Source organism: Taudactylus pleione, unplaced genomic scaffold (genome assembly GCF_031769625.1).
Source record: "Taudactylus pleione unplaced genomic scaffold, aTauple2 ptg000183l, whole genome shotgun sequence".
Classification (NCBI taxonomy): domain Eukaryota; kingdom Metazoa; phylum Chordata; class Amphibia; order Anura; family Myobatrachidae; genus Taudactylus; species Taudactylus pleione.
In genome coordinates this window covers 5452040-5524128 of record NW_028284585.1, presented here as the reverse complement: position 1 = coordinate 5524128, position 72089 = coordinate 5452040, and the positions used below count along the sequence as shown (strand labels likewise).

At 41.5% G+C, this 72089-nt stretch overlaps 1 protein-coding gene and 1 long non-coding RNA gene across 6 annotated transcripts in view; one reads left to right on the top strand and one right to left on the bottom strand.

Annotated features, from left to right (window-relative positions):
* Positions 1-34716: 34716 nt before the first annotated feature.
* Positions 34717-63503, bottom strand: LOC148519762 (uncharacterized). Its single transcript, XR_015878910.1, has 3 exons — positions 63434-63503; positions 39992-40129; positions 34717-34799 (listed from the first exon to the last, which is right to left on the bottom strand). It is a non-coding gene; the product is annotated as an uncharacterized LOC148519762 (long non-coding RNA).
* Positions 63504-66511: 3008 nt separating this feature from the next.
* The window catches only part of PCDH10 (protocadherin 10), a 62957-nt gene continuing 57379 nt past the window's right edge, over positions 66512-72089 (top strand). For all 5 annotated transcript variants that reach the window (XR_015878906.1, XR_015878907.1, XM_088476095.1 and 2 more), the window contains exons 1-3: positions 66512-69614; positions 70850-70908; positions 71414-71520. Coding sequence is in view for 3 of the 5 variants with exons in the window: in XM_088476095.1 (XP_088332221.1) it covers positions 67107-69614; positions 70850-70908; positions 71414-71520 (2674 nt within the window). In the remaining 2 variants the exon portion in view is untranslated. The remainder of the gene's footprint in view (positions 69615-70849; positions 70909-71413; positions 71521-72089) is intronic.

Here is a 72089-nt window from a genome sequence, read left to right as displayed (position 1 = left end):
CACATATAAAAATAATGTGCACTGTGGGTCTTTTCCGTATTTCCAATGAACATTTTATATAGGTTTCAAATGAAAATGAAAAAACGTCATATGGCCATTTCAAGGCAGCATGAGAATAAAATTGTAGTCCAATCAGACAGTTTTTTTCCATTCTATCAATCATGCCTTGAACTGACACTCCACCATCCTTCAATAATTGCTTCTATATTTAGCAGCACATCAAGGATCAAAGATAGTCAGAAACACAAATTTCTAGGACAAAGGACAAAATTTGTATAAATACATAGAGTGAGCTTGTAAAATATAAAAATGTGACATGAATTAATGTAATCTGAAAAAGTCACAGAGGCAAAGTATGCATCTCTGAAATATGGCATATTGTCACTCTTAGAGTTCTTTCCATACATTTTCACAACTTACTACTACTTTGTAGTTTTAGTACAATGTTAAATCCAGATCGTGCAGATAATTTAATTGTAATCCCTAGCATAGTGTTACACTGGTGTTTTCTGTGCTCAGTATACAGTACATCTATTAGAAGATCCCAGAATTCATAATTTCCTATAGATACACATTAAAAATAGTGTAAATGTTGGGCTCCTGTAACACCACCAAGAAAATGTGAGAAGAACCATGAATCTATATATTATAAAGGTTGGGAAATACAGAGAATAAACACTGCATTTCTATAGTTGTAAAACCTTAGAACTGTATTTACAATTTAATGATAATGATATTACCGTAACTCTTATAAGTACTATGGGGGTGATGCACTATTAGTAGCAAAATAAAAAAAATACTCAAAAACAAGTGTTAGCAAAAATGGCATATTTCCGACCATATGTAGTTTGAGATGCATTCTGGTCAATACCAGAACCATATATGCAGTGTCGTATCTATAATGGGTGCACCCATTTTTTCAATACTTACCTCTCCGGAGTCCCGGTCCAGTGCTGCACAAAACACTGGGTAAATGGTGCGGCGGGCATTTAAAATCACCAGGAAAATGGCCACCATGCCATTTCCTCATTTTGGCTTTTAAACGAAGAAGAGCCTTAGCCCTATCACCACTCCTTAGAGAAGGGGGGTGTAGTCGATAATTTGGTATTTCAAAGTTGCTAATCTATGACACAGTTCTTTAAAATGTCTAGCAACCGGTGGACGGTCTTTCCCTTCAAGATAGCAGACCGATGGGTCTTCACCCTCACCATCTGTTCCTGTGAAACGCTACCTGCCTGCCTGCCAGCTTGTCTTCTCCAACCCCGCTGGACTACCCTGAATCCTCCATTACCTTCCCCTTACCTGAGTACCTGAGTCTGCTGTTCACCCTTGTCTCCACTGACACTCTGCTGGATGATTTTCCCCCAGGCTGCATTCTTCATTTCAACCACTATGCATGATTTCCCCTGCCTGTCATTAACTGGACATTTCTCTATTAACCAGTCACTATCTGGACAGTTCCCATTGTCTGCCACTACCTGGACATTTTCTATTAACCAGTCACTACCTGGACATTTCCCATTTGCCGATCACTAACTGGACTTTCTCCCATTATTTCACCGCAGCTTCCAAGTGCACTTAAGGGTGCTATACATGGACTTTAGTTTTTGTCATATTCATGTCTTCCAAACCACTCACTAAAAGTTCTACATTTTCATTTAAACCTGCTTCAGTGTCTGCTCCTATCACCATCCTGGGCCCACAACAAAACCAGAACCTTACAGTATATTGCAATGCAAACAATACAAGAGATGGCTACAATAAACTATTCCAACAAATTTTCTCATTAAGTCCCTTTGGAGAGACAGTATTCAAGTGTAGAATCAAGTTTGCTTCTCCGATGAGCAATTCTTTGTTCCTGTCACCTCCACGCAATTTCTCTGGAATGTGATCAATGATCATGTATTTAAGACAATATAGGGTATGATTCCTTTCTAAAAAATGTTTTGCAACCGATTGGTTGCTAGTCTGAACAGAGATGGCTGTTCTGATGGATGTACAATGTACCACCATGCATTCCTTGACAGCTCTAGGTGTTCTGCCTACATAATATAGGCCGCATGGGCACTTGATGATATAAACTATGTAACAAGTAGAGCAGGTGACCACGTTTAATAGGGATATAATGACCACTATGTGGATGACGAACTGCAAGCCCCATGTCCAAGTACCTGCAGGTGACACAATTGACACACTTATAGTATCCCATTTTTTTTGTGCTAGTTCTTAATTTACAGTGATCAAAGTTGATAATGTCCGTTTTTACACTGCAATCCCTGATGTTTCTGCCACATCTGAAAAAAGCCATTGGTGTTTTGTCTTTGAAGGATTTCAATCCCCTATCTGTTGTAACAATAGGCCAAAGGGCTCTGGTGGCTTTTTACACAATGGGACTGCGTGTAGTATATTAGCTTGCCCAGAAAATACGATCCTGCTTCTTATCCTTAGGACAGTGGTTCCCAAATGGTGTGCCATGGCACCCTGGTGTGCCTCGGGACACTTGCAGGGGTGCCTCAGCTTGGTGGTCCAGCACCAAATCAAATTCTTTATGGTCAATGTAATGTAAATATGTGGACAAACAAGTGCAAACCTGTCCCCATCACATAACCGAGCCTAAGGATGACAGGAATGCACAATTTACTTCACTGTACTACGTCACTAAATTTTTTCAGAATTTCTCAATAACAAACGTTTGGCTCAGGGGTGCCGTGAAAACAATGCTGAAACTCTAGGGCGCCGTGATTCAAAAAAGTTTGGGAACCTCTGCCTTAGGACTATTTGTTTTAAGTAATTGTGTCCTCGATAATTTAAGAACATTTTGTTTGTGCTTTGGGTACAATTTTTCTGGATAGCCTATTGTTTATTTAAGGAGAAACTATTGCAGTTTATTCTGGCCACCCTTAACATGTGGGAATTAGGCATCCCAGACTTTAATGCCTTAGGGTGAAAGCTGGTATACCGCAAAAGTGTGTTGCGATCTGTTTCCTTATGGAATACTGAGGTATGTAGTACATTATTTCTGACTTCAATCTTCACATCCAAATACTCAATTTGATAGTAACTTGAGTTATATGAAAATTTAATTGGACCCCCTTGCAAGTTGATATTATCAATATGTTGGGAAAACTGTCTACACTGCCAGTCCAAAGAATAAGCAGGTCATCAATATACCTAAGATATAATATGATATGTTTGTTAATTTCAGGATCATTGAAAAATAACTTTTTATCCTTTGCAAACATGTAGATATTCACATACTGTATGTGGGTGCAACATTCGAGCCAATGGTACAATCTGCCACTTGTAAATAAGTTTCCGTCAAATAAAAAATAATTGCTTTCTAGGACCAAAGCAAGAAGTTGGATAATGAAGCTAGATTCTGGTCCTTTTTAGTGGGGATTATCCTTGATGAACTCAACAGTTTTTAAACCTTCTGCATGGGGAATTGCTGTGTATAAACTGTTTACATCCAGTGTGCTCAGAAGAGTATTGTATGTATTGTGATGTATAAAGCTCTTCTTGGACTAGGACACCGGGGCATAATTGGAGTGTGGTATAGTGAGCGCCGGACTTTACCTGTTTATATATATATATATATATATATATATATAGATATATAGATACCTTGACAAAAAGGCATAGAAGCCCTGAAACGTTGGATTAATAAAAAAGTTATTGACTGTTTAAGACCTACAGTGCTGCTGATTGCCAGAATTATTCTACACTTTTGACAGAGGGCATGGAGGCAACTTTTTCCATTGTTGGAGTAGTGCCGGACCATTTTGGATTTGTTATATATATATATATATATATATATATGGTTTTAGTTTGTTTTGATTTTTCAGCCTAATGTTGGCTTGCTTCACTGATAGTGACAGCTCTTTGGATCTCATATTGAGAGTCGACAGCAACTGATTCCAAATGCAAATATCACACCTAGAATCAACTCCAGACCTTTTACCTGCTTAATTGATAATGAAATAATGAGGGAATAGCCCATGAAATAGTTTTGAGTTGATAGCCCCATTACTTTTGGCCCCTTAAAAAGTGGGAGGCACATATAGAAACCGTTGTAATTCCTACACTGTTCACCTGATTTGGATGTATTTACCCTCAAATTAAATCTGAAAGTCTGCAGTTAAAGCACATCTTTGTTTCATTTCAAAGCCATTGTGGTGGTGAATTAGAGGCCAAAATATGAAAATTCAGTATGTGCCTCCCACTTTTTAAGAGGCCAAAAGTAATGGGACAAACTAAACAATCCTAAATCTACCTTTCACTTTTTAATACTTTGTTGAAAATCCTTTGCAGGCAATTACAGCCTGAAGTCTGGAATGCATAGACATCACCAGATGCTGGGTTTCATCCCTGGTGATGCTCTGCCAGGCCTCTACTGCAAATGTCTTCAGTTCCTGCTTGTTCTTGGGGCATTTTCCCTTCAGTTTTGTCTTCATCAAGTGAAATGCATGCTCAATCGGATTCAGGTCAGGGGATTGACTTGGCCATTGCATAACATTCCACTTTTTAGCCTTAAAAAACTCTTTGGTTGCTTTTGCAGTATGCTTCAGGTCATTGTCCATCTGCACTGTGAAGCGCCGTCCAATGAGTTCTGAAGCATTTGACTGAATATGAGCATATAATATTGCCCAAAACACTCCAGAATTCATTCTGCTGCTTTTGTCAGCAGTCACATCATCAATAAATACAAGGGAACCAGTTCCATTGGCAGCCATACATGCCCACGCCCTGACACTACCACTACCATGCTTCACTGATGAGGTGGTATGTTTTGGATCATGAGCAGTTCCTTTCCTTCTCCATACTCTTCTCTTCCCATCACTCTGGTACAAGTTTATCTTTGTCTCATCTGTCCATAGGATGCTGTTCCAGAACTGTAATGGCTTTTTTAGATGTTCAGCAAACTCAAATCTGGTCTTCCTGTTTTTGATGCTCACCAATGGTTTACATCTTGTGGTGAACCCTCTATATTCACTCTTGTGAAGTCTTCTCTTGATTGTTGACTTTGACACATATACACCTACCTCCTGGAGAGTGTTCTTGATTTGGCCAACTGTTGTGAAGGGGTTTTTCTTCACCAGGGAAATAATTATTCTGTCATCCACCACAGTTGTTTTCCGTGGTCTTCCGGGTCTTTTGGTGTTGTTGAGCTCTCCGGTGCGTTCTTTCTTTTTAAGAATGTTCCAAACAGTTGTTTTGGCCACACCTAATGTTTTTGCTATCTCTCTCATGAGTTTGTTTTGATTTTTCAGCCTAATTATGGCTTGCTTCACTGATAGTGACAGCTCTTTGGATCTCATATTGAGAGTCGACAGCAACTGATTCCAAATGTAAATGTCACACCTAGAATCAACTCCAGACCTTTTACCTGCTTAATTAATAATGAAATAACGAGGGAATAGCCCACACCTGTCCATGAAATAGCTTTTGAGTTGATAGTCCCATTACTTTTGGCCCCTTAAAAAGTGGGAGGCACATATAGAAACCATTGTAATTCCTACACTGTTCACCTGATTTGGATGTAATTACCCTCAAATTAAATCTGAAAGTCTGCAGTTAAAGCACATCTTGTTTGTTTCATTTCAAAGCCATTGTGGTGGTGAATAGAGGCCAAAATATGAAAATTCTGTCAATGTCCCAATATTTATGCACCTGACTGTATATATATATAATTGTACTAGAAATGTCTATTAATATGTGTAATGTAATTGTTGGTGCTGTCCAGAATCGCCCTGAAGATTATGGCTGCCTGAAACCGGTTGGAGCTAGTTCTGCTGACTGTGCACACAGACACTGATTAAAAGTGACAATTGGGCAGAGGGGTTAGTTAGTGCATAGCTGGCCTGAGGTGACAACTGAAACAAACAGATGCCAGTTTGCAGCTGATTGGCTAGAGCACCATTTATTAAAGGTGAAATCTATGACTAGTTTTGAGTGATAAATTTGTTGTTAAATGAGACTGTCAAGTACCTGACTGATGTAGAGAGACAGAGCTCATGCTCTCTAGAGTGGAGGGGTCGGACAGCAAACAGCAGATGAGGAGAAGTGATGAGTGGTAGAAATTGAGTAGGGGGACTGGAGAAGATTTCTGTCCCCTTTAAGAAGAGAGACAGAGAGAGCTTACCTGAGTTCTGAGGGGAGCAGCCACAAAAGATGGCACCTCCAGCATTTGCATACCTTCTCAGATCTGCTGCTACCAAAAGACGCAACATCGACACCACTTCCATCCACCTCTGCATCATTCCCTAAGATTGTTTCTATTCTTGTGCAATGTACTCAGCCATGTGGGCTTGTTTCAGTACATTTGCCTTATTTTTCCAGATATATGCTTATTGCTATGAGCAGTGACGTGCGATGAGGTCAATGGCTGGGGAGGCACACATATGTATAAAAACACAGTTTTTACATCAAAACCCTGGTGCATGACAGGGAGTATGATAGGGGAGGGAGTATGACCCCCTACCCCCCTGTCTCACTTGCCTACCCTACCGCACGTCCCTGGCTCTGAGGTAAATTTTTATCTTAATTTTCCCTTCGAGAATAATTAGCATATTCCAGCTCTATTGCAATGTGCTTATCGTCAAATGCTGCAAATAGTTACCAGCACTTACAGTATTGTAATTTCAGATGTATTGGTATTTTATTATTAAAGTGACATATTGTCCTCAAGGTCTGCGAATATCTGACTATATTAAGAAAGCTATGTGTTACAATTTGCTAAAGGGGTAGATAAAGATACTTAAATTGCCTTATCAATTGAACTACCAACATGGGCTAAGAATTCCACAGTCATTTCGTAACTGTGCGTGTTTTATTCATAGCTATAAAATCACAGATTTTGCTTTATGGATGACCTCACTAAAGCTGTCATTCTAAAGTAACTGTCAATCAATACAATAAACGTGATATTTGGTATTTTCAGTACAACACTTGCATCAATTAGAGGAAATGGGCAGACTGACTAGTGATAGCGACAGGTGTCAAAATAAAAGTATATTTTGCACCAGTCAGTGTATTGGAAAGAAATACACCAGTTGAGAAGTCAGTATGTTGCTTTGGTGTGTGTAGCTGGTGGAACTAATTACAAATTGCTGAAATTATAGATTTTTGCGCTACTCTACAATGTAAAAAAACAACAACTCTTAAATGAATCAATGTATTGGCTGTGAGTCTAGACACCAATAAGGTTAATGATATTTGCATAAGTTATAGTTTTTGTATTTATTAAAGTACTTAATATTATAAAAAGAGGGTTTGAAGACATAGGCAATTTGTGCAATGGAAAATTATACAGAAATCTACTGTACTCCAATAGATTGTGAGTCACTATTAGACCTAAGCAGTGATGTGTGGTCAGGTGAGGCAGAGCCTTTCCTGTCATACTTAGGTATACTATAAAAATTCTAAGAAAAAATTAAAGAAAATATTATGAATATCTTCTTTATATTAGTCTAGTCATTTTTATAGTCAAAACTCTGGAGTAAAAAGTGTATGTCAGGTGAGGCACTGCCTCCCCTGTCTACCTTTTCCGCACATCTCCGATCAAAACACACCAAATTTCCAGCACTATATACTGCTGCACCTCTGTATAATGCTCATATGAACCCTCGGGTTCATATATGTATGTGTAAATCTGGCTCTGATACTAGGCAGTGCCTCCCTAGCCATTTACCTCATCGCATGTCACTGGACTGAAGTAGGGCAAAATTGTACTAAATACTGTAATCACAGAACAGACATTCTGCTAAAAATTAGAATATATAGACCTTACCACTAGTCACAGATCACATCACAAGTTTGAATTACAAATAGTAGCATTCACAGAATTGTTTGGCAAGGAAGTCCAAGAAGAGTGATTGCCAGAGGGGCTGTAAATGCTGAATGCAACACAACAAGGCCACACTGTTTTTATTTTGTTCTATTTTTAATCATATGATTTATTCAGTTTGATTTTTTTAAAATAATATATGCTGCATTGAAAATGTCAGAGAATGCACTGATTTAAAGAAACGATAATAAAAGTTGCCCATGTGTATTAATTAGGTAAAATACTTCTACTAAAGATATTTTTCTAAGAAAGCTGTCAGCTGAAATACAATATTGGTTGTGTGCCATGTATTTCCTAGTGTAGTTACAAGTAAGCCCTCTGTATCCAAACCACAGATTTATGAAGAAGCCCTTAAAGTGAACCTGTCAAATGTATACTATTTTTTTTTAATGACAGTTTACAAAAATGTTATGATTACCTTCTGTTAGACATCATAGTAACATATTAAATTACTCTCTTTTCAAGACAACATTCAGCTATAAGCAGTATACAGTATAAGTAGCTACTAGATTTACTGTCATTTATTAACATTTATGCATCTATAGCGTCAGCATGTACCATTGTGCTTTACAATTGGGAAAGCACACAGTAATAAACTGGGACTGGTTATTAATAGACAGAGAGGTAATATGGCCATGTTTGCACGCTTGCAATCTGTAGGATAATAGGAGTTTAATACATGAGGTTTAGTGCTACATTGCATATTGATCCAGTCAGACTGCAAGGGTAAAAAGTGCTCGTGGGTTATATGATCCAGTCACACAGCAATGTTGTTCTCAATTTAATATGGCAAGATAACAGTGCTTCCTATTGAAAGCTGAATGTCACTATAGAAGTTTCAGATCACAATGTTTTTTCTGGCTACAAGATTGGACATTGTATACATTACATATACCGATAAACATAGATCAAACACTCAGTTATCAGACCAACTAACTGAATGCTGCATGTTTGAGTGGACAGTTCCATATCTGTAGTGTACATACTGCATACAGCAGATTTATGAGTTACATCTTACACAACCTTTCCTATTTTACATGTTCTTTCTACAACACATATTGTTTTCTCTAAATGCACAGTACACTTATATAAGGAGTACAATTGCAAACCTTTAAAAAAAAACTTTTAATACACTATGCTTGAAAGTAGAAGGGCAGGAAAATCATGCATTCATATAGTATTCATTTACCTAAACTGATTTGTTAAACAACAGAGTATAAAACGTTTCATACAGTATCATAATACTATATTGAGTTTTAAAGCAAACTACTGTCACAGAGTAGCATATTATGTGTATAGATGTATTAGATAGGATCCTGTCCCTCTTTTGCAAAGTACTTCAGTGATAACTGACATCTGTGTAAATTCTTAACAAATTCAGTTGAACACTCTGGGCCCGATTTAGACCCACTCGCTAGATGTGTTCGCACGCAGCAAAAATATGCAAATCCCGTGATCGCCCAGCAAGGCATTAGCACGCCCACTATGTCTTGGCGTGCGAACACGGTGTGTATGCAGATGCCTACCAGCCTGTCTTAAGACACCCACTTTCCCTTCACAATACACATAATCTCCAGGAAGTGTATGCAACCATCGGTACCATCGAGAACCATCGGATGCATATGCAGCACTTGTGGTAGACCATACCCTACTGCAAGCACTGCGAGTGTTTCAGTGTAAACAACAGCCATGTGTTGTGTACTATGACACTGCGTCTTAATTATGCACGCCTCTGAAACGGCGTTAAGACGCACAGACACGCCTGCGTTCGCACCACCACTCCCCCATTTCCATCGACCAACCCCTGTCACCACCCACAAACGGATCGTCCTGTCACTCAAGTTAGCGAGGCGTCTGTACACAAGGGGTGAGCACTGCGCGATCGCTCACACTGGTTCACGTACGCACACTGCGATGCATACGCATGCGCAGAATGCAAACATTGGCAGGCTGCGATCCGAACGCATCCTGGCGAGCGGGTCTGAATCAGGCCCTCTGTTCCATGTGTGTAGCTGTAAATAAACCGTCTACCAATTTTAAGTTACATCATCCCCCTTGTGAGAGATCACAGTCCCCCTTTCTCTGCAGTCATCACTGTGGTGCACAAACCTTTTAAATTAATGAATCCCTCAAAAAACGTAGAACAAATGTACATCTTTGTTTCCAAATAATTTGCTAGATATTCCCATAAGATGACAACAGTTGAATATTCTGCATGAGCTGTGTAACATGTTGTTCTTCTGTCACATTGCTGTCATAATGAACAACTATGAGACAGAATTGGCCACAGTTTAACTAGCAAACTATAGCATAACGTTTGTTATCCCATGATCTAAATCTTTGATGCTGACGAAAACTCACATGACAAATGCCCATTTGCAGTTAATTGTAAACAGAACCAATGATTTCATTCCCACAATGATAAAGGGTTATTTAGTACCAAAGTGGAAAAAGCCTTTTTAGTACCCAGCAACAACCAAAAAGCTTTTTGCTTGATTGTTCAAATGTAGGCAATAAAAGCAAAGATCTGATAGTCTGTTGTGAGCTACTGTATATTTGCAATGTTACACTGTATTAGAAAATACAAAATAAAAAGTCAAGTGTGATGATATGTTGATTACCGAACACAAAACATACAAAGGCAGATGTAGGGCTATGGAAACACAACCGTGTGCTGTATATGACAGATATTTTTCAGAGGTTTTACCATAAAAAAAATGGATTTGATACATCTTGCCGTAAGAGTTTTCCATAAATAGACACATTTGGGAATTAGTAATTTAATCAAATCATGGGGCTGGAATTTTTATTTTTATAAATACAGTAAACTTTTAGTTTTTTGTCTATGAGATAATTATCTATCTATCTATCTATCTATCTATCTGTCTGTCTGTCTGTCTGTCTGTCTGTCTGTCTGTCTGTCTGTCTATACAAAATATAACAAAAGAGAGAAATACTCCCCACACAACCTATTTTATTCATGTATTTGTCACTTAAGTCCAAGCTTAATCCATTCTTTTTCTTACCATTTTTTATTAATTTGTGGAAAAAAAACCTGTATATCGGGCCTGGTAAACCTGCGGCTCTCCAGCCATTGTGAAACTACAAGTCCCAGCATACCCTCTCACCAATCAGCTAGTACAACATGTTGAGACTTGTAGTTTCACAGCAGCTGGAGAGCCACAGGTTGGCCAGGCCTGCTGTAAATGTTTAAAACGTATTTAACAAAGAACAACAACTTGAAGGTCCAGCTTGTCAGCAAGTAACCAATCAACAAAAAGAAAAGAAAGGAAGACCAGGAGCTCTAATTAAATCTCCTCTATGCTCCCTTCATTAGGGATGATTAAAGGAAATCAAATCTTACAGCTGCTATCAAAATAGGTGTATGTTTCACCCTATACAGAAAACTAAATATACAAAGGTGCAGACAGCGCTGAAAATAAAAATAATAATAATAATAGACATAAAAATAAATATAAAAATAAAACCAAATAAATGTCAATATATTCAATTAAAAAATTGACATAACATTAATGAATACCGGCCGGTAAAAACTCCAAACTGATTTTTTTCTCCCAAATTGAGGCTATGTAAGGGATTTATGTGAATTACTATTCTCTAACAATCCCTTAAGGTTGGATATATATTGTATGGAGGTTTTACTGGCCGGTATTCATTAATGTTATGTCAATTTTTTTATTGAATATATTGATATTTATTTGGTTTTATTTTTATATTTATTTTTATTATTTTTATTTTCATTGTAATAAATTGTCTTTTCTACTAGCGCTGTCTGCACCTTAGTATATATAAGTAACCAATCAGAGCGGCTTCACTCTGATTGGTCAGACTGTGTGAAAACTGATTGGTTGGGAGCATCTAAACCACATGCCAGATTAATGTGTAATGAGGTACTTTGATACAATACACTTTATAGTTTATACATTTTGTAAATGTACTTGATAAATAAACTTAGGGCCTGATTCAGCAAGGTTCGCTGATGTGATCATGGCTGCGATCACGCACGCAGTTCTGCTGCGAAAGTATGCTAATAATTGTAATCACAAAACACTTGCACAGACAACATCCAGGCGCCCACTTCCCCTCTCGCACATCCGAAATACCTTGCAATCCAGCCAAAACATCGGTAACTTCGAAGTACATTGGAGCCACTCGCACATTTAAGGCAGGTCTGACCCTACCACTAAATTGCTAACTTTCCTGCCGGCAGTGAGAGCTCAAGCTGTGTATGGCATTGCAGTTACTAATTTATGCATGCCCCTGCAATGGCATTCAAATGCACAGGCACGCCTGCATTTCTCTGACCACGCCCCGTCACCATCCCCAAACAGTACTTCCTGTCAATCACTCTGCAATGGGTCTGTGTACTCACTCACACAGTCCTGATTGCAGTAAGGTATTAGCGCACTGCGATGCATATGCATGCCCAGTACGCAACAATCGACCATCTGCGTACGCTTTAGCAGTTGCGACCCTTGCTGAATCAGGCCCTTAATTCATAAATTGTATATTTTGTTATGTAAAATTCTTTCAATTTTATGAGGCCCTTAGGGCGTATTCTCAGATTGAAACATTTCTCATTTTGAGTTAAATATCCTTTTATTTTCCTGCATGTTCAGATATAAAAAGCAAAGGCAGCACCAAATGTATAATATTTCCCAAAGAGCCCAGTTTGCAAGATATTGATAGATTTAAACACTGAACAACAGGATATCAAGAACATTCTGTGATGAAAATAAATAATTAGCAGTCACAGACTGTGTCTACGCATGTACACATTTTCTACTTTATTTAGAAAAATGATAATAGCCAAGTCCATCTAGCACATAATACATCAAAAAGTGTTGATTGATGTGTGTCCTGTGCCAAGGAACAGAATGTTGCATCAAAATGGGCCTCAAACATTGTAAATATTTTGCAGGCTATTACAAAATGCCCCATGGGGTGAGATGTATCAATGAAAAATAGCATGTTATATAAGAAAATCCAGTACTTACCACAATGTTCTGCATCTGTGTCCTTTCGTCCTTCATTAATATTCACTGCACAGCATTTTATATCTTTAGATATGCCTGCACTGCAGGCAGATCTGAATATGCGATGAACAAGGCAAGTGAGTGCGTAATAGTGTGTATACACTAGGGGTGTGCACCGGCCACTTTTGGTGTTTTGTGTTTTGGTTTTGGATATGGATCTTTCTTAGTGTTTTGGATCTGGATTGGTTTTGCCAAAACCACCCTTCCGTGTTTTGGGTTCTGGGTTTTGTGTTTTGGATCTGTATGTTTTTTTAAAAAAAGCATAAAAACAGCTAAAATCACAGAATGTGTGTTTTTTTCTGCTCCTATGCTATTATTAACCTCAATAACCTTAATTTCCACTCATTTCCAGTCTATTCTGAACAGCTCACACCTCACAATAGTATTTTTATGTCCAAAAGGTTGCACCGAGGTAGCTGGATGACTATGCTAAGCGACACGAGTGGGCGGCACAAACACGTGGCCCATCTAGGAGTGACACTGCAGTGGCAGACAGGATGGCAGTTTGAAAAACTTGGCCCCAAACAGTACATAATGCAAAGAAAAAAAGAGGTGCAAGATGGAATTGTCCTTGGGCCCTCCCACCCACCTTTATGTTGTATAAACAGGACATGCACACTTTAACAAACCAATCATTTCAGTGCCAGGGTCTGCCACATGACTGTGGCTGAAATGATTGATTCGTTTGGGCCCCCACAAAACGAGCTGGCAATTAATCTGTCCCTGCACAAACTGGCTCTATGGATGAGGCTCAAGAAGTCGTCCTCATCCTCCTCATCCACCAATTCCTCACCCTCTTCAGTGTTGTGTACATCCTCATCCTCACAGAGTATTAATTCGTCCCTGCTGGAATCCACCACCACAGGTCCCTCTGTACGTTCTGGAGGCTGGTCTCCCTGGAAGAGTTGATAATTAATTTTTATGAACATTATCTTCTCCACATTTTGTGGAAGCAACCTCCTACGCCTTTCGCTGACAAGGTTCCCGGCTGCACTAAACACTCTTTCGGAGTACACACTGGAGGGGGGGGGCAACTCAGGTAAAATAGAGCCGGTTTGTACAGGGGCCTCCAAATTGCCTCTTTTTCCTGCCAGTACAGGTACGGACTGTCTGACATGCCTACTTGGATGCTGTCACCGATGTAATCCTCCACCATTCTGTCAATGGTGAAAGTATCATATGCAGTGACAGTAGACATGTCAGAAATTGTTGCCAGGTCCTTCAGTTCGGACCAGATGTCCAAACTTAGTCCTGCCTGCCCTGCATCACCGCCAGCGGATTGCTTAGGATACTTAAGTTTTTTCCTGGCAGCCCCAGTTGCGGGAGACAATGAAGAAGGAGCTGTTGATGTGTCACATTCCGCTTCAGCTGACAGTGTTTTCACCAGCAGGTCTTTGTACATAGGCTTTAAACCTAGGATCGAGCACGGTGGCCAAAATGTAGTGGTCTGATTTCAACAGATTGACCACCCTGGAATCCTGGCTAAGCGAATGAAGGGCTTCATTCACAAGTCCCACATGCCGAGCGGAATCACTCTGTCTTAGCTCCTCCTTCACTTTCTCCAGCTGCTTCTGCAAAAGCCTGATGAGGGGAATGACCTGACTCAAGCTGGCAGTGTCTGAACTGACTTCATGTGTGGCAAGTTCGAAGGGCTGGAGAACCTTGCACAACACGGAAAGCATTCTACACTGCGCTTGAGTCAGGTGCATACCCCCTCCTTTGCCTATGTCATGGGCTTGAATGGCCATTTGCTGCTCCTCCATCCTCTGAAGCATATAGAGGGTTGAGTTCCACTGCATCACAACCTCTTGCTTCAGGTGATGGCGGGGCAGGTTTAAGAGTGTTTGCTGGTGCTCCAGTCTTCGGCATGCAGTCACTGAATGGCGAAAGTGGACAGAAATTTTTTGGGACACCCAAATCGTCTCCTGCACGCCCCTGTCGCTTTTCAGAAAATTCTGCACCACTAAGTTTATTGTGTGAGCAAAACATGGGACCTGCTGGAATTTGCCCAGATGTAATGCCCGCGCAATATTGGTGGTGTTGTCAGATATCACAAATCCCCAGGAGAGTCTAAGTGGGGTAAGCCACTGGGCGATGCTTTCCCTCAATTTCTCTAAGAGATTGACGGCAGTGTGCCTCTACTGAACTCGGTGAGACACAGTGTAGCCTGCCTTGGAACGAGCTGGCGTTTCTGAGATGCTGCTACTGGTGACGCTGCTGTTGTTGCTGCGTAAGGTGATAAATCTACCCAGTGGGCTGTCACAGTCATATAGTCCTTAGTTTGCCCTGTTCCACTTGTCCACATGTCCGTGATTAAGTGGACATTGGGTACAACCGCATTTTTCAGGACACTAAGGACACTTTTTCTGACATTTCTGTACAGTCTCAGTATCGCCTGCCTAGTGAAGTGGAATCTAGACGGGATTTGGAACCGGGGACACACTACCTCCATCAATTGTCTAAATCCCACTGCACTAATGGCGGATACCGGACGCAAGTCTAACACCAACATAGCAGTCAAGGCCTCAGTTATACGTTTTGCTTCAGGATGACTGCTGTCGTACTTCATCCTCCTCGTTAAGGACTGTTGGAGGGTCAATTGTTTAGTAAAAGTAGTGGTGTTCCTACTTCCTCTCTGGGATGATGAATGACTCCCAGCAGCTGCAACAGCAGCAGCGGCAGCAGTAGGCGTAGCAATGCAGGATCTGCCGGAGGAATCCCGGATAGGAGAGTCAGTCATGCGATTGACATGGCCTGCAGGACTACTTCCGATCCTGACTAAGGAGGAAATTGACAAAGAGGGAGATGTGGTTTGCAGGTGCTTGGATACAACAGAACAACGGGATTTAGGTGTCCCTGGACTGCTTACAGTCTTAGCCAAAGTTTCTGAACTTGACAGTAACTTTTTATGAACGCGCTGCAGGTGCCGTATAAGGGAGGATGTTCCTAGGTGGTTAATGTCCCTACCCCTACTTATTTCACCTTTACATATGGTACATATGGCAAGACAGCTGTTGTCCGGATTTGGATAGAAATATTGCCAGACTAAAGAGGTGGAATGTTTGGTCTTCTGCCCAGGCATGACCGTGATGGGCTTTTTCATCCTACGGACAACAACTGTCTCCCCTGGAGCCTGATTTAAACAAACCACATCACCATCAGAATCCTCCTCGCCAACTTCCTCCTCAGCGCCAGCTACACCAGTATCCTCATCCTGTTGTACTTCAACAGTGACATCTTCAATTTGCATATCAGCAAGTGGACTGTGGGTGCTCCTTTCAGCACATGCAAGGGGCGTGCAAATGGTGGAAAGAGCCACCACTTCCCTTCCAGTCCTGGGAAGGTCAGGCATCGCAACCGCCACCACACTTGGACCCTCCTTGGGGATTTGTGATATCTTCTTAGAACGCACAGTTCTTCGCTGTGCTTTTGCCAGCTTAACTCGTTTGATTTTTTTAGTGGGAGGAGGGCTTCCATCGTCATGTGAAGCTGAACCACTAGTCATGAACATAGGGAAAGACCTTAGCCGTTCCTCCGTGTCCTAAATGGCATATTGGCAAGTTTACGTTTCTCCTCAAATGATTTAAATGTTTTTTTTAAGGTCATTTTCCTGAACTTTGTCATTTGGGATTGTATGTGCCCTCTACTATGACAATGGGCATCGGCCTTGGCAGACGACATTGATGGCATGTTATCATCTATGTCATCACTAGTGGCAGCAGCTTCAGCACTAGGAGGAAGTGGTTCTTGATCTTTCCCTATTTTATTTTTATCGGAGAAAGTTTGGTCCTCCATTTATGTTATATTGATATATACGTGCGGCTAAGGCGCACACAAACACAGAAAATAATTTTTTATTTTTGTTGAAGACTAGTGCACTTTGTGGGTTACACCACCCTTTAACGGACAAGACAGCCGGCCCTTTACTTATGGGACACAGGCACACGCTTGGCGCTGCTCCTTTGTTGATGCACGTGCAGCTACAGCCCACACAATTCACAAACACAGAAAATATTTTTTATTTGGTTTGGAGTGCACTTTGGGGGTTGCAGCACCCTTTAACAGTCAAGCCAGCTGGCCCTTTACTTATGACACAGGCGCACGCTTGGCGCTACTTTGTTGATGCACGTGCGGCTACTGCGCACACAATTCACAAACACAAAAAAATATATTTTTTTATTTTTTTTGGAGTGCACTTTGGGGTTACATCACCCTTTAATGGACAAGCCAGCCCGCCCTTTACTCATGGGACACAGGCGCACGCTTGGCGCTGCTCCTTTGTTGATACACATGCAGCTACAGCCCACAGAATTCACAAACACAGAAAATTATTTTTTATTTGGTTTGGAGTGCACTTTGGGGGTTACAGCACCCTTTAACGGTCAAGCCAGCCGGCCCATTACTTATGACACAGGCGCACGCTTGGCGCTACTTTGTTGATGCACGTGCGGCTACTGCACACACAATTCACAAACACAGAAAAAAAAAATGTTTTTTGCACTTGGGTGGAGTACCCCTGATGGACAGAGGGCCTGATTCAGAGCCGCTCGTAAGCGGCCGCTCGTTTGCTCCGAGCGATGTTCGCACATCTGCGCATGCGTAAGGGTTTTAGTACGCATGCGTGAACCAGTGCGGTCGAAAATCGTGTGCTCGCCAAATAGCGAATGCCTGCTAATTTGAGTGACAGGATGAGGCGTTTGTGGGTGGTAACAGGGGAAGGTGCTTGAAAACGGGGAGTGGAGATCCGAACACAGTGCCAAACGTCAAAACAGGCGTTTTAAGGGTGTGCATAATTAACAAAGCAGCGTCATCGACCACGTCAGTTGGGTGTCTTTTAGCCAGAACTGCTCGCATGATTGCGGTAGGAAAATGCAACCACAAGAATAGCGAGCAGTTCATTCGCCTTTCGATGTACTCGATTAATCTAATAAATAGCGGAGACGACGTATGATGCGAGCGGCCAGGGGGTGTTTTTTACAGAAAAATGTCCGCATGTTTTGTTCGCTCGTTCAGACATAGAGGCGTCAATAGACCGCAAAGAGTGAATGGTCAATTTAAATAGCCAGCCCCTTTTTCTGGACGAGCGAGCGCAAATAGCGTCCGGCTCTGAATCAGGCCCAGAGCACCCCCTGGACAACACTACAGCACCCCTTTAGGACTGGGACACTGCACAGGACTTTGGAGTGGACACAGCCCCTATGGACAACTGACTGCACAACACAGTGCAGCCAGCCCCTATGGACTTTGGAGGAGTGGACACAGCCCCTATGGACAACAGCAGCACAGCACAACACAGCCAGCCCCTATGGACTTTGGAGGAGTGGACACAGCCCCTATGGACAACAGCAGCACAGCGCAGCACAACACTACACTGCACTACACTACACTACACTACACAGCCCAGCCAGCCCTAACTCCCACCCTCCCTCTTCACTGTCCACAGCTGAGTGAGAAAATGGCGCCGACGCGGGTACCTTATATAGAATCCAAAACCCGCGAGACACGGAAGGCGGGATGATGACGTTTTGCCTCGATTTCAGATCCGAGTCAGGAGGGAAAAGTCGAGCCTGACTCGGATCTGCCTCGGATCGGGGGGGCTCGGGGGGGTTCGGATTTCAGAAATCCGAACCCGCTCACCCCTAGTATACACTGGACAATGTGGATGATTTGTCATTCCGATTCGCCTCGAAATGACAAATCGTCCAATATATTGTCTAGTGTGTACCCTTCTTAACTGTTACAAATACTGGGCCTGATACTGTAAGGATCGTAATTGCAAAGCTGCACACAGGCTATAGATATATGATGTATGGATGCAGGCAGCTTTGCAATTGCGATCCTTGCAGATATGGTAATGCAGCAGGTAGCATCACGCCTCCTGTGCATTACTTATCCAAGCTGCTTTGTCCTATGCAGCATCGGATAATCTGCTTGACATTGGCCGGCTGTGGTGACCCATGGGGTCCCGCAGCCGGCTGCCACAGTTTAGAGGAAGAGGCCAGGAAATCTCCAGCAGCCGACAGAGATCCTGCCTTGTTCCCTTCCCCGCAAAGGTGGCGACAACCCTGCATTTCGGGAAACGGATGACATCAGCGTCCCTTCCCAGTCCACAAACGGCAGCAGACTGTCTATCACTGACAGTCTGCTTCTAGTCTGTGAGTGAGTTAGCAGGACCCATTTTGCACGCTCACAGAATGGGTCCTGCGCCTGCACAGATTCTCAAACATCGGGAGTCTGCGTTCAGCAGTGCACTAGCATACAAGCTGAATCAGCCCACTGACCACTGAAAATAAAACTCAGAAAGAGGCAAAACGTCATCTTACATGGACGAACATCATCATTCCTGGACAAAAGTCCAGAAATGATGATGTTCGTCCATGTAAGATGACGTTTAGCCTCTTTCTGAGTTCCATTTTTTTGGAGGGAAAAATCCGAACTCAACGTGCAAACTCTAACCTATCCGAGCCTGCACATCCCTAATATATATATATATATATATATATATATATATATATATATATAACATATATGTACAGTACACACATTAATATATATTGTGTATATATATGTATATATATATATATATATATATATGTAGTCTGTAAGGGTTTGGCACTCCAATACTCAGAAATGTGTTTAAACTCACCGGGTGCCCTCTGAGAGTATTAATCAGTATACAGAGGAATAGCACGGCGGCACTCACTTTTTTTTTAAGAAATAAGGACAACAGCCCACTTGCTTTCAAAAGCAAGAAAGAAAGCAAGTGGGCTGTTGTCCTTATTTCTTTAAAAAAACGTGAGTGCCACCGTGCTATTCCTCTGTATATATATATATATATGTTTATATATATATATATATATATATATGTATTCATATATACTATATATATATATATATAATATATATATATATATATATATATATATTTATATATACACACATATATATTTGTACTTTATATGTGTGTGTGCATATATACTCTGTGTGTGGGGGGCAAAACCATAGATCAACCAGTTGCACATTATTTCAAAGATTTTAATCATGGATTATCTAAGCTGCGGTACTTTATTATTGGCCATGAACAGGAAAATCCTAGAGATGGAGACAGAATACATATAATACTCTGCAAGGAAGCTCAGCAAATTTTAGACTCAATTCCTTCACTTCAAGTGGGCTCAATGATAAAATCAACTGGAATTGTTTGATTTGAGTTAATTTACTGTATGTTTTTAATTTATTGTTTTATTTAGCATTCATTGTCTCTGTTATTTATGTTATTACAAATCTGTATATGTTTATGGGATGTGATCTCTACGTTAAGGGCCTGATTCAGACCCGGTCGCAAGCGCTGAGCGCTCGCAACCGGGTCTATGGTGGCCCATAGCGCATGCGCACGACGGAGCCGGCTCCGTCGTGCACATACGTGAGACCCGGATAGCGACGGGCAATCCATCACTCCGGGTCTTGTACCAAAGGGGGCGTGCTGTCGATGTTGAGTGACAGCACGCCCGCTTTGGTGCGTGGGCCTGGGGGGGTGGCTGGCCAGACGGAGGCGTTCCCATGAGAACACCTACCATCTGGGGCGGCCCCACTGACATCACAAGTGATGTCAGTGGGAGAGCTTTCAGCTCTGTTAGAGCCGAAAGCTCTCTGGGGCTTGCGGCAAAGAGATCCAACCACAAGGGTCTCGTCGCAAGCCCGATGGCAGCTATGGTCTTGACCATCGTGACCATCATCATGGCCGCTCGCTATAGCTGTGGGTGGTCACCCACAGCTATGCGAGCGGCCAGGAGGCCGTTCTAAAAAAAAAAAAAGACCGGCCCTGATTCAGAGCGAGCGCTCTGTCACAGCGTCCGGCTCTGAATCAGGGCCTAAGTTCGATACTAGCAGGACAAGTTTGTCTACTATTGTTGTTAATATAGTTTATATTAGCATTGTTATGGATACATTATCAATATTGGCTGTTGGAAGTGTATGTCTTTCCATGTATTGTTCCTAACCACAGGGAGTCCGTTGTGCTGACTGTGCACTTGTGAAGAGGTGTGTTCTAGTCTGCGTTCCATGTCTGGAACTCAAGCTGTGGGATCATCTTGATGACGGTAATGTCACTCCCCAGATGTCCGTCACTCAGGCGCTCAGCAGGTGGAGCATCTGTTGGATGGGTGCTTGTACACTGGCGGTATCCTACAAAAGCCAGGTAAGTGGTTAATATTTGTTTTCCTGAAGAAAAAGCTGATGTAGTTTTGAAACGTTGACAGAATAAATGGAGTTTATTTGACAGAATAAATGGAGTTTTTTTATCGTTTGTCTATATACCCTGGGTGCCGTCCTTGTTAGATCTATATCTGTTTGATTGATGAGCATACAGGTTGATCAATCAAACAGGTTGAGTTTCCTATATCCAAATATTCCAAAATATTGAATATTCCAAAATACAGAATTTTTTTAGCATGACTGAGATAGTGACATCTTTGCTTTTTGATGGATCAATGTACACAAACATTTAAAATATTGAATAACATCATCTTGCGGTGATAGTATAAGGTGTATATGCAACATAAATGAATGATGTTTATGTAAACAAACCTTATTTGATGTAGGGATGTGGTCCGGACCATTTTTGCTGGATTTGGATTTGGTTCTAATTTGTCGTCCAGCTTCGGGTTTGGATTTGCCAAACCTGCCGTGATTGAATTTGGAGTTGGATTTTTTTACAAAAATTGTCAAAAAAAGCTAAAATCACATAAATTGGGCTTTTTTTTGTTTCTAGAGTACTACTAACCCCAATAACATTAATTTTCAGTCATTTACAGTCAATTTAGACCATGTCACAGCTCACAATATTGTTTTCACCATTATTGGCCAAAGGCTGCAGTGAGCTGGCTGGTTACTAAGCGACAGAGCAGCGGCACAGACACCGCAGTTTAAAGCACATCTATGAAACATTGCCACTCACTGCCACTCACTACTGAGTCACACTACTTGTGTTATGGACACACAGAGGGCTAAGGAGTCACGGTGTTTGTATACACAGAGGGCTATGGCCCAAGGAGTCACAGTGCTTGTATGCACAGATGGCTATTGCCCAAGGAGTCATGGTGCTTATACACACAGATGTCTATTGCCCAAGGAGTCACAGTGCTTGTATACACAGAGGGTGAAGGCCCAACTAGTCACAGTGCTTTTATACACAGAGGGCTACTGCTCAAGGAGTCACGGTTCTTTTCATTGGTACAGAGGGCTACTACCCAAGGAGTCACGGTACTTTTATACACAGAGGGCTACTGCCGAAGGGGTCACGGTGCTTTTATAGACAGATGCTACTGCCTTAGGAGTCACGGTGCTTGTATACACAGTGGGCTAAGCAGGAGTTATGGTGCTTGTATATACACAGAAGGCTATGGCCCAAGGAGTCTAGGTGCTTTTATACACAGAGGGCTACTGCCCAAGGAGTCACGGCGCCTGTATTCATAGTGGGGTACAGCACCAAAAAATAAGTTGTTGTTTTTCTTAAACTTTTAACTTCCTTGAAAGTTTTGTTTACTTTTTAAACTTTTTTTTGTACACACAACCACTTGTGAGTCTCGACACTTTAATCAGCAGAGTATAGCACAGCATACGTCAGTGTGCAGTGTACCCCCTATACACAGTTACTTTGCCAGCACAGCCACTTGTAAGTCTGGACACAGTCACTTTAATCAGCAGAGTATAGCGCAGCATACATTAGAATGCAGTGTGCCCCCTATACAGTCACTTAACCAGCACAGCTACTTGTGAATCTCTGGACACAGACACTTAATCAGCAGAGTATATCACAGCATACATCAGTGTTCAATGTGCCCCCTTTCATAGTCACTTTGCCAGCAGAGCCATTTGTGAGTCCCTGTACACAGCCAGTGAGTATCAGCAGAGCAGTGCACAGCATGCGGAGCGTGGCAGTGAAGTGGTGCCGAGATCCGGTCTCAGCGCCTTATGTGGAGGTGAACTCTCGCGAGAATCTGAAGTCAGGAGGATGACGTTCGGCTTTGCAGTGGGATCCGAGTCAGGCGGAAACACCCGAGCCACTGTTCGGAGCAGTTTCAATTCCAGTGAATGCAAATCGCTCATCCCTAATTTGATGCACAGAAATTATTAAAAATATTGTATAAAAAAACATTCAGACTATGTGTATAAGGTGTATATGAAACAAAAAGCATTCTGTGTTTAGAGTTTGTGTCCCTTTCCCAAAAAATCTCATTATGGTATGCAAATATTCCCAATTACAGAAACATTTGATTTCAAAAAAACTTATAATAATGAACAGAAGAAGCTATCTATAAATATATATATATATATATATATACATTCACAAACGGACCGCCACTCTCCTATCTGGAAATCGTTATGCTCCGGTGCCCTCTGGAGTAAATTTTTAGATCAGCAGTATGAACAAACATGTATTCACATGTAGTGAAAAAGCACTATCTATGTTTTGGGGCACTGCCGCCCCTTTGTCTAGGTGTAACAAAATAAACAAACACTAACATACCATTTATAAGAGAAGAAACCTGCCACTGAAATCTACTCCGAGACTTGGGGAGTCCGACTTCCACCCTGTCTCCAAAGATTGACATTATGGCATCGGCCGCATCAAGAAACCATAGCAACCAAGATGCTGTACGGATCACCGTGAGTACACTAAAGGGATAGAGGAAAAACAATACTGAGTGAAGAAAGTAAATCCAACCCCACACCTAGTGAATGTAGTGAAAAACAAAAAAAGCACCTATAGAGTCACCTTAAGAAACATATATATAATATCGAATGTAATAGTATGTGCCAGTATGAAAAAAAGTCAGAATATAACAACAATATGTTTGTCACAATATGGGGTATCCGGAATAAAGACATATTGTAATAAACACTATAAACTCGAAACACATGCAATATAGATAATAATTACTTATATTCCATAGTCTTTTCATATTCCGACAGAGTATTATTTAAAGAACGACTATCTACCACGGATAAAACCTGTGGTATAGAAGACATTTACCATCACTTACTAAAATTGAAATTTCATGAAACAGATTACCTGCTACATGGAATCTCACATTCTGATTACTTTAGGGAAAAGATGATTCCCAGAGGACTCAGAGTACACAATGCACCAACAATCGACCACTTTAATCCTGATTTTTGTAAAAAATGGGTAGGCATAGTAAATAAATGTAGTATGGATTTGATTCTGCTGGTTACAGAAGAGGCTGAATGTGAATTGAAGAATACTAGAGATAAAATCAGTCGACTGGAGATGGAGCATAAGACAGTTCTACAACATGATTCCAGCATGGAATGGATAAATAAAGTACAAAAACAATGTGAAAATTACAGGAAGGACTTAGTTAAATTCAAGCGCAATAAACACCAAATTGTCAAAGAGGATTATGAGTCAAACAAAGTCTATAGTTGGCTCATCTGAGGAGAACCAGGTAATCATAAACCTTACAATGATAGGTCTAAGCACAGCTGGCGTAGATGCAGAGAGGCCAAATTAAAGGATAAAGGGACCTCCAATAGCAACAGCGAGTTTACTTTTTTAGATTCAGAAGGTTCACTAGATGCATAGATACATAGATGCTTTAGGGACAATGATAGAGACCTCCAAGGAAATAAGAGGGGCGGGCAAAAAATTAGGAACCAGAGAAATGTCAACAAGAAGGAAACTCTCATTTTCAATATGTCGGAGAGACAACTCACTGATGTTGAACTGAAAGTGCTGTAAAAAGGACTATCTTTCGTTATAACGAACACATTCAAAGAATTAACTTGACAAATATATTTGCATTGCTTTGCACGGAAATTACGGTTCCAAGAATATTTCCTGACACTAGAACCCAGTACAACAACCTCTCCACATCAAGCTTTTCTCAATTCCCGACATACATCGAATTTTGACCCTCAATACTCCAACTTTGTGAGCCTCCTAAATGAGTCAGTAATTAAATACTCGGCAGCCTCTACTACTAGAAACTACAATTTGTTCAGATCCATATGGAAAGTGCTCAAGCAACTAAGCTCATAACGGGACATTGTAATCCACCCTGCCAATAAGGGGGTGGTATTGCAATATTAAATCTTAAAGATACATATCAATGTCTACCATCAGACCCATCGGTGGAGTATAAAAAGAAACTGGACATGGTGTTAGATGAGGCTTGTGAAAATGGCCATTTAACTAAGAAGCTTTGTCAAGCTTTAAAGCTGGAATTTTCAGTGGTACCTGTCTTATTTACAGTCCCCAAATTACATAAGAATGTTGTAAAACCTCCAGGCAGACCAATTATTTTGGCCCATAATTCCATTTTCCAGCCAATATTCATCATTTTATATATTATTCAACCACTGATTATAAAACAAGAGGGATTCATCAAAGATATGACAAGTTTTTTGAACTGCACTAATGTCATCAATACAGTTCCTGAAGGCACTATAATGTATGTTCTTGACATATGCCCTTTAGAATGTAAGCTCTCACGAGCAGGGACCTCTTCCCTCATGTGCTTCTCTTTACATTTTCTTCTACTCTTTACTCCCCATAAGGGCACCTAACACGTGACTGATAACTCCCTGCTGCTTATTGTGAGTAGTTTAATCACTGTTGCAGCAATGTATATGAATCGTGGCCTTGTCCTGCACTTTAATGTACTGTAAGTTACTTGTTTCTTGTTCACCTATTAGTTCTATGTACTATGTAAGGCACTGCGGAACACTTGTGGCACCATATAAATAAAGCATAATAATAATAATAATAATAATAATATGCAGTCTATACACAAGTATCCCCCATCAACAGGGATTGGAAACTATGAGGGAATTCCTAGTCAAAGAACACATGGACATTCTGGATTTAGAATTGTTCCTTAAACTTCTAGAACTTACCTTGATTAGGAATGTCTTTTTATTTTATGGCAAATTCTATTGCCAAACCAGAAGATGTGCAACGGATAATTATGTTCTTCTCTGATCCTGAAATTTCTATACACATTTTAGCATATTCGGACTGGAGGAATGTAGAAATTGAAAAACTTGATCCACAATATAAATTAAAGGAACTCTCCCATAAAAGTGACCTTTCAAATGAGTGAAGTTTCACTTAATTATTTGGATGTACAAGTGACTTTAGAATAGATGGTGATAAATTCCACACTGGTATATATTCTAAACCCATGGATAAAAGCACATTATTTGGATCTAATAGTCATCAACCAAGGGCTCTTAAAAGAGGGTTACCTAGAATACAGTTAATAAGAGTTGCGAGGATCACTAATGATCGGTCCAAGCTTGAGCCAGCCCTGGATGGAGTGATCTCTAAATTCTGGGAAAGGGGATATGATCACAAATAGAAAGGAGATATTGAATGTACCGAGAGAAAAACTGTTGAGATCCTATGACATAAAACAAGATCCAGTGATACCCTTTGTCAATCAGTATAGTACATCAAGTCATGTGATTCTGAGAGCAACAAATGCTTTATGGTCAATTGTCTCTACTGATAGAAAGTTGCCCTATTTTAAAAATAAACGACCTCTAATCTGTCACACAAGAGGGAGAAATATTAAAGACATAGTCGCATATTCAATTGGGTGCGAGGTTTAGCCTCTAGTGCCCAAATTTGGATTACTCGTGGTATCCAACTTAAAAAAAGTGGTTGTGAGGTTATCAGCTCTGAAAACCCCACGCCGCATAACAAAAAATTAAAAGAAATCATGCACTTACCTGCCCGGGGGTCTCCAGTGGTCTCCGCGCTACCCGGTGGCCTCCCCAATATCTTCTCACTGGAGAGGGGGTTGCTGGGAGTCCCGGGGGTTGCTAGGAGATGTAGTTCTCCCAGCGCCCATTCTGGGGGGAAAACACAGACACGGCAGGGGGCCACACACTCCAGGGGTCACACACACAACACTCATACACACTTACAAACAATAACAAACACTCACACACACTGACATACTCACCCTGCTGCAGAAGACCCAGCTTCCAATGTTGGATGCAGAAGACAGCGCTGCAGAAGGTAAGTAATTAAGGACTAATTAAGGAAATTGGAAACTTCCAATTGCTTAATTAGTCCTCAGGGTGGGTGCCGTCGTGATACCAGAGCAAGTCACACTGATTTTTCCTAGAATTAATGATTTAAGAAAAACTCACACTTGCTCTGGAGGTGCGAGAATAAAAAACTCCCGAGGCTCAAAGAAAAAAACACGCACCAAATTGAATAGCAAAAATTCTGCACCTGCAGGAAAAACCTTGCAGGTGTGGGATTTTTGCTTTTCTTGCCCCCAGTTGAATATGCCCCATAGTGGTTCAAGATTTTGATTGAGAAGGACATACTCTCCCCTCAATATCCCTATATCCTCCAAAGCAACCCCTTTTTAAGCAGAGCCCCTGGTTTTTAAAAATGTCTAAAATGCACCACCTGCAACAATATGGTTACTGGAACAACATTTCATCATCCGACTTCCAAAAGGATCTATAGGGTGAAACATGTACAACAACACACATTCTCACCTTGCTGCAGAAGACCCGGCTTCCAACGCTGGATGCAGAAGACAGCACTGCAGAAGGTAAGTAATTAAGGACTAATTAAGGAAATCAGACACTTCCAATTGCTTAATTAGTCCTCAGGATGGGTGCCGCCAGGGTCCCAGAGCAAGTCCCACTGATTTTTCCTAGAATTAATTATTTTAGAAAAAATCACACTTGCTCTGGAGGTGCGAGAATAAAAAACTCCCGGGGCTCAAAGAAAAAAACATGCACCTAATTGAATAGCAAAAATCCTGCACCTGCAGGAAAAACCTCGCAGGTGTGGGATTTTTGCTTTTCTCGCCCCCAATTGAATATGTCCCATAGTGGTTCACACGGATATCACGGATTTTGACTGAGAAGGACATGCTATCCCCTCTATATCCTCCAAAACAACCTCTTTTTTTAAGCAGAGCACCTGGTTGTTATAAATGTCTAAAATGCACCACCTGCAACAATATGGTTACTGGAACAACATTTCATCATCCGACTTCCAAAAGGATCTATAGGATTAAACATGTACATCAACACACATACTCACCCTGCTGCAGAAGACCTGGTTTCCAACGCTAGATGCAGAAGACAGCGCTGCAGAAGGTAAGTAATTAAGGACTAATTAAGGAAATTGGAAACTTCCAATTGCTTAATTAGTCCTCAGGGTGGGTGCCGCCAGGGTCCCAGAGCAAGTCCCACTGATTTTTCCTAGAATTAATTATTTTAGAAAAAATCACACTTGCTCTGGAGATGCGAGAACAAAAAACTCCCGGGGCTCAAAGAAAAAAATATGCACCTAATTGAATACCAAAAATCCTGCACCTGCAGGAAAAACGTTGCAGGTGCAGGATTATTGCTTTTCGCCCCAAATTGAATATGCCCCATAGTGGTTCACACGGATATCACGGATTTTTACCGAGAAGGACATGCTATCCCCTCTATATCCTCCAAAACAACCCCTTTTTTAAGCAGAGTTAATGGTTGTTATTAATGTCTAAAATGCACCACCTGCAACAATATGGTTACTGGAACAACATTTCATCATCCGACTTCCAAAATGATCTATAGGATTAAACATGTGCATCAACACACATTATCTATTTGATCACGTGCCCTTGTGGACTTGCCTATATGGGAAAATCTATTAGGATGGCAAGAGAAAGGATGGCCTTACACAGGTCAGCCATCAAATCAGCGCTACAAGGAAAACCATCGGAACAACCAGTGGTAAGACACTTTGCAGAGAAAGGCCACAAACTGGGGGAACTGAAACACCAAATTATTGACCATGTTCCTAAAAATCAGAGGAGGGGATCGAGCATGGAGATTACTACAAATGAAAGCTGGTGGGATTTTTTTAATTAATACCTTTAATCCACATGGCCTTAATGAATAAATCCAGTGGAATGTTTTTAAGTGATGTTCTGCTGTAATTTTTTCATAACCATATTTTTTCGTCATTGTATGTTGTCAGCGAAGTCTATATTTAAAAAGTTCATAATAGTTAAATGGTCATGTCCATGCTCATTACTATAATATGTATTGGACATTTTTAAACACATATAGGGTCGGCACTAATTATAAACAAGCAGCTAAACTTCTACTGTGCTGTTTGAGAACACATACATGACGTTTTGATTAAGCCAGTAGATGACGTCACTTTGAACACATAAAATTTCCTCACATTTATAGTATTAATTTTTATACACAGATGAGATATAATGTGGTCGGTTAAGATGTTCATTTGTATTATAGATTTATATAGGCTCCATGGTGAAATTAAGGTCACAGATTATATCTTTTCACAGTTTTTTAACATAAACAGTGCACTTTATTATATTATACACAGGGTAGGTTTAAATATTTTAAAAATGGGGCGTTTTATACATTTATCTAAATACATAATTGTTTAGATCTTCAAAATTAGACTGTGGAATATGAATAATTATTATCTATATTGCATGTGTTTCAATTTATTAGTGTTTATTACAATATATATTTATTTCAGATACCCTTCATTGTTACAAACATATTGTTATTATAGTCTGACTTTTTTTCATACTGTCACATACTATTATATTCGATATAGTATATATTTTTCTTAAGGTGACTATGCTTTTCTTGTTTTTCACTACATTCACTGCGTGAGGGGTTAGATTCACTTTCTTCCATCAGTATTGTTTTCCTCTATCCTTCAGGGTACTCATGGTGATCTGTCCAGCGTCTTGGTTGCTATGGTTTTCAGATGTTGCCGGTGCCGCAATGTCACTCGTTGGAGACAGGACAGAAGTCAGACGTGGATTCCCCGAGTCTAGGTGCAGATATCACTGGCGGGCTTCTTCACTTATATAAATTATGTTAGTATATTTTAACTTTTTTACACCTTGACAAAGGGGCGGAAGTGCCCCGAAATGTTGGTACTGCTTTTTCACTACATGTGACACGTTTTATTTTCATCACAAGTCTCTGAGTGCCACTGTTTGTTTATGCTGCTGATCTATATATATATATATATATATATATATATATTAGGGGTGTGCACCGGCCACTTTTCGTGTTTTGGTTTTGGATCTGGATCTTTCTTTGTGTTTTGGATCTGGATTGGTTTTGCCAAAACCACCCTTCCGTGTTTTGGGTTCTGGGTTTTGTGTTTTGGATCTGTATTTTTTTTAAAAAAGCATAAAAACAGCTAAAATCACAGAATTTGTGGGTTTTTCTGCTCCTATGCTATTATTAACCTCAATAACCTTAATTTCCACTCATTTCCAGTCTATTCTGAACACCTCACACCTCACAATAGTGTTTTTATATCCAAAAGGTTGCACCGAGGTAGCTGGATGACTATGCAAAGAGATACGAGTGGGCGGCACAAACACGTGGTCCATCTAGGAGTGACACTGCAGTGGCAGACAGGATGGCAGTTTGAAACACTAGGCCCCAAACAGTACATAATTCAAAGAAAAAAAAGAGGTGCATTTGTCCTCCCACCCACCCTTATGTTGTATAAACAGGACATGCACACTTTAACAAACCAAACATTTCAGCGCCAGGGTCTGCCACACGACTGTGGCTGAAATGATTGGTTCGTTTGGGCCCCCACAAAACAAGCTGGCAATTAATCTGTCCCTGCACAAACTGGCTCTACGGAGGCAAGATGTCGTCCTCATCCTCTGATTCCTCACCCTCTTCAGTGTTGTGTACATCCTCATCCTCACAGAGTATTAATTCGTCCCCACTGGAATCCACAACCACAGGTCCCTCTGTACGTTCTGGAGGCTGGTCTCCCTGGAAGAGTTGATAATTCATTTTATGAACATCATCTTCTCCACATTTACGCCTTTTGCTGACAAGGTTCCCGGCTGCACTAAACACTCTTTCGGAGTACACACTGGAGGGGGGGCAACTCAGGTAAAATAGAGCCAGTTTGTACAGGGACCTCCAAATTGCTTCTTTTTCCTGCCAGTACAGGTACGGACTGTCTGACATGCCTACTTGGATGCTGTCACCGATGTAATCCTTTAACAGGCAATCGCATGCTTGTCGCTGCTGCTTTAAGGATGCAGGTGCGGCTACAGCCCACACATTTCACAAAGACAGAAAAAAAAAGAAGAATATTTTTATTGTTTGTGGAGCACACTTTGAGGGTGTCACCACCCTTTCACAGACAGACACACGCTTGTCGCTGCTGCTTTAAGGATGCAGGTGCGGCTACAGCCCACACATTTCACAAAGACAGAAAAAAAAATAAGAATTTTTTTATTGTTTGTGGAGCGCACTTTGAGGGTTACACCACCCTTTAACAGACAGATGCACACTTGTCGCTGCTGCTTTAAAGATGCAGGTGCGGCTACAGCCCACACATTTCACAAAGACAGAAAAAAAAATAAGAATTTTTTTATTGTTTGTGGAGCGCACTTTGAGGGTTACACCACCCTTTAACAGACAGACGCACGCTTGTCGCTGCTGCTTTAAGGATGCAGGTGCAGCTACAGCCCACACATTTCACAAAGACAGAAAAAAAAATAAGAATTTTTAAATTGTTTGTGGAGCGCACTTTGAGGGTTACACCACCCTTTAACAGACAGACGCACGCTTGTCGCTGCTGCTTTGAGGACAGTATCATATGCAGTGACAGTAGACTTGTCAGAAATTGTTGGCATGTCCTTCAGTCCGGACCAGATGTCCAAACCGGCCCTTGACTTATGACACAGGCGCACGCTTGGCGCTGCTACTGTGTTACTGCACGTGCGGCTACAGCCCACACACGTCACAAACACATAAAAAAATATTTTTTATTTTTTGGAGCACTTTGAGGGCTTCACCACCCTTTAACAGACAGACGCACGCTTGTCGCTGCTGCTTTGAGGATGCAAGTGCGGCTACAGCCCACACAATTCACAAAGACAGAAAAAAAAAGAATTTTTTTATTGTTTGTGGAGCGCACTTTGAGGGTTACACCACCCTTTAACAGACAGACGCACGCTTGTCGCTGCTGCTTTAAGGATGCGGGTGCGGCTACAGCCCACACATTTCACAAAGACAGAAAAAAAAAGAAGAATATTTTTATTGTTTGTGGAGCACACGTTGAGGGTTACACCACCCTTTAACAGACAGACGCACGCTTGTCGCTGCTGCTTTAAGGATGCAGGTGCGGCTACAGCCCACACATTTCACAAAGACAGAAAAAAAAATAAGATTTTTTTTAATTGTTTGTGGAGCGCACTTTGAGGGTTACACCACCCTTTAACAGACAGACGCACGCTTGTTGCTGCTGCTTTGAGGACAGTATCATATGCAGTGACAGTAGACTTGTCTGAAATTGTTGGCACGTCCTTCAGTCCGGACCAGATGTCCAAACCGGCCCTTGACTTATGACACAGGCGCACGCTTGGCGCTGCTACTGTGTTGCTGCACGTGCGGCTACATCGCACACAAGTCACAAACACATAAAAAAAATATTTTTTATTTTTTGGAGCACTTTGAGGGTTACACCACCCTTTAACAGACAGACGCACGCTTGTCGCTGCTGCTTTGAGGATGCAGGTGGAATCTAGACGGGATTTGGAACCGGGGACACACTACCTCCATCAATTGTCTAAATCCCACTGCACTAATGGCGGATACCGGACCCACGTCTAACACCAACATAGCAGTCAAGGCCTCAGTTATACGTTTTGCTTCAGGATGACTGCTGTCGTACTTCATCCTCATCGCTAGGGACTGTTGGAGGGTCAAATGTTTAGTAAAAGTGGTGGTGTTCCTACTTCCTCTCTGCGATGATGAACAACAGCAGCAGCAACAGCACTAGGAGGAAGTGGTTCTTGATCTTTCCCTATTTTATTTTTATCAGAGAAAGTTTGGTCCTCCATTTATGTTATATTGATATATACGTGCGGCTAAAGCGCACACAAACACAGAAAATATTTTTTTATTTTTGCTGGAGAGTAGAGCACTTTGTGGGTTACACCACCCTTTAAGAAATGAGCCAGCCGGCTCTTTACTTATGGGACACAGGCGCACGCTTGGCGCTGCTCCTTTGTTGATGCACGTGCAGCCACAGTGCACACAATTCACAAACACAGAAAATATATATTTTTTTGGTTTGGAGTGTACTTTGGGGGTTACAGCACCCTTTAACGGTCAAGCCAGCCGGCCCTTTACTTATGACACAGGCGCACGCTAGGCACTACTTTGTTGATGCACGTGCGGCTACTGCGCACACAATTCACAAACACAGAAAATATTTTTTTATTTGGTTTGGAGTGTACTCTGGGGGTTACAGCACCATTTAACGGTCAAGCCAGCTGGCCCTTTACTTATGACACAGGCGCACACTTGGCACTACTTTGTTGATGCACGAGCGGCTACTGCGCACACAATTCACAAACACAGAAATATTTTTTTTTTTTGGTTTGGACTGGAGTGTACTTTGGGGGTTACTGCACCCTTTAACGGTCAAGCCAGCTGGCCCTTTACTTATGACACAGGCGCACGCTTGGCACTACTTTGTTGATGCACGTGCGGCTACTGTGCACACAATTCACAAACACAGAAAATATTTTTTTTTGGGGTTTGGACTGTAGTGTACTTTGGGGGTTACAGCACCCTTTAACGGTCAAGCCAGCCGGCCCTTTACTTATGACACAGGCGCACGCTTGGCACTACTTTGTTGATGCACGTGTGGCTACTGCGCACACAATTCACAAACACAGAAAAAATATTATTTTTTTAGCACTTGGGGGGAGCACCCCTGATGGACAGAGCACCCCCTGGACAACACTACAGCACCCCTTTATGACTGGGACACTGCACAGGACTTTGGAGTGGACACAGCCCCTATAGAGAACTGACTGCACAACACAGTCCAGCCAGCCCCTATGGACTTTGAAGTAGTGGACACAGCCCCTATTAACAACAGCAGCACAGCACAACACAGCCAGCCCCTATGGACTTTGAAGTAGTGGACAACAGCAGCACAGCGCAGCACAGCACAGCACAACACTACTCTGCACTACACTACACTACACTACACAGCCCAGCCAGCCCTAACTCCCACCCTCCCTCTTCACTGTCCACAGCCGAGTGAGAAAATGGCGCCGACGCGGGTACCTTATATAGGATCCAAAACCCACGAGACCCGGAAGGCGGGATGATGACGTTTTGCCTCGATTTCAGATCCGAGTCAGGCGGGAAAAGTCGAGCCTGACTCGGATCTGACTCGGAACGGGGGGGCTCGGGGGGGTCGGATTTCAGAAATCCGAACCCGCTCACCCCTAATATATATATATATCTATCTATATCTATATATATATTAGGAATGTGCAGGCTCGGTTTTACTCGGTTCTTATCGCCACTTTACCACAAATTCGGATTTATTATATTGGCTATCCAAAACACATGATAGGCGATAGCCAATAAAATGCCGTTTGAAGATTCCAGTAAATCCGAATAAAACCGAACCTGCTCACCCCTAATATATATATATATATATATATATATATAGAATCCCAATGGACCCGGCACTCGCACTAAAGGTAAGTATGGCTCCACTGCATTTCCCTATTGCAGTGAGCAAGAATAGCCAGGGGATAAAGGGAGGCACTCAGAGACTTCACAACTTGAAAGAAATCACAGCAAGACTGTTGCTAGTTGCCAACGTTTCAGTGACATTCACTTTTATCAAGACATGAAAAGTCAACATTGTAACATACCTTAAATAGTGTTCACCCTGTGTGTCTGCACCATGCTGTACTGTCCTGTCTGGAGTCCGATGACGTCACTGGTAGCGCCAAAGCGCCATTATCATCACGAGTGGGCGTGTATACCAGTGTGTGACCCATCACCTAGGTGACATGTAAACAAATAACGTATCAAGCATAAAGAGAAAGACTGGACTAATAAAAGACAAATATTGTAGGTGATCAAAAAATCACCAGCAGAATGAACAAAGTGTAAAATGAGAGGAAAGAAAAACACAGGGGAGAAAAAAATGGTTATAGAAAGCAAGTGCATGAATTCATTTCATTGAGGCCGCCAGGATGGAGTGTTTGAAGATTATGAATCCAACGTGATTCATGCTGTAGGAGGACACGTCCTCTGTCGCCACCTCTGATGTTTGGTGGAATCCAGTCTATCATTTTGCAACGGAGTGTGGATAATCTATGCTTAAACTCCCTAAAATGTTTAGCCATGGGCTGATCGACTTCTTTACCCTCTAGGGCAGCTCTGATACTCGAACGATGTAAAGCCATGTGTTCTTTAAGTTGCCTAGTGGTCTTGCCAATGTACAAAAGACCACATGGGCAACGTATGTAGTACACCACAAAACGGCTCGTACATGTTAAGGCATATCTGATGTATAATTTGCGGCCGGAGTTGGGATGAACAAAAGTGTTGCCAGTTTCTAAATGACTGCAAGTGATACAGCCTGTGCATTTATAATTGCCTGGCTTTCTAGTAAGAAAATGTACAGGGGTTTGTGATTTATGTTGTGAAATGTCATTATGCACAATCTGGTCTTTAATGTTACGACCCCTGTTGAAAGCAGGGGATATCTTAGTATCTTGAAGCATCTTCAGAGAGGAATCCGTCATCAAAATAGGCCATACTGATTTAGTGGTTTGTATCAGGTCCCGTGATTTGTTGGAAAAATCCTGGACCCATAATATTTTAGAACATTTTGAAGTTCTTTTTACCTTTTTGAGAGCTGCCATTCTGGAAATGTTAAGAGCTTTGGCATTCGCTGTTTTAAGCAGTGTGGGACTATATCCTCTAGACAAGAATTTAATTAGCATCTTGTCAATTTGTTGACTGGCATCAGTTGGGTCACTACAAATCCGTATGATACGGAGGAACTGTGAAAACGGTAATCCTTTTTTGAGCGCTGGTGGATGAAAGCTACCTGCTTGCAATAACGTGTTCCGGTGTGTGGCTTTAAAATAGATCGTTGTACAAATTTCTAATTTCTGATTGACTGACACAGCTACATCCAGAAAGTGTATAGATTCAAAGTTACTTTCAAAAGTGAATTTGATGGGACAGTCGGCAGAATTGATGTCTTCCATAGTTTGTGTAAATGACTCCTTAGTGCCTGTCCATTGAATGAAAATATCGTCGATATACCGTAAATATGCTGTAATGCATCCTTGAATCTCAGGAGATGAAAAAACAGGTCCCTTTCAACTTCCCACATGTACAGGTTAGTGAAGCTAGGAGCCACGCATGACCCCATGGCACAGCCGGATCTTTGTAAAAGTACTTATTATCAAACAAATAATAATTTCTAGTTAAAGTTAATTCTAGTAGGGTGAGGAAAAACATGATGTCTGGGCCAGAGTAAGCTGGATTATTCATAAGGATCCGTCGGATCGCCTCGATGCCCTTCTGATGGGGTATGGAAGTGTACAGGCTTGTCACATCCATTGTACACATAAGATGTTTGGTAGTTAATGGCGAAAGCTCTTGTAGTTTGAGAATGAAGGATGTTGTGTCCTTTAAGATAGTGGCTTCTGCTTGTACCACAGGTTGGAGTAGGTAATCTAAATACTGTGATACAGTATAGTACAATGAGTCCCTGGCAGCAATTATCGGTCTGCCAGGTGGGTTGATAGCGTTTTTATGTAATTTAGGGATACTGTATAATACAGGTATCCTCGGCCAATCCTGAACTAAACTCTCAAAAGTTTTCTTAGAGATGATCTGATTTTGCAACGCAGCCGACAGTATGTTGTCCATCTCTTTTTTAAATGTTTGTGTAGGGTCACCTGTTAACTGTTGATACACCTCTTGATCTGATAGTTGGTTATACAATTCTGACTTGTACATATCCATATCTTGCACAACGATTCCCCCACCCTTGTCCGCAGGGCGGATCATGATGTTTTTGTACTTGCTGAGATTTTGGAGTGCTGTTTTCTCAGCATTGGATAGATTGGATATGCGAACAGCCACTTGTGTTGGATGTGTATTGCAAGAAAGTGTATCCATATATTCTTCCATTCTGTTATGGAAGTACTTAATAGCAGGATTAATCGATTTTGGATCAAATTTAGATTTTTTGATGTATGAAGGAGGTAGATGTTCCTGATCATCTGTATCACCATAACACTCCTTGAGTTTAATCTTCCTAGTGAATTTGTATAAGTCAACTTTACTGGTGAATGTGTCAAAATCTTGAGTAGGGACAAAGGACAAGCCTTTGTTTAAAACTGTTATTTCATCAGAAGTCAGTGCCCTTGAGGACAAGTTGAAGACTACATCTTCCTTTTGTATATTCTTTTTGATCATCCTTGCCCACTGCCCTCTGGGACGGGTTTTGAATCTGTAGATGGATCTGTCCTGGCCCATGTGCGTACCCCTAAAGGGGTGTACTGATTTTTTTGGCTCTGTAGCACATTCCTGATCACTAGAGGAGATCGCTCCAGCAGAGGAATCAGTTTCCAATGGGAACCTGTGGGGTCTATAACGTGGCCTCCTATCAGTTGTGGGGCCCCTATTGTATACCTTCAGTTCTGCATAATCGCGATTGACCGTTTGAAGCTTGGATTTTTTTAATTTAATCAAATCAATTCTGTATTGTTCTACCTGTGTTGTCAGTTTGGATAATATGTCTGTAGACACCTCAGGTTGCAGCTGACTGAAACGGCAAGATTCAAATTTAGCAATATTTTCCGTGGCCAGAGCTAATTCTCTGGCTGACTCCTCAATGACCAGGAGAATTAGATCAAAAAAGCATCTATTAAGGATGGAAGCCCACCTTCTGCAAAACGTAGGATTGTATCTCCCTATAGTTGGGATGTTTCTGATCCTGAACCCGCGGGGTATTTTTTTCTCCCGATAATAATAGGATAGTGTCACCACGTGTAGGTAGAAATCTACCTCTCTTTTCTTAAGGCGTAGGAGCTGGGCTGTCAATTGTTCGATGCTTTCCTCTCCAGCTGTGGTTTCTAAATTACCAGTAAATAAAATACTGTTCACTTCTGCATCCGAGAAAGATAATATTTCTCCCAGTGGTAAAACTACCTCTGATAGTCCAGTAAAATCAGTATGCATAGAAGCCTCAGACATCCCCTTTCAAAAAAGGTGAGGAAGGAGGCCAAAATCGTGACTGAACAAATAAACACACAGTTCAATTAGTGTGAAAAAACTAATTATGGTACTTGATGATAAAATACATGTGCGGTGCCTTGGTAAAACAAAATCCTGTATGGTGTAATGATACACGAACAGCAATCCTGAATGTAGAATCCCAATGTACCTGGAAAGGATGGCCTTACACAGGTCAGCCATCAAATCAGCGCTACAAGGAAAACCATCTGAACAACCAGTGGTAAGACACTTTGCAGAGAAAGGCCACAAACTGGGGAACTGAAACACCAAATTATTGACCATGTTCCTAAAAATCAGAGGAGGGGATCGAGCGTCGAGATTACTACAAATGAAAGCCGGTGGGATTTTTTTAATTAATACCTTTAATCCACATGGTCTTAATGAATAAATCCAGTGGAATGTTTTTAAGCGATGTTCTGCTGTAATTTTTTCATAACCATATTTTTTCGTCATTGTATGTTGTCAGCGAAGTCTATATTTAAAAAGTTCATAATAGTTAAATGGTCATGTCCATGCTCATTACTATAATATGTATTGAACATTTTTAAACACATATAGAGTCGGCACTAATTATAAACAAGCAGCTAAACTTCTACTGTGCTGTTTTAGAACACATACATGACGTTTTGATTAAGCCAGTAGATGACGTCACTTTGAACACATAAAACTTCCTCACATTTATAGTATTAATTTTTATACACAGATGAGATATAATGTGGTCGGTTAAGATGTTCATTTATATTATAGATTTATATAGGCTCCATGGTGAAATTAAGGTCACAGATTATTTCTTTTCACAGTTTTTTAACATAAACAGTGCACTTTATTATATTATACACAGGGTAGGTTTAAATATTTTAAAAATGGGGCGTTTTATACATTTATCTAAATACATAATTGTTTAGATCTTCAAAATTAGACTGTGGAATATGAATAATTATTAACTATGTTGCATGTGTTTCAATTGATAGTGTTTATTACAATATATATTTATTCCGGATACCCTTCATTGTTACAAACATATTGTTATTATAGTCTGACTTTTTTTCATACTGTCACATACTATTATATTCGATATAGTATATATTTTTCTTAAGGTGACTATGCTTTTCTTGTTTTTCACTACATTCACTGTGTGAGGGGTTAGATTCACTTTCTTCCCTCAGTATTGTTTTTCCTCTATCCTTCAGGGTACTCATGGTGATCTGTCCAGCGTCTTGGTTGCTATGGTTTTTAGATGTGGCCGGTGACGCAATGTCACTCGTTGGAGACAGGACAGAAGTCAGACGTGGATTCCCCGAGTCTAGGTGCAGATATCACTGGCGGGCTTCTTCACTTATATAAATTATGTTAGTATATTTTAACTTTTTTACACCTTGACAAAGGGGCGGAAGTGGCCCAAAATGTGGGTACTGCTTTTTCACTACATGTGACACGTTTTTATTTTCATCACAGGTCTCTGAGTGCCACTGTTTGTTTATGCTGCTGATCTGTATATATATATATATATATATATATATATATATATTAGGGATGTGCAGGCTCGGTTTTACTCGGTTCATATCGCCACTTTACCGCAAATTCAGATTTATTATATTGGCTATCCAAAACACATGATAGGCGATAGCCAATAAAATGCCGTTTAAAGATCCGAGTAAATCCGAGTAAAACCAAACCCGCTCACCCCTAATATATATATATATATATATATATATATATAATCCCAATGGACCCGGCACTCGCACTAAAGGTAAGTATGGCTCCCCTGCCTTTCCCTATTGCAGTGAGCAAGAATAGCCAGGGGATAACGGGAGGCACTCAGAGACTTCACAACTTGAAAGAAATCACAGCAAGACTGTTGCTAGTTGCCAACGTTTCAGTGACATTCACTTTTATCAAGACATGAAAAGTCAACATTGTAACATACCTTAAATAGTGTTCACCCTGTGTGCCTGCACCATGCTGTATCGTCCCGTCTGGAGACCGATGACGTCACTGGTAGCGCCAAAGCGCCAGCGCCATCATCATCACGAGGGGGCGTGTACACCAGTGTGTGACCCATCACCTAGGTGACATGTAAACAAATAACGTATCAAGCATAAAGAGAAAGACTGGACTAATAAAAGACAAAAATTGTAGGTGATCAAAAAATCACCAGCAGAATGAACAAAGTGTAAAATGAGAGGAAAGAAAAACACAGGGGAGAAAAAAATGGTTATAGAAAGCAAGTGCATGAATTCATTTCATTGAGGCCGCCAGGATGGAGTGTTTGAAGATTATGAATCCAACGTGATTCATGCTGTAGGAGGACACGTCCTCTGTCGCCTCCTCTGATGTTTGGTGGAATCCAGTCTATCATTTTGCAATGGAGTGTGAATAATCTATGCTTAAACTCCCTGAAATGTTTAGCCATGGGCTGATCAACTTCTTTAACCTCTAGGGCAGCTCTGATACTCAAACGATGTAAAGCCATGTGTTCTTTAAGTTGCCTAGTGGTCTTGCCAATGTACAAAAGACCACATGGGCAACATATGTAGTACACCACAAAACGGCTCGTACGTGTTAAGGCATATCTGATGTATAATTTGAGGCCAGAGTGGGGATGAACAAAAGTGTTGCCAGTTTCTAAATGACTGCAAGTGATACAGCCTGTGCATTTATAATTGCCTGGCTTTCTAGTAAGAAAATGTACAGGGGTTTGTGATTTATGTTGTGAAATGTCATTATGCACAATCTGGTCTTTAATGTTACGACCCCTGTTGAAAGCAGGGGTTATCTTAGTTCCTTGAAGCATCTTCAGAGAGGATTCCGTCATCAAAATAGGCCATACTGATTTAGTGGTTTGTATCAGGTCCCGTGATTTGTTGGAAAAATCCTGGACCCATAATATTTTAGAACATTTTGAAGTTCTTTTTACCTTTTTGAGAGCTGCCATTCTGGAAACGTTAAGAGCTTTCGCTTTCGCTGTTTTAAGCAGTGTGGGACTATATCCTCTAGACAAGAATTTAATTAGCATCTTGTCAATTTGTTGACTGGCATCAGTTGGGTCACTACAAATCCGTATGATACGGAGGAACTGTGAAAACGGTAATCCTTTTTTGAGCGCTGGTGGATAAAAGCTACCTGCTTGCAATAACGTGTTCCTGTGTGTGGCTTTAAAATAGATCGTTGTACAAATTTCTAATTTCTGATTGACTGACACAGCTACATCCAGAAAGTGCATAGATTCAAAGTTACTGTCAAAAGTGAATTTGATGGGACAGTCGGCAGAATTGATGTCTTCCATAGTTTGTGTAAATGACTCCTTAGTGCCTGTCCATTGAATGAAAATATCGTCGATATACCGTAAATATGCGGTAATGAATCCTTGAATCTCAGGAGATGAAAAAACAGGTCCCTTTCAACTTCACACATGTACAGGTTAGCGAAGCTAGGAGCCACGCATGACCCCATGGCACAGCCGGATCTTTGTAAAAAGTACTTATTATCAAACAAATAATAATTTCTAGTTAAAGTTAATTCTAGTAGGGTGAGGAAAAACGTGACGTCTGGGCCAGAGTAAGCTGGATTATTCATAAGGATCCGTCGGATCGCCTCGATGCACTTCTGATGGGGTATGGAAGTGTACAGGCTCGTCACATCCATTGTACACATAAGATGTTTGGTAGTTAATGGCGAAAGCTCTTGTAGTTTTAGAATGAAGGATGTTGTGTCCTTTAAGATAGTGGCTTCTGCTTGTACCACAGGTTGGAGTAGGTAATCTAAATACTGTGATACAGTATAGTACAATGAGTCCCTGGCAGCAATTATCGGTCTGCCAGGTGGGTTGATAGCGTTTTTATGTAATTTAGGGATACTGTATAATACAGGTATCCTCGGCCAATCCTGAACTAAACTCTCAAAAGTTTTCTTAGAGATGATCTGATTTTGCAACGCAGCCGACAGTATGTTGTCCATCTCTTTTTTAAATGTTTGTGTAGGGTCACCTGTTAACTGTTGATACACCTCTTGATCTGATAGTTGGTTATACAATTCTGACTTGTACATATCCAGATCTTGCACAACGATTCCCCCACCCTTGTCCGCAGGGCGGATCATGATGTCTTTGTAGTTGCTGAGATTTTGGAGTGCTGTTTTTTCAGCATTGGATAGATTGGATATGCGAACAGCCACTTGTGTTGGATGTGTATTGCCAGAAACAGTATCCATATATTCTTCCATTCTGTTGTGGAAGTACTTAATAGCAGGATTAATCGATTTTGGATCAAATTTAGATTTTTTGATGTATGAAGGAGGTAGATGTTCCTGATCATCTGTATCACCATAACACTCCTTGAGTTTAATCTTCCTAGTGAATTTGTATAAGTCAACTTTACTGGTGAACGTGTCAAAATCTTGAGTAGGGACAAAGGACAAGCCTTTATTTAAAACTGTTATTTCATCAGAAGTCATTGCCCTTGAGGACAAGTTGAAGACTACATCTTCCTTTTGTATATTCTTTTTGATCATCCTTGCCCACTGCCCTCTGGGACGGGTTTTGAATCTGTAGATGGATCTGTCCTGGCCCACGTGCGTAGCCCTAAAGGGGGACGCTGTACTGGTTTTTTTGGCTCTGTAGCACATTCCTGATCACTAGAGGAGATCGCTCCAGCAGAGGAATCAGTTTCCAATGGGAACCTGCGGGGTCTATAACGTGGCCTCCTATCAGTTGTGGGGCCCCTATTGTTGACCCAGCTGTATACCTTCAGTTCCGCATAATCGCGATTGACCGTTTGAAGCTTGGATTTTTTTAATTTAATCAAATCAATTCTGTATTGTTCTACCTGTGTTGTCAGTTTGGATAATATGTCTGTAGACACCTCAGGTTGCAGCTGACTGAAACGGCAAGATTCAAATTTAGCAATATTTTCCGTGGCCAGAGCTAATTCTCTGGCTGACTCCTCAATGACCAGGAGAATTAGATCAAAAAAGCATCTATTAAGGATGGAAGCCCACCTTCTGCAAAACGTAGGATTGTATCTCCCTATAGTTGGGATGTTTTTGATCCTGAACCCGCGGGGTATTTTTTTTCTCCCGATAATAATCGGATAGTGTCACTCCATGCAGGTAGAAATCTACCTCTCTTTTCTTAAGGCGTAGGAGCTGGGCTGTCAATTGTTCGATGCTTTCCTCTCCAGCTGTGGTTTCTAAATTACCAGTAAATAAAATACTGTTCACTTCTGCATCCGAGAAAGATAATATTTCTCCCAGTGGTAAAACTACCTCTGATAGTCCAGTAAAATCAGTATGCATAGAAGCCTCAGACATCCCCTTTCAAAAAAGGTGAGGAAGGAGGCCAAAATCGTGACTGAACAAATAAACACACAGTTCAATTAGTGTGAAAAAACTAATTATGGTAGTTGATTATAAAATACATGTGCGGTGCCTTGGTAAAACAAAATCCTGTATGGTGTAATGATACACGAACAGCAATCCTGAATGTAGAATCCCAATTTACCCGGAAAGGATGGCCTTACACAGGTCAGCCATCAAATCAACGCTACAAGGAAAACCATCGGAACAACCAGTGGTAAGACACTTTGCAGAGAAAGGCCACAAACTGGGGAACTGAAACACCAAATTATTGACCATGTTCCTAAAAATCAGAGGAAGGGATCGAGCATGGAGATTACTACAAATGAAAGCCAGTGGGATTTTTTTAATTAATACCTTTAATCCACATGGTCTTAATGAATAAATCCAGTGGAATGTTTTTAAGTGATGTTCTGCTGTAATTTTTTCATAACCATATTTTTTCGTCATTGTATGTTGTCAGCGAAGTCTATATTTAAAAAGTTCATAATAGTTAAATGGTCATGTCCATGCTCATTACTATAATATGTATTGGACATTTTTAAACACATATAGGGTCGGCACTAATTATAAACAAACAGCTAAACTTCTACTGTGCTGTTTTAGAACACATACATGATGTTTTGATTAAGCCAGTAGATGACGTCACTTTGAACACATAAAACTTCCACACATTTATAGTATTAATTTTTATACACAGATGAGATATAATGTGGTCGGTTAAGATGTTCATTTGTATTATAGATTTATATAGGCTCCATGGTGAAATTAAGGTCACAGATTATTTCTTTTCAGTTTTTTAACATAAACAGTGCACTTTATTATATTATACACAGGGTAGGTTTAAATATTTTAAAAATGGGGCGTTTTATACATTTATCTAAATACATAATTGTTTAGATCTTCAAAATTAGACTGTGGAACATGAATAATTATTATCTATATGGCATGTGTTTCAATTTATAGTGTTTATTACAATATATATTTATTCCGGATACCCTTCATTGTTACAAACATATTGTTATTATATTCTGACTTTTTTTCATACTGTCACATACTATTATATTCGATATAGTATATATTTTTCTTAAGGTGACTATGCTTTTCTTGTTTTTCACTACATTCACTGGGTGAGGGGTTAGATTCACTTTCTTCCCTCAGTATTGTTTTTCCTCAATCCTTCAGTGTACTCGCGGTGATCTGTCCAGCGTCTTGGTTGCTATGGTTTTCAGATGCTACCGGTGCCGCAATGTCATTCGTTGGAGACAGGGCAGAAGTCAGACGTGGACTCCCCAAGTCTGTGCAGATTTCACTGGCAGGCTTCTTCACTTATATAAGTTATGTTAGTATATTTTAACTTTTTTACACCTTGACAAAGGGGCGGAAGTGCCCCAAAACGTTGGTACTGCTTTTTCACTACATGTGACACATTTTATTTTCATCACAAGTCTCTGAGTGCACTGTTTGTTTATGCTGCTGATCTATATATATATATATATATATATATATATATGATTTAGTTTATTTGGTTAATTTTTAATTAGCCTTATTGTGATCACAGCTTTCTCATGCACCCCTGTGCAAGCTCATTTATATTAAGCTGTGTCAGCTGCCTTTTTGGTAGTATGATAGAAACTATGGGCCTGATTCAGAGCCGGACGCTATTTGCGCTCGCTCGGTCAGAGAAAGGGGATGGCTATTTAAATTGAGTGCTCGCTCTTTGCGGTCTGTTGACGCCTCTATGTCTGAGCGAGCAAACGAAACATGCGCTCGCTATTTTGTGAAGACGCCCCCTGGCCGCTCGCATCATACGTCATCTCCGCTATTTATTAGATTAATCGAGTACATCGAATGGCATCTGATCTGCTCGCAGTGCTTGTGGTAGGTTTATCCTACCGCAATCATGCGAACAGTTCAGGCTAAGAAACAACCAAGTGACGTGGTCGATGACGCTGCTTTGTTAATTATGCACACCCTTAAAATGCCCGTTTTGACCGTTTGGCACGCCTGCGTTCGGATCTCCACTCCCCGTTTTCAAGCACCTTCCCCTGTTACCACCCACAAACGCCTCATCCTGTCACTAAAATTAGCAGGCACTCGCTATTTTGTGAGTGCTTGATTTCCGATCGCACTGACTGGTTGGCGCATGCGCATTATGACCCATAAGCATGTGCAGTTGTGCGAACATCGCTCGGAGCGACCGAGTGGCCGCTTATGAGCGGCTCTGAATCAGGCCTATGTTTGTTGACTGCCTTGCCTTTAAAAGCCATTATTTATGTATTATTGTGAGTGATTTAACAATGTATATATATATATATATATATATATATATATATATACAGTCAGGTCCATAAATATTGGGACATTGACAGAATTTTCATATTTTAGCCTCTATTCACCACAATGGCTTTGAAATGTAACAAACAAGATGTACTTTAACTGTAGACTTTCAGATTTAATTTGAGGGTAATTACATCCAAATCAGGTGAACGGTGTAGGAATTACAACGGTTTCTATATGTGCCTCCCACTTTTTAAGGGGCCAAAAGTAATGGGACTATCAACTCAAAAGCTATTTCATGGACAGGTGTGGGCTATTCCCTCGTTATTTCATTATCAATTAAACAGGTAAAAGGTCTGGAGTTGATTCTAGGTGTGACATTTGCATTTGGAATCAGTTGCTGTCAACTCTCAATATAAGATCCAAAGAGCTGTCACTATCAGTAAAGCAAGCCATCATTAGGCTGAAAAATCATCAAAATAATTTGAGATTAAAAGAAAATTTTTTTTAATAATTTCCTTGCATTTAAAAAAAAACACAAATCAGCCATTTGACACAATTTAAAAACCTACAGTACCTTCCTAAGGCCCACAAACAGCCTTCTGTACGGTCCATTTTGGGGGTTTCAGGATGGTCTCCTCACATTTTCATGCATTTATCGCAAATCTCATTTGGCAGTCAATTTGCACCCCTCCTCTGCGAGTAGTGCGAATAGGCATTTTTAATTGGATTTTAGAATTCTCAGGAGTGTGCTTCGCTGCGAAGTGTGTGAGTTTCAAGAAACAAACTCGCTACTCGCCATTCCCACCTAATTGGATTGAGCCCAAAGTATCCACACTTAGCGGTGATCACAGCAATGCAAATGCTGGGCATTCTGTCTATCAACTTGTTTAAAGTTTCAGTTCTGATGGCAGCCCACTTGTCTTGTAGCAACTCCAAAAGGTTATTTGCATGTCTCGAACACACCTGTCCAGATGATCCCAAAGGAGTTCAATTGGTTTGCAATCAGGACCCTGGGGTGGCCAAACCATGTTCTTCAGTATCTGTTGCCTTTGTTTTTTTTTAACATTTTACAAAGACTGGAGGTATGTTTTCAGTCATTACCTTGCTGTAGTGCAAAACCACAACCAATAAGGCGGGTGCCAGAAGGGGTGGAATGGTGCACCAGGATGTTGTGGTATTGTTTGGAGTCCATGATTCCTTCAATTATTATGAAGTCACCACCTGCACCAGCTCAAAATCATCCTCAAACCATAATGGAAACTCCTCCATGATTGACTGTGGGCAAAATGCAAGCAGAAAGCATGTGCTCGTCTGTTACACGATGAACAAACTTGCGCCTCTCGGACCCAAACACCTCAAACTTCAATTCTTCTGTGAAAAGAACCGTCTTCCACTGACTAGTGGTATAGCTACTGTGCTTTTTTTGCCCACAATTGTCTCATTTTTATTTACCTAAGCAATGTTGTTTGAGCTGCAGTACATCCCTACAAGCCACTGGGTCTAAGGCGGTGTTTGACTGTGATGGTTTACATGATTTTCTTCCCCTAGCAGCATGAATCTGATGAGCTTTTAGGAATCTGTGCCTGTTTTGTACAATAATGAGTGTCTGCAGGCAACAGTGAAGCATTGTGGAGGTCCCTTGCAGTTTGGGGCTTCATTTTAGCAAATGGAGTTGAAGATTTGGTCAGGGTTAATAGTGTGCTCAATGCTGGGATTTACACACAGGTACATATCCATCATGCAGTACCAGGGAGGGATCTGATTGGGTCCAAATTTATTCCATAGCAGGACAATGATCCCCAATGTCAGCCAATGTCATTAAGAACTATCTTCAGTGTAAAGAAGAACAAGGAGTACTTGAAGGGATCATATGGCCTCCACAGAGCCATGAACTCAACATCATCGAGTCTGTCTGGGATTACATGATGAGACAGAAGTATATGAGCAAGCCTACATCCACAGAATATCAGTGATTAGTTCTAGAAGATGTTTGGAACAACCTGTCTGCCGAGTTCCTTCAAAAACTGGGTGCGAGTATACCTAGAAGAATTGATGCTGTTTTGAAGGCTGAGGGTGGTCACACCAAATACTGATTTGATTTAGATTTCTCTTCTGTTCATTCTCTTTGCATGTTGTTAATTGATAAAAAATAAACTATTAACACTTCTATTTTTGAAAGCTTTCTTACTGTGCAGCATTTCTTCCACACCTGCGTAAAACTTTTGCACAGTATTGTATATATATATACACAAAAATGTCCAGACAACGCCACATATATAAAAAAAAATTGAAAATTGTAATCCTTAAAGAGTCCAATACTGGTACTTATTTTGTATATAAAATGAATCCCCACACTTTGGAGTGCTCCCGTTGTGGTAGTGGAATGAAGGGGATGGTATCTTCAATGAGTAGATGGTAGGACTTTATACAGACAGGTCCTATAATGAGACCCTTGCACCAGAGGCACCCAGAGAGTAGTACAACAGCTATTAGTGTACATTATTGCAAATGTATTTTGCTTAAAATGTAAAAGACAAAGACATATACATAAAAAGCTTACTTCAGTTAATAATAGAACACCACCTGTTGTATATTGGCAACATTAATCCTTTGTCTAGCCCTTTTATTGGGGTAAAGGTTCTTGGTTGTTGGGAGACCAATATGGCGGTTCCATATAAAATTACCCATATATATATATATATATATATATATATTAGCAAAAGGGTCCACACACGTTTTTGTGTCAAAGTTGCTGAAGTCGCAGGCTCAAACTGGCTTTGTAGCGCCAAAAACATAGAAACATATTGAGCGCACTCACCTGACTTGAAAGCATAGAAAAAGTTTTATTTATCAGAAAGCCAACATCAGCTTACTGTCTGGTGAGTGCGCGCAATATGTTTATATATATATATATATATATTCCATAGACAAAAAACCTTATGGTTTCACATGTTCCATTAAGGCTGCTGAGACATGATCTGAAAATTTACAAAACCTATTGATTTTCTGCCACTCAAACTTCAAAAAGCAATGAAATTACTATCATTAAGGCTGACGCCTTAATGGACATGTTCATTGCGTAATACATATATGGTATGCCATCACACCCTGTGGTTAACTGCAGATTCAGCACTCTCACAGAATGAGATTGCTGTCACTTACAAAATGGTTGAGCTGCTAATTCACAGAATTGTGTGCTCATTGGTATACAAACATGCAGTCTATGCAACTGAGGTCAAAGCAGTTATGTGGCTCCCACATCCCAATCAGTGCCCACAATCTTCCCATTTGATTACCAAAACAATCTCACTGTCTTCCAACATCCTTCTCACTGCATATAATTTCTCATTTAGAATACACATTCAGCTCCCTTATTTTTTAAAATATCATACTCTGTCTATGCATATACACTTACTTCCCCTATATGCCTGCATGCTGCTATATATTCCCCAATCCCTACTGCTGTGTGGTCTCCCAACTGTGATAGTCTGTGTTCCCTCATCTGCACCAATGTTTTTTCCCCAGCCGCATCACCCTGCATCGGTGTCTTCTCCACAGCCACATTACTGTTTTTCTCTCATCTGTGGCACTCTTTCTTCCTCCATCTGCACTACTCTGGCCCCCCAACCATGCAACTCTGTCTCCTCCCACCACATTGTCTTCCTTCCCATCCACACCAATCTGTCTTCCCCAATCCCTACTGCTATGTGGTCTCCGAACTATGGTAGTCTGTGTTCTCTAATCCGCACCAATCTGTCTTTCTCCATCTGAACCACAATGAACTGTGCCACTCTGTTTACTTCTGCACCACTGCCTTCCCCTAAGCCATGCCGCTGTCTTCCTTTCCTCTGCGGCACTCTTTCTTCCTCCATCTGCACCACTCTGCCCCCCCAACTGTGCAACTCTGTCTCCCCCCCCACCCGCACTACTCTGTCTTCCTACCCATCCACACTAATCTGTCTTCCCCAATCCCTACTGTTGTGTGTTCTCCTATTTTTGCTAGTCTGTATTCCCTTATCCGCACCAATCTGTCTTTATCCATCTGCACTGCTCTGTCTTACCATGTCCATGCCACTCTCTTCCCCCATCCACGTCGCTATCCCACCAAACTGTCCCACTCTGTTTTCTCCCATCCATACCACTGTTTCCCACCCATCTGCATTACTTTGGCTACCCCCCTATGTACTGCTTAACCTTCCCTCCTCTACACACCTTTGTGTCTCACCTATCCATGCTATTGTGTATCCTCCCCCATCCACACCTCTTTTATCCCATCTGCACAGCTCTATTTTCTGCTTTGACCTCAGTTGCATAGACTGCATGTGTGTATTCCAATGAGCACACAGTTCTGTGAATTAGCAGCTCCACCATTTTGTGAGTGACAGCAATCTCTTTTTGTGAGAGTTCTGAATCTGCAGTTAACCACAGGGTGTGATGGCATACCATATCTGTATTGTGCAAGGAACACGTCCATTAAGGCGTCAGCCTTAATAATTGTAATTTCATTGCTTTTTGAAGTTTGAGTGGCAGAAAATCAATAGGTTTTGTGAATTTTCAGATCATGTCTAAGCAGCCTTAATGGGACATGTGAAACCGTAAGGTTTTTTGTCTATGGAATTTCATAGCTTTTTTTAAAATGTATTAGCTATCAGGGCTTGGATGAGCTAACTGGGCCACCTGCATGGGAGAAGGGCAACAAAATGGTACACTAACGCAAGTGGAACAGGGGACAGCACACAGGAGGTTGGTTTGGGAGGTGCAGAGTGCGAGGCAGCTGTAGGCGTGTGGGGTAGCGGCAGTAGTGGTGGTGCAGAGCAGTGGGAGTGGTGCAGTGCAAAGGGGGCATCTGTGGGCGACAGAGGGCTCATTGGTAGTGCGTATGCACCTGAGAAAATTTTAATAATTAAGTCACAGATGCACTAATGCAGCAGTGAGATCCAACGACGCATCTGGTTAAAAATTTAATGTGTATAAAAAAAGCATAGCCCCGCTCCTTAAAGGACAACCAGCATGGGGTTTTCCAGTACTGGTTGTGCTAAATACAGGGGACAAATGACGTAGGGGTCCCCCGTATTAAGCACAACCAGCACCAGGCTTTTCAGAACCTGTCCTGGTTGCCAAAATACGGGGGACAAATTACCTAGGGTTCCCCCATATTTAGCGCAACCAGCACAGGGCTCAGAGCCGGTCCTGTTTCGGGAGTACAAGTGGAAAAATGCATATGACCCCCCTGTATTTCTCAGAACCAGCACCGGACTCCATCTAGCGGGGGGGTGGTGATGCCACAGAAAGGGGAGCCCTTTCACCAGGCCCCCGAGCCGCAGCATCACCCTGGACCGCTAGTCAGCCCAGGCCGGTGATCCCTGGGGAGTTGGAGACCCCCCCAATAAAGGAGTCCCCCTCCTCAGGGCACCCTGGGCGGTGGGTGCTGGGTTGATTTGTGTTGTGTGGTGCATATGAATATATAAATATATTTTCTTTTACAGTAGTACTACAGGTCCCAGCAGGCATCCTCTGCATACTGACACTTGGAAAACCACAAGTACCAGCAGGAGTGGCACTAAGGGCCTGCTGGTACCTATAGTACCCCTGCAAAAGAAATATTAAAATAAAACAGACAGACACCATTTTTTCAAATATTTTATTTAGCTGCACCTTCGCCTGGGAGGCGGCAGCCTTAAGCTCTTTTTCATGGCTGCCGCTCACCCAGGACTTCTATGGCATCTTTCCCCTGGAGGGCGACGGCCTTTAAGCTCTTTTTCCTGACCGTCACCCATCCAGGGCATCCGCGGCATCTTCTATCTTCGGCAGCTCTCCTCTGCTGCCTCCCCGCCACCGACTGAGTGCACGGCAACTCGTGCTGGCAGTATTTAAGCCAGCCTAGGGGGCGGGGTGATGACATCGTGAACCATGATTGGCTCGCGGTGGCCATCTTTGCTTTTCAAAAATGGCGCTGAGGCGCCATTTTGGAGAAGGGCACACTCGGTTCTCACCATTGACTTCAATGGTAAGAACTGCTCATTGGCTGAGAGGCGGAAGGCTCGCCTCTCTCAGCCAATGAGCGTTCCACACCGGGATTTCTGGACTGAAATCCCGCAGCGGAGCTTTCAGGTAGCAGTGTCCTTTGAGGACACTACTAATGTCCGTGGGCTTGGGAATTTTTAATTTTTTTTGCCAAGACCCAGAATTTGCCTACTTTGGAACGAAGAGGACAGATCAATGCTATGGAATTTTTATTACAGGTACACCATTGAATTACCTACTGGACAAGAGGACAGATTGGCTTCAGGGATACTTGGTGAGTATGTGAGATAGTGTGTGTATGTGTGAGTACATGTGTGTGTGCATATATGTTTTAATAAAATTATACTTTTCTACGGTGTGTGCTGTGTTTTTTTACTATTGCTTTTGTTGTGGAACTACAGCTACCAGCACACTCGTAATGCCCTGCATGCTGGTACTTGTGGTTCTCCAAGTACCAGCATGCGGGGTAGGCTTGCTGGGAACTGTAGTTCCACAGCAAAAGGCAATATTTATATTTTCAAATGCACCACACTTTACATAATCAATCCAGCACCCACCGCCCAGGGTTGCTGGGGATAGCCCCGGGCTCTCAGCCTGAGCCTTGGGTGCCCTGAGGAGGGGGACCCCTTTATTTGGGGGTCCCCAACTCCCAAGGGATCCCTGGCCTGGGCTGACTAGCAGTCAGGGGTGATACTGCGGCTGGGGGGCCCCATGAAAGGGCTCCCCTGGCTATGGCATCAGCCCCCCCATTTTGAAATGGGCGCAGCTGCCGTTTTCGGCAGAATGGCTGGCAGGGACTGGATCCTCTCAAATCCAGGCCCACCACCAAAGCCCTCATGGCTGCTGGGCCTTCCACCACCACCGCCAACACCCACACCCCCCGTACCGCCGACGATACCCGCGACACCGCCGCCGACACCGCTGATGTCGACGCCACCGCTGATATCCCTGCCGCCGCTGATGTCCCCACCACGGCATCTGTATCCCCGCTGCTGCTACCACTGCCCGCTATCCAGCACCCACTATCGCCCACAAACGATGCCCATCTTGCTGCACACAAGTGAAGCCACTATGACTAGCCTCCTTCTGAGGCTGCGCAACAATTTGAAAAGTCCTATCTTTATAATGGCGCATTCTTGAGGTAATAGTTTAAAAACTGTAACTTTCTAATTTATCTGAACCCCGAAAGCATGTACCCTGGCACAATAGCTACCTAATAAAACAAACCCCAAGTCTAAATTCCACCCCTACCCTGAGTTTTGCCTTCCCAAAAATCCCCAATAGACTATAGAAGAAAAGGGTTCCTAATTGAGAATGTCAGAAAAATGTGACAGTTGGAGATTTAGATTACTCCCAAATCCTTGATTTTTAAGTATTTTCCCTGAAATTTGGCATGCAGCACCATGCGACAGTTCTACCTGGCTATGCCAAATTTCAGATCCATACCTCTTAAAGCTTTTGAGGTGTAGCCCCTTAAACACCCTGTCCCCCCCTTCATATTTCTCTATGGAGAAATCCTTTTTTTAGATGCAGCCTTAATATAAGGGCACGACTGTGCCCTTATAATATACTAGCGTGTGTCCGCAGCTTCGCACGCATGGATATCTGTTATTGCTCAGCAGAACTAATTTTACAAAGACAGTAATGGCATCTAATATTGTATTGCATATTTTATATTGTAAACATTGATCACAACATATCTTTATAAACAATATTTGGTTTTTCGTTCAGGGATTAACACAAAAATTCTTGGGGCTACTTACTCCTAAACTAGCCACGTAACCTACATTAACACGGAAAGGTTGCAAATAACATGAGCATCAACTCTATGATATATAGTGTTTGTCTTGGTGCGTCATCTACTGGATTAACAACCTAAAGAGTCAAGATAAGATCTTGAGATATACAGTCAGGTGCATAAATATTGGGACATTGACAGAATTTTCATATTTTGGCCTCTATTCACCACCACAATGACTTTGAAATGAAACAAACAAGATGTGCTTTAACTGCAGACTTTCAGATTTAATTTGAGGGTAATTACATCCAAATCGGGTGAACGGTGTAGGAATTACAACGGTTTCTATATGTGCCTCCCACTTTTTAAGGGGCCAAAAGTAATGGGACAAACTAAACAATCCTAAATCTAACTTTCACTTTTTAATACTTTGTTGCAAATCCTTGTGCAGGCAACTACAGCCTGAAGTCTGGAATGCATAGACATCACCAGATGCTGGGTTTCATCCCTGGTGATGCTCTGCCAGGCCTCTACTGCAAATGTCTTCAGATCCTGCTTGTTCTTGGGGCATTTTCTCTTCAGTTTTGTCTTCATCAAGTGAAATGCATGCTCAATCGGATTCAGGTCAGGGGATTGACTTGGCCATTGCATAACATTCCACTTTTTAGCCTTAAAAAACTCTTTGGTTGCTTTTTTATTATGCTTCGGGTCATTGTCCATCTGCACTGTGAAGCGCCGTCCAATGAGTTCTGAAGCATTTGACTGAATATGAGCATATAATATTGCCCAAAACACTTCAGAATTCATTCTGTTGCTTTTGTCAGCAGTCACATCATCAATAAATACAGGGGAACCAGTTCCATTGGCAGCCGTACATGCCCACGCCATGACACTACCACCACCATGCTTCACTGATGAGGTGGTATGTTTTGGATCATGAGCAGTTCCTTTCCTTCTCCATACTCTTCTCTTCCCATCACTCCGGTACAAGTTGATCTTGTCTCATCTGTCCATAGGATGTTGTTCCAGAACTGTAATGGCTTTTTAGATGTTGTTTGGCAAACTCTAATCTGGTCTTCCTGTTTTGAGGCTCACCAATGGTTTACATCTTGTGGTGAACCCTCTATATTCACTCTTGTGATGTCTTCTCTTGATTGTTGACTTTGACACATATACACCTACCTCCTGGAGAGTGTTCTTGATTTGGCCAACTGTTGTGAAGGGGTTTTTCTTCACCAGGGAAATAATTCTTCTGTCATCCACAACAGTTATTTTCCGTGGTCTTCCGGGTCTTTTGGTGTTGCTGAGCTCTCTGGTTCGTTCTTACTGTTTAAGAATGTTCCAAACAGTTGATTTGGCCACACCTAATGTTTTGCTATCTCTGTGATGGGTTTGTTTTGATTTTTCAGCCTAATGATGGCTTGCTTCACTGATAGTGACAGCTCTTTGGATCTCATATTGAGAGTCGACAGCAACTGATTCCAAATGCAAATGTCACACCTAGAATTAACTCCAGACCTTTTACCTGCTTCATTGATAATGAAATATCGAGGGAATAGCCCACACCTGTCCATGAAATAGCTTTTGATTTGATAGTCCCATTACTTTTGGCCCCTTAAAAAGTGGGAGGCACATATAGAAACCTTTGTAATTCCTACACCATTCACCTGATTTGGATGTAATTACCCTCAAATTAAATCTGAAAGTCTGCAGTTAAAGCACATCTTGTTTGTTTCATTTCAAAGCCATTGTGGTGGTGAATAGAGGCCAAAATATGAAAATTCTGTCAATGTCCCGATATATTTATGCACCTGACTGTATATATATATATATATATATATATATATATATATATATATGAATATATATATATATATATATATATATATAAATATATATATATACAGCGGGCAAAATAAGTATTGAACACATTAACATTTTTCTCAGTAAATATATTTGTAATGAGGCTATTGTAATGAAATTTTCACCAAATGTCAGCGACAACCCATGGAATCCACACATGCAAAGAAATCAAACCATAGATGTCAGGTTGCTAATTTGCCAATTCTTGTACATGTCTGAAGTGTTGATGTCTCAGAGAGTATCAGCAGGCTGGTTTTGGTTTCCAGAATTATTTTTTACAATGGCTATAAATTGAGCAATCATGAGTTGAGGCCATTGCACAGATTGTTCCCACTGAAGTTTTAGACCAGGGGTAAGCAATGTGGCATCCCATCTGCTGTTGAAGTGCACATCACATCATCCCCTGACACAGTTTTAGTATACCCTAACAGCAAAAACGGGACATCCTTGGTTGTGTAGTTCAACAGCAGCTGGATTGTCAGTTGTTGCCTACCCCTGTATTAGATCGTCAGTTACTACAATGGTGAGACACCCAGTTAATGTTTGAACCCTTTGTGAGATAATTAAAATAAGAAAGTTTTTTTTTACAAGAATGTGGGCTTGTGTGCCTTGTATGTAAAGGCTGCTCCTTTGCTCCAGTCCAGCCCTGAAGGCAGCCGATAGAATTATTACATCAAATGCTGTGGTAATCAATGCAATCAATTCCATTAAAGTCTTCATTAGAATCAAAGATGAAAGAGTAATTTTGAAAGATAAACTACAACTCTTTAACATGCTTGTTAATGAAATAAAAGTAGAGAAAAAATGTGAAAGATGCTTGACATGAAATGTCTCAACAACACTTGTCATGATTGTTAACTTTTGATCTCCTTTATAAAATTATTTTAATGAGAATTTGTATTATTCTAACATCATTAAAGTGTAAAAAGTTCATATCACTTAAGAACAGTGGTATGACAGATTTATATTGCCAGTAAAATATATCACATGGCCTCATACATCAAAATAATTTTATATACATTTAAAGCAGTTTTATTTGTTTTCAATACTTAAGAAGGAGGGAAGGGGAGGGAATAATTTAATTATTTTTTTATGTTAAATATGACTTTTACATTTATTTATTAATAACACTGGCATGGCAGTATTTTTGTTTGCTCTTATGACACTTCATTATGTTAAATTAGGTACAAGTAGTGTTTTGTGATTTGCACATTTACTGCTATCACTGTTATGCCACTTCTCTGCACTCTCTCAATGCTAACTAAATTCTTTTTGTAAACCTGGTTTATATGCTAATGTTGTAATGGATGCATTGTGAAAACATATGTATGTAAATGCCGTTTTTTATGAGTGCACCTTTGCTTGATAATATTTGGGTTGTCCGACTATACATGAACCTCTATCTATGGTGAGATATATTGCTCTCTATGTATTCTTAATCTTTGTTGAAACTACAAATGTATCTTTTGGATAAGCTATAAACATACATTTAGCATAAGTTTTTTTTTAACAAAAAGGGTTCTACCTTATACACAAATCACTGTATTGGTATTTTTATAAGAGTTTAATATATGACAAGAATTTCGTTCCAACTAAGCAACTTGTCTTAGGTTTAACATTCTTCCTCATCAAAGCTCACCAGAGATACAAATCAACACAAAATCCATTAATAGAACAAATGTGTGTCAGTAATAACAACACTGTACTAATAATATTGTCATTGTTCACAACATAACTTTATACTTAAATCAATGTATACAAGGATCAACACCTTTTAAGACCAGATATAAAAATGAGCTGCATCAGCGGCTTGTAAAGATCTCCTGCAAAATGAACCTGGTGTGATGATTACTGTTTGCTCCATTGCATTTTCCGATATGAATTTACATGTTATACCTAGTGAACACAATAGTTTATTGATGGATCCAATAACACTTCTCTTAACTGTACTATTGGTCACAAAGAAGATCCATAGATTTCATATAATGTGCCTTCTCACACACTAGGCCAGTACACATAAGGCAATCTGAATAAAAGCAATAAAATAACATATGTTCCCAACTACTAGACTACTAAGGGGTCGATTCAGCAATGATTTTTTTACATAAAAAATACGGAAACTATGATTACCGTATTATTTATGTAAATCCCCTATTCATCAATGGGATAATGGAGAAGATAACGCAATTATCTTCTCCATTGATTCCCATCTCGCTGAGTACCGCATTGTAGGGATCAGCCATTGATCTCTGCAGTGCTTTAATGCTTTTTGCTATTCAGCAAAGCAAAAAGTGTTAAATCACTCGATAAATATTTCCTTTATATAACGCCATCTCAGAATGGTGTTATATGAGAAAAATACTTATGGGGGGCATCCACTAGATGATTTTAGCAGGCGATTGAACGATAACAATATCGTTATCGTTCAATCGTTTAAAATTAGTTCAAAAATCGTTCAAAAATCGTGCAGTAATTGTTTCTAACGATGTACGATGCGCACTCCCGCTGGTCATTTGATCGTCTCCTCCATCGACTGAACATGCAGGTCAATTTCACTTGATTGCTTACAAATCGTTTACACATCGTTTACACATCGTTCACACTGAACGATCAATCGATAAACCACTATCTGCCCACTATAGCTGAAAGCTCTCAATCACAGATTGAAACAACATAGTTTATTGTTAGATCTTTTGCAAATCGTTTGCAAATCTTTTGCAAATAGTTCAGAGTGAAAGATCAAATTTCAAGGGAGACTTCAAGGGAAAATCGTTAAGAGGTTGGACAGGGAGTAGATCGTCTAGTGGATGTGCCCCATTACATTTCCCATAAACTGCAGGGACAGAGGGAAATATTCCCATAAGTCCCTGCAGCATCTTGTAACCCCGCCCAGTCTCCGTCCCTGCTTCCCGGTGATCAGCAGCAGGTAGGTCATTCTAGAGCCTTTTAAACCTCCAAAATTGATTGATATGTGTATACAGGCTTTATACTAGCCTGTATACATATGTATTTATGTACGATTATATTTAACATTTAGATATAAATGTTAAATATAAAAGCACAGAAATATACATGTATACAGGCTAGTATAAAGCCTGTATACACATATCAATCAATTTTGGGTGGCTGGAGCTGGACTTATCCCTCCGCGGTCACCAGGAAGCCAGGACGGAGACATGCACAGAGGAACAAACAGAAGGGTTTGTTTTCGGAATCTCGAAAACAATCCCATCTGTGACATCGCAGGGATAGCATGTTACCGCAACTGCTGTCCCTGCGCAAAATATTGCTGCATAGGGTACATATTTTATCATAATTGATAAAATCTCGTGACGGTGTTGCACCATAATATTCTGGGCAACATCGTCACTGTTGCTGAATAGACTCCTTAGTAATTGATCTTGTGCATGGGAGGCCATAAAAAAGATACTCAGTCTCCTCGTGTCATTGGAAAACAAGGGACCCTTTGTTTTAAAAAGAGGAGACTGCTCTCTCAAGTGAGTTGACAAAGGTAATATTAACCGGAACCATAGCATAATAATATTAATACTAACCCTAGTGTTACCCTAGTATTAAAACAATTCTTACATCTAAACTTCCACAAGTACAAGCCCTAGCTTAATCTTAAATCCTAACTGTATACCTAACTAGAGATTTAAATCTACCTTTAGTCTTCAGGACAATCTTACCTTCATAATAATAAAAACCTCATAGTTTATTGCAGTGTCAAAGCAAACAGTGATTTTTTTTTAGTCATCTGCTGCTCTTGAGTGAACTTATTACACTCTGCTTTGACCCCTACTTTGACCCCTATGAGTCCTGCTTGAGCTCCACTTATGTCAAAGTTGTCCTGTGTACATTAGGATCATTGTACTCCATGCTCGGAGCTCCAGGTGATCTAAAGAGAGCTACATAAAGAAAGGAGGTTTGTACATTAAGCTTGGGATGTTCTCTTCATATTAGGTCTGAACCCCAACTAGTGAATTATACTGGATAACCGTAGGTACAAAATTTACTGACAATTGTTTTTGTTTCTTGATAGAATGAGAGACTGTATTTAATTGTACTTTCATTTTTAAAAGCTGTATCTATCTGTTTGAGTCAATTAAAACAGGTCCGCTGGGCACAAGAAATGGCAAAAAGACAACAAGGACTAAACTTTGGCCCCCATCTCACTTTACCCTAATAGATGTATTGTATTGATACTTCCAACCCCTACACCTCAGAAACCATTGATCCATATCGTGCACTGATGAAAGCTAACAAGCTTAGACAGCTGTATGCAAGTGTTATTGATGGCTCTTCATCTTTGGCTGTATACATGCTAGAAAGCCTGTGTTTCTGGATGGATGGTTGGCAAACAGGACATATCTTTATCATTACTTATTAGGATAAGGATTAGTCATTTGAGCTTTGGTTCCGTGGGATAATGTTGATTGCTATGCACTCCTTATTAGCCAGTAAGTAGCTTCTGTTTAAAAATGTAAATACAACTGTAATTATAATCATCCTCCAAAGATGTGAATCTGCTGCTAGAGATGGCTATTTTGCAGTGATATATATCATACCTTTTACATTGTAGTAATGATAATGCTGGTTATATTGTAGCAAATTGTTACTGCTCTGAAAGGTGTCAGGAATGCTATACAGTAGCTATGCATATGTACCTACAGTACACACAGGGTATGTATCTGAAATAGGTGCAGATATTTTATTGTGTGTAAAATGAAAAATAAAGATGTGAACTTTTATAAAAAAAAGAGCAATATTATTAGTAAATAACCTGACTGTTATATGTATGGGGGAGTTACATACCTAAATCATTCTGGTCATTTACTAGTAAAATTGCTTTTTTTTTAATAAAAGTTCACACCTTTATTTTTCATTTTTCACAATATAAAATATTTGCGCCTATTTCAGACACAAACCCCACTTAAATTGTATAGTAAACCAAGAGGCCAGGAAAGGAACAATAGTATCTGAGGCTGCAATAGATCTATTTGGTATAATAGCTAACATCCAGGGACGGTGCCGCAGCACACCACATCCTATACTACAGCACACATAGAGTCTGATTCAGAGGTGACCATGTTGGACACAAGCGGACAATGTTATCAGTCAGTGCATGCGTTCCAGTCGCACTGCACATGTGGATGGTTACCGCACAAAGACGCAGACTGAAATTGCGAGCAGATTCATTCATCTTCAGTGGGCATTTCTGTGAGGTATTATGGGGATAGCTAGCCAGATGCAGGTATGTCGTTGTCAGCGAAGGTGCAATCTTTGATGGTGTGTCCGATGGTGTGATTAATGAGTCCGATGGTGAGAATATGCACAGCAGCAGATTAGAGCCACAGCTTATAGGCATCTCAGTAGGAAGCCCATTGGCTGCAGCATATACAGCCATGGTTGCGGAAAAAGATGCAGCCACAGCTGCAAATACTGTAAGTCCACCTCTGATTCATACACATAGACATCAAGGCCTGCTGGAACATATACTTTCACAAGCACAAGGAACTAGTTTGAACTAGTATAGTTGACAATTGTTTAGACAAGCTCTGTGGGGATTAATCTGGAGCAATACATCCTCACTCTATTAGGTTGTGTCTAGTAAAGTTGAACTGTAATATATATGTGTATATATATATATATATATATATATACAGAGTCTGTATATATATATATATATATATATATATATATACACAGTGTATATAGGTTTTGTCTAGTAAAGTTGAACTGTAATATTTATATATATATAGTGTGTATATATGTATATGTATATATATATATATATATATATATATATATACACACATGTGTATAGATAGATAGATAGATAGATAGATAGATAGATAGATAGATAGATAGATAGATAGATAGATAGATAGATAGATAGATAGAGATTAAAAGATGTCCTTTAACTTAACTCTGAAAGAGAACAGGAGTCACCTAAGATTTTTTTAATATATATCATAGCTGAGGTTTGTAATGACCCTGCTCTTAAAAGTTCCACAGCTAAACGTCCCTGCCGAGATGATACTTCTAAAGAATAAAGTGTGCAGGTATGGCCCCGGAAGGTAGCTTCTAATTGAAATATCTTTGTTTGTTGTCGTCGCCCCCTGCTTGCCTGATATGTGAACACAGCATGGCAGCTACACTTCATGTCAAGATCGTTACAATAGCTGAGCGTTTGCAGCAGGAAATAACTGTTGCAAGATCCAAACCTCCATTTCACCTCCTATTTCTAGCAATAAATAAATAAATAAATAAAATAAAAAAAACTCTCCTATTTCCAAGCTCTGTGCACACAGTGTAATAATAAGAGGATTTAGAGTTTGATTGCTTTCAAGTCATTTTAAACCACTGCAAGCAGTCAGTTATCCATGCGTAGATAGGTTAACAAACCGCTTTCTTATCACAGAACATAAAGAACAGCAATTGCATTATCTTATTTGTGGTAATGAATTCACAGAACATTTGCCAGCCTTTGTAGTTTCAAGATTAAAAATTATAATTGCATATAAAGCAGCATGGGTGGGTCATTTTGGGCCAACTATTCATTAAACACAGAACATATCAGTTCGGTACAAGAGGGGGTCAGCACTGTACAGTACATTACTGTTTTACAGTATACAAAATATGGTTTGACAGATTGAAATACTGTAGAGCATATTTGTTTTGAATTATTCTAACATTGTAACGTTTTCATTATCAGTTATTTGCCTGCAACTATATTTAAATAAAATAAACTGTAGCCAAAATATGGTTCTGATTAATATTTACAGATATTATATGTGCCCACTCTGTAATATACTGATATGTGGAGAGAGAGAGAGAGAGAGAGAGAGAGAGAGAGAGAGAGAGAGAGAGAGAGAGAGAGAGAGAGAGAGAGAATTAATATGTTCTATTTATTTCATTATCTCCTGTTCATTTTTGTGCACCATCAGAGAGCTAACATAATGCTTACAATAGGCCTGGCATTTGGTGGGTCAATCGGAAGAACGTCTGGCATGTGGGTGGACAGCTAGATGCTCATGGTGTAGCTATAACGAGCTTCATCAGTATCATTGCCTCCTGTTACAAGCAATATTGTGCATTGCAGCTGAGATTGGTCTCTGTCTCAGTAGAGCGTGAATTAGACTTTTACATTTGCCATGTGTGTTTAAACTGCCTTGCGTATATTTCCAGCAAGCTGTTGTGTTAAAACAATGTATCAAACCGGCGATCGATCGTCGAGTTAATTACAGACATGTACAATGAACGCCAGCTTCGAAGGTGGAAAAGCAGTTTTCAAAATGCTGATTTCAATAATTAAATTGTTTACTTATGACAAAAAAAAACATTATTATAGCTAAATCATATAACAACAGCGATGAAATGATATACACATAGCAGTGTCTTTGTCAAATAAAAGAACACATTATACTGACAACGTGATAAATCTGTGATTTTCATATACAACCCATACATTTTACAGTTAAGACGCAAGGTAGATTTATAGCTGTTACACCTGAACCGATTAATACATTTACATAAGCCCTAGGGAATGGCTTGAAGAGAAGCAGCAGGAGAAAAAAAGATCTGTAGAAAAAAAATGTTTGAAAAAAATAAAAAAAAGCTGTTGTAATGCACCGTTTTGTACGCTAGAGGGAGCTTTTAATCCACAATTGCAAGAGCTGTGAAAGGAATTTCGGCTGCATCTGTGCTACAGTAGATACAAGGCTAATCTACAATCAATTGAATCTATTGTATGAATTCTGAGCCAATATAACATATTCACTGGAGGGAGAAGTTTGAGAAAGGTAGATTTCATAGCATATTGCGTTCATAACGCGTGGATTTTTTAATATCGAGAAATTGATTCAATCTTGTTTACTTAAATGTCGCTATGCTAGCAGATTGTTATCAAAAGTATCCCTAGGAGTATAAAATAGCTGCAGTTTTTTTAATGAAACTTCGCTACGGCAATATCTGTGCCCATTCTAATCACATCCATTATCTGCTGTGTTTCCAGCCACTGAAATCTGATAGCAGCTTCCTTAGCACTCTAGCATTTTCCAAAATAAACGACATCTGTCACCAGGCTTCCTTCCAATAGTGCCTTACCATGGGAAGCGACTGAGATCTCCTGCTGCCTGAGCTTGTCGTGCTCCCATTGATCCACCCTGTCCTCCCTGCTGGCTTGTCAGTATGTGATCAGAGCTCACAGTACACGCACACACATACCCAGCTCAATACCCTTGATCTTCTTTGGACTTACAGTGAATGGTCCCAATAATAAGCCCTAAGCTGTTGTAAATTGTTATCATGATACTTTCCATTTTAATAGTAGACATGCTGGGGCTTGTAGTTCACCAACACATGAGGAATCCAACCATGAAATAGTTTCTCCCCTATACACTTCTATGTAAAACTGTTCTGCTAATTTTAATGTTATGTCACAATTGCTGTCAGTGGTGAATTAAGTAAAGCACGGTGTGATTGCCTCACAGACATGACATATATTTCCCTCCATGATGCTTAGAATATAGAACAATGCACTTTGCTACCCTGCTGTCAGCTGCTGTAAAAAATCAGGTTGGCATAGAATAAAAGTGAGGTATGTATAAATGCAAGCAGACGTGGGTTATGGTGGGGTGGTGGGATCAGAGGCTGCTATTACTGAGTGATTGTGTGTTTCACAAAGCTGCACTGTGGTGTATAAATAGCACGTCTTTTCTGTAGTGCTGGAGATATTATTGAACGCATTTCTACTAAAGCAAATACAGACTTTTTAATGTAAAAAACAAAACAAAACACGACAACTGCTTATTAGCTTTGACTTAAACACACTGATGTGTTTTATGCCGGGATTCTAGTGAGAAAACTAACAGGTCCCACTCATGACTCACCAGGCACCAGGCACCAGGCAGCAGCAGGAGCAGCAGATCATTGCTGGCTGGGTTACACGATGACAAGGAGGAATACATTGATCCTTTAACGTGAAGAAGACAGACAGCGCTCTGCATGCAGCGCCCTCATCCTGCCTGCTACCATTGATATCATATGATGAAGTCACTGTGCACATATTGTAGCCTGCTCTGCATCTATCACTCAGCAGTGTCAGCGCCCTGTACTTACAGTACACACTGAATGACACTAGCATCCAATGCATAGAGCATGATCTCATAGCCAGCTGCAGGCAAGGTGAGATGCCCGGGACTCCTTGAACATTATATTATGCCAACACGGAGGGCTCTGCATAGATTTATACTGCGTCATGCATGTTCTATACATAATGATGTATATATAATGATGTGCACAGTGCTCGCAGTGCATAGCCAGCTGAGTGATGTGAGTAATCATAAAATGCCAACCAACTTGCTATATTCTGTGATTAGCCAAGCGTACATCATGTTAGCACTACAGACCTAAATGTTTTACTTGGAAGTGGATGTTTTTGTTTTATATTTATTTAAATTACCATTAGCCCCTGCTGTAAGAAAAACCCTCCCCCACCCAATGTATCATTGGAATTAGTAACATGCATCTTTTTCTATTTAATGTAGAAATAAGTCCAGCTGTGACATAGCAATCTACTGTATGATAGTATGGAAGTGAAGTTATTTCTTTACATGTATCGTGTGTACTGGAATGCTTGATACATTGTTACCTTGCTGTTCTTTATAGTCATTAATGCATGGCCCCTCCTGTGTAAATGGAGGTATAAAACAGGCCAGTATAGGTTGACCAGTCCCTGGCATTAGGGGGGTTATTCCTCCTCTCCTATGTCATGCCAACAGCCAGGTACACAAATCTCGTGTTTCTTTACAACCTCCTCTTACTTTCACTGAGGAACCCCCACTCCACGCAATCCTCTCCAGCTGGGGTTCTCCTATGTAGCAACTGGTGTCAGGGACGTTCCCTGAGAATTGAGAGTGTTTATCGTCTGCTGGGGTTTCCCTATTACACATCTGAGTTCCAGTCCCCAAGGCAATGACTATTTATGCACTGCCCTCAGAGGCTGCTGCTGATAACAACAAGTGTGGCACCTTTTAATGTGCTCTGTGCAATGTCACCATGGTGCCTACCTGTACATCAAGAGTCCACAGCTATATTCACAGTGTTTCCAAAGATGGACACAGAACCAACTGATCAATATATATGTATGTATGAATTATCCATCCCCGTCAATATTTAAATATATGCTATTTACAGGATAACAGAAATATTTTGGCAAACTCTAATATCAACTGAGCTTGGACAATATAACAGTATAAGAAGAACAAATATCCACTAATCACATACATGATATAGGATTAACCCCTTTGCCTCAGAGTAGATGCAATGTACAGTATTTCAGGTTGCTCTCACATCCTCCTGCTGTACTCAAGCTGAATGTAGAGTGTATGCAGAGCTCTGAAAGATGCCAGCCCTGCACATCCCAGCTCCGTCTGCAGCAGCCAGACATGGAGAATGCTCAGCAGCAACTTCATCGTCGTTACTGGATGGCAGCCCTCCTCCTTCCATCCTTGTGCTACACAGAAGACAGCGTCTGAGGTCACTGCTATATCCTGATTGTATGCTAGGCACTGACAGACCTGCCTGCCCCCTCCCTATTCACCTTCTGTGTAACTGCTCTGCTAAGAGATCACCACTCATGGCAGAGGAGGGCTGTGAACTTCAATTGTTCTGCTTTCTACAGCACATATACCCCTAGGCTGCCGGTCACCCCCTCCCAGTGTCATACTGATAAAGTACAGATGTCAGAGAGCAACAGCACATGTAGATAGAGATATTAGATATAAGATAGATAGATAGATAGATAGATAGATAGATAGATAGATAGATAGATAGATAGATAGATAGATAGATAGATAGACTGCTGCCCCCTGTTCAAGTGCTAATTATACATCGCGCTTCTATCGATTTATTTACTAAAACCTAACGCTTAGTAAGTCATACCCTGGAGGCACAGCCACTGAGACCGACTTGTGGAGTGTGAGCCTGATGCTGCCTCTCCCCGCTCATACTACCCCCGTCTCTCTCTCCCCTGCCAGTGACGCTGCTCTGCTAATTGACTGACGTCTCTGTCAGACCCCTCCCCCGTCGACCATTACCGAGCCTCCTATTGGTTGGCAGGAGGAGTGCGCTGCGCAAAAACAGCTAAGCTGTGAGCTGGGCGCTCAGACACTGCCAGCACCGCCAGCGGAGAGAACAGGAGCTGGGAGCAGGCAGAGCTCAGTAACTGGTGCTAGATCAATGTACAAACCATAAAAGTCACAGTCACAACCCTAGGAAGGAGGACGATCACCAAAGAGCCTGTGACATTGGGAAACTACGAGTAATAAAGTGACAGATCACATACATATCAGTCACAGAAGAAATTACAGTTTATCATTATTTGGTCCCTGCAATGAGCGGGCTGTGAGAATGGAACTGTAACCTGGATGCTTATCAATAATGTAATATCTGTGCACCTATAGCAGCAGGGAGACCATGTGCAGCGGATGTAACAGCCGTTTTGCCTGGGACGGGGAGAGGACTATACGTTGACCTGGGACTGACTGTTTGGGATTTATCGCTGGCAGAGGACAGAGGAATAATAAGGGATTGTACTGAGGAGTCTGATGGTGAATGCAAGGCATGCTGATGAGGGGCTGCAACCCGGCTCCATCTCCTGTAGTGTGAGCCAGTGACCTATGTGGAGGGGATGAAACAAGTGCACTTTCCTTGCTACACCTGCTTCTTATTCCCTACAAGCTTTGTTACACGGTGATTCCGCTTTTGCCTGTTGGAGATGATTGTGTTATTCCTGCTGGCGTGCATTGTGGATGGTCTGCTTTCCCAGCTCTCCTACAAGGTGCAGGAGGAGAGGGACCATGGCACCTTCGTGGGGAATATCGCTGAGGACCTGGGCTTGGACATTACAAAACTCTCCAGCCGCCGCTTCCAAACCGCCCCAAACTCGCGGAGCCCTTACCTGGAGCTGAACCTGGAGAACGGTGTGCTGTACGTCAGGGAGAAGATAGACCGGGAGCTGATCTGCAAGCAGAGCCCCTCCTGCCTGCTGCACCTGGAGGTCTTCTTAGAGAACCCACTGGAGTTCTTCAGAGTGGAGATCGAGGTGCTGGACATCAATGACAACCCCCCGGCGTTCCCGGAGTCGGACATCCAGGTGGAGATCTCTGAGAGCGCAACCCCCGGTACCCGCTTCCCGCTGGAGAGCGCCTACGACCCGGACGTGGGCAACAACTCGCTGCGCACCTACGAGATGACCACCAATAGTTACTTCGCGCTGGACGTGCAGACCCAGGGGGACGGCAACAAGATCGCCGAGCTGGTGCTGAGGAAGCAGCTGGACCGGGAGCAGCAGGCGCTGCACAGGTACGTGCTGACCGCCATGGACGGGGGCACCCCCCAGCGGACGGGCACGGCGCTGCTCACCATCAAGGTGCTGGACTCCAATGACAACGTGCCCGTCTTCGAGCAGCCTGTCTACACCGTCTCCCTGCCGGAGAACTCGCCCCCGGGCACCCTGGTCATCCAGCTGAACGCCACCGACCTTGACGAGGGGCAAAACGGTGAGGTGGTGTACTCCTTCAGCAGCCACAACTCGCCCCGGGTGCGGGAGATCTTCAGCATAGAGCCCCGGACCGGCCGCATGGAGGTGAGCGGGGAGCTGGACTACGAGGAGAGCAGCACCTACCAGGTCTATGTCCAAGCTAAGGACCTGGGGCCGAACGCCGTGCCCGCCCACTGCAAGGTGCTGCTGCGGCTGCTGGACCTGAACGACAACGCGCCGGAGATCAGCTTCAGCACCGTCAAGGATGCGGTGAGCGAGGCCGCCCCCCCGGGCACCGTGGTCGCCCTCTTCAGCGTGACCGACAAGGACTCGGAGGAGAACGGGCAGGTGCACTGCGAGATCCTGGGGGACGTGCCCTTCCGCCTCAAGCTCTCCTACAAGAACTATTACACCATCGTTACCGACAGCGTCCTGGACCGGGAGCAGGTGGCCGCCTACACGGTGACCGTGCTGGCCCGGGACCGCGGCTCCCCGCCCCTCAGCTCCAGCAAGTCCATCCAGGTGCAGGTGGCCGACGTGAACGACAACTCTCCCCGCTTCTCCCAGGCGGTGTACAACATCTACGTGACAGAGAACAACGTGCCCGGGGCTTACATCTCCGCGGTCAGCGCCAGCGACCGGGACCAGGAGGAGAACTCGCAGCTCTCCTACCACATCCTAGAGTGCGACATCCAGGGCATGTCCGTCTTCACCTACGTCTCCATCAACTCGGATAACGGCTACCTGTACGCCCTGCGCACCTTCGACTACGAGCAGCTGAAGGAATTCAGCTTCATGGTGGAGGCCCGGGACGGGGGTTCCCCATCGCTGACCGGCAACGCCACGGTCACCGTGCTCATCGTGGACCAGAACGACAACGCGCCCTCCATCGTCTCCCCGCAGGGAAACAACGGGACGGCCCGGGAGCTGCTTCCCCGCACGGCGGAGCCCGGCTACCTCTTTGCCCGAGTGGTGGCCGTGGACTCGGACGAGGGGGAGAACGCCCGGCTGACCTACAGCATCCTGCGGGGCAATGACATGAGCTTGTTCCGCATGGACTGGCGGACGGGGGAGCTGCGGACGTCCCGCAAGATCACCAGCAAGAGGGACCCCCAGCGGCCGTTCGAGCTGGTGGTGGAGGTTCGGGACCATGGACAGCCGCCACTCTCCTCCACCGCCCTCATCCAGGTTCAGATCGTGGACAGCTCCGTGGAACGGCAGGGGGGAGAGCAGCGGCCCAGCCGCTCCACTGACACCGCGCTGGACCTCACCCTCATACTCATCATCGCCCTGGGCTCCGTCTCCTTCATCTTCCTGCTGGCCATGATCGTGCTGGCCGTCCGCTGTCAGAAGGAGAAGAAGCTGAACATCTACAGCTGCCTGGCAGGAGACTGCTGCCTGTGCTGCTGCCCCCCGTCCTGCTGCTGCAGTCGCCAGGGCAGAGCCCGCAAAAAGAAGCTCAGCAAGTCGGACATCATGCTGGTACAAAGCTCCAACGTGCCCAGCGCTACCCAGGTGCCGGTGGAGGAGTCCGGTAGCTTCGGCTCCCACCACCACAACCAGAACTACTGCTACCAGGTCTGTCTGACGCCTGAGTCTGCCAAAACCGATCTCATGTTCCTAAAGCCCTGCAGCCCATCCAGGAGCACTGACACCGAGCACAACCCCTGCGGGGCTATAGTGACCGGTTATGCAGACCAGCAGCCTGATATCATCTCCAATGGCAGCATCTTGTCCAGCGAGGTAAGACTGAGCTATACCACTTGTCTATTCTTGTCACGTACATCGCTACTGCTACTGCTTTTGCTACTGCTGCTACTGTACTCATTAATTACCCCATAATCTCGGTTAACGTTTCAAATAACTTTTCCCTTGTAACCAGATGTTACTGATCCCTTGTTATCTGCAAATCCATTCCAGACAGAGGAAATCCGCTATCTGTGCATATGCCCTTAAACGATCTACTTTCCTTTTTTTTTCTCTTAGAAATCCATGATATATACATTTGTTTTATTTATTGTTCCCCATACTGCACTTTGCAGTTTTTGTTTATGTTCTATTGATTTATTCTGAAAGTCCTGCAATGCAAAATGCTTGCTGTATTATATGTGTAATAAGAAATCAATGCATTTGTATAATACACTTGGTAAATAATATATAGTTAATAATCGTTCAGTCTTGGTATATAAGAAAAACAGAGCCTGGTGTTGTGCACTATTTTCTCTTTCCATAAAGACTCGCCATTAGAATTCCCTTAGAAAACTGTTGCAGCTTGAAGCTCACACTGCCTGAATGTGAATGAGCCCAGTTTGGCACTGAAATATTAGGGGGATTTTTGTCTGCGTAGGGACTCCTGAAATTGTCACTGTCAATTGAATTATTAAATATGGTCTGAAATCTTTTTTTTTTTAAGGCACATATGCTATTCATTGAAAATATGAATTTGTCAGTAAAATATGCTGTATTTATATTGTGTTTTTGAACATGTGCTGTGTGTAATCCTCAGGACATGTAGAAATTGAAAGTATGTATTTGAGTGTAATGTAAATCAGTTCTGTAACCATTTTAAATGTAGACTGCATGGATACAATCCGCAAATAACCTCCCTTTTATATCTGGCAACATTTCATCCCTTTGCAATCATTGATATTGGTATATGGAGATTGTACAGTATGTCAGCTGTAACCCCACCCATTTTGTGAGCACAGTACTAAGTGCATGTGTCTTCTTGGGTTCAAGAAATGCCATCACTCCAGTGTCTCCAAAGGGGGGATGACTGCCCTCTTATGTTTGTATATTTTCTCCAATTGAACTTACCCCACTGAATAAAAAGCACTCTCAATATTTTGTATGCTCAAACTGCTGGAGGCCTAGACATTTCTGTGTACACTCTTAATCAATCAGCACAGTAGCTCCGAGCTGTTTCATATTGCTTTTAGTGACATTTAGAGTCAAATTGTGTCTCATTTATTTTTTAGAATAAACACCAACGCACAGAACTCAGTTATCTAGTTGACAGACCACGACGGGTAAACAGGTATGGAATGTGTTTGGGCGTCTCCTCTTTCATTTGTGTTATTTTATACAGTGGACATTATTGTGGATAGCAAAATGACTCCCATCATTTTGTCAACAAAGATCCCCCGACTCATTACAGAAATAGGAACATTCCTACTGCAAAAAGGCTTATTCATTCACTGTGACCCAGTAGAAATGTCTAGCTCTGGAACCTTAAAGAATTCTGTAGTTTATGTATGTTATTGCACATTACGTTTAATATTTTTGCATTTTATAATGTAGATTAATTAGTATGCAGAATGATAGTTGCAATTTGTAAAATGTAACAGGTCTAGCCATGTTTTGCCCATGCCTAACTTGCTGTCTGTGGGATTTGCTGTAGTCTAGTGAGGGGATAGGCAATACTTCTATCAGTCACATACTGTAGCACAATTATTTAATGCAGCTCTCCCTGTGTCCATAAGATGGCAGAAGAATATTTGATTTGCTATTTCTCTTCAATACTTTGCTGTTTGTGTTTGCAGTTCTGCATTCCAGGAAGCAGACATAGTAAGCTCTAAGGATAGTGGGCACGGAGACAGTGAGCAAGGAGACAGTGATCATGACGCCACTAATCGAGGTCAATCCTCTGGTAAGTCTGATAAGAGGAAGAATCAAGCATTGGTTCCTTATCCCCTTAGTGGCATGAGCTGCAATCCCAATATACTTTATACTGTATGCATATTATATGCCAAATCAAGTTTATCAGCTCACAGTAGCATACACACCTGTCCTTTCTGTATGTGACTCATATAAATACCTAAATTATGGAAAATAGCAGAAAAAAAGAATTGCATGACATCCAGTTAACATTCCTCTAGTAAATCATTATTTGACAATATGATGTACAGTTACAAAATACTATAAGGTATTTCTGAATTCTTTTACAAAATGTTCCTGTAACAATTTGTTCTAAATCTTTGTCCAATCATTATTTTTGTGGCCTCACAAAGCACAGAAATAAATGAAAGTAACACCAGAATCACTTACACATAGGTACAGTCTATCTATCTATCTATCTATCTATCTATCTATCTATCTATCTATCTATCTATCTATCTATCTATCTATCTAATATATCAGATCTTGTTATATATTTGTATACCAATAGAATAGCATTGAATACTTAGACACGCATGTAGACAACAATTCAATACTTCT